The 71,010-nt window shown below is 45.7% G+C and overlaps 4 protein-coding genes and 3 pseudogenes across 4 annotated transcripts; 5 read left to right on the top strand and 2 right to left on the bottom strand.

Annotated features, from left to right (window-relative positions):
• Positions 1–27,429: 27,429 nt before the first annotated feature.
• LOC136517783 (uncharacterized) lies at positions 27,430–31,925 on the top strand. Its single transcript, XM_066511425.1, has 9 exons — positions 27,430–27,587; positions 27,683–27,768; positions 27,881–27,928; positions 28,006–28,094; positions 28,258–28,311; positions 29,732–29,799; positions 31,193–31,242; positions 31,322–31,419; positions 31,545–31,925. Exons 1-9 carry the CDS (start codon positions 27,529–27,531, stop codon positions 31,647–31,649), a joined length of 657 nt encoding a protein of 218 aa, XP_066367522.1. The 5' UTR covers positions 27,430–27,528; the 3' UTR covers positions 31,650–31,925.
• Positions 31,926–33,846: 1,921 nt separating this feature from the next.
• On the top strand, positions 33,847–38,064 carry LOC136516453 (probable monofunctional riboflavin biosynthesis protein RIBA 3, chloroplastic; annotated as a pseudogene).
• On the bottom strand, positions 37,978–38,786 carry LOC136516452 (histone H2B.11-like; annotated as a pseudogene).
• A 4,183-nt stretch (positions 38,787–42,969) lies between these two features.
• LOC136517174 (ubiquitin-conjugating enzyme E2 7-like) lies at positions 42,970–45,649 on the bottom strand. The gene is made up of 6 exons (XM_066510697.1): positions 45,449–45,649; positions 45,246–45,348; positions 44,484–44,581; positions 44,301–44,401; positions 43,720–43,797; positions 42,970–43,276 (listed from the first exon to the last, which is right to left on the bottom strand). Exons 1-6 carry the CDS (start codon positions 45,498–45,500, stop codon positions 43,199–43,201), a joined length of 510 nt encoding a protein of 169 aa, XP_066366794.1. The 5' UTR covers positions 45,501–45,649; the 3' UTR covers positions 42,970–43,198.
• A 10,985-nt stretch (positions 45,650–56,634) lies between these two features.
• Positions 56,635–57,109, top strand: LOC136515857 (uncharacterized). The gene is made up of 2 exons (XM_066509330.1): positions 56,635–56,802; positions 56,876–57,109. Exons 1-2 carry the CDS (start codon positions 56,635–56,637, stop codon positions 57,107–57,109), a joined length of 402 nt encoding a protein of 133 aa, XP_066365427.1.
• An 8,769-nt stretch (positions 57,110–65,878) lies between these two features.
• On the top strand, positions 65,879–67,302 carry LOC136515856 (uncharacterized; annotated as a pseudogene).
• A 2,036-nt stretch (positions 67,303–69,338) lies between these two features.
• Positions 69,339–70,334, top strand: LOC136515855 (uncharacterized). The gene is made up of 2 exons (XM_066509328.1): positions 69,339–69,665; positions 69,882–70,334. The coding sequence occupies exons 1-2, from the start codon at positions 69,339–69,341 to the stop codon at positions 70,332–70,334; spliced, it is 780 nt and encodes a 259-aa protein (XP_066365425.1).
• The last annotated feature ends 676 nt before the right edge of the window (positions 70,335–71,010 follow it).

Below are 71,010 nucleotides of genomic sequence, written 5' to 3'. Positions count from 1 at the left end.
ACATCGCCTTGAAACATGTGAAACATGATTATGAAACAAGAGTATCATTTCAAGTGTTTTTCATCATTTCAGTACCTTTAGTGCTTGATTATTGTATGACCAATGTGTGGTATAGCTAAATCTATTGTTAAACATCTTAGCTATGCTTAGAAAGTCATTAGGAACAATGTTCATGTTGATCATTTTGCCCAATTAAGATTTCAAATCATGGTTTGACTTGTTTTGACCCTAGGACTTTTTGGTTTGACTGTTTAAAAAGTACCACTTAGAATGTTTGCATGTCAGAGCAACCTAAAACAAAGTTGTAGAAAATTACATAAGGAACAAAAGTTATTTTGTGACCAAGTCATGAAAATGTGCACAACATGCTCTAAATGGTCCCACAAGTCAGAAATTGGGTTGGGTTCAACACTTAGAAATTTCTAAGTATAAACTCCAGTTTTCAGTTTCTTGAACCCGACTTTGGCATGATTTTACTCTCTGTCCTTTGCAAATTAGGTCTTGATCATTTCAGACGAATTACAGATGGTACTTAGAGCTACAACTCTTGTGTAGATGGTATGAGCTAATACTTCACGGTTTAGTAGAAAGAACGTTGTCAAATTGCATCATCAGGCTCTGATCGCGGGTCTGATGGTCGTCTTCGTCAGGCCGAGTGGCCGACCGCCGTCAGGCCAAGTGCGCCAAGTGGAGTCCGTACGCCGTCGCAGCCCCCGCAGGTCAGACCATCGCTGCCACGACATCGCCGCGCGGCTGTTGGCTCGTCTATTTGCCTCGCCTACGCCGTGTCTCGCCTCGTCAGAGCCCGTGGAAGCCGAGCGCAGCGCCCTCTGATTGCCGCCGAGAGCGTTGCGGCCGCCATCTCCCTCGCCACTTCATCCTTGCCACCTTCAGCTAGCCCACAGTGCTGCCGTAGTTGCCTTTAGCGCGTCCACCTCGCGGTTGAGCCGGTGAGTCTTAGTTGAGCTCGCATTTTTCTTCCCCGCGTCGAAACGCCATTGCCGCCGTGAACTCCGTCGAGCTCCCGTGCGCTCGCTGCTGCGTTTCACCTCGCTACATCTTGCCCACAGTTTTCCCACCATCTCCTGTACCTATTCCTCCCTCTGGTCGAGCCTATCGTGCTGTGTCGTTGGCGCTTACGTCGAGTCCGCAGCCGCCATGCTTCGACCTCACCGGAGTTGGGCTCACCGTGGCCGGAGCATTGGGGTCGTCTCCTTTCTCCTTTCTCTTCTTGGATAGCGTCACCATGACCCCGTGAAGCTCATACCGAGCTTGGTCTGGGCAATGAGGACTCGCTGTCGCTGGAGTTCCGCAGCGACCTCGCCGCAGTCCGCCATTGCCGATGCAGTCATAGCTAGAGAGTGGTAGCGGTCGGGAAAAGGGTATGGGTAGGTGCGTATCGTCACTAGGAACACGCCGGTGCCGTCGGTTTCGTCGGGGAGATCACCGTCGGCGAGCTCGACCATCGCCGCGCCGACGTGTGCCGTCTCCCCTGTTCTGTGTCAACGACACGGGGGTCCCGCGCGTCAGTCGCCGAGCCGAAGAGGGAGCCAGGCTTGGGCTGCGCTGTGTCGTGGGCCGTCGGATCCCTTCGGGCCGGCCCAGCATTGTTTAAGTGATTTGATTTCCTTTTATTCTTTATTATTTGAAATCTAAAATGGTTTGAAAAATGTTTGGGGGATCAAATTTGCTCCAAATTTGTTGAAACAAATTTTGCTAGGTTCCTTATCATCAGATCTGCTTGGGAAAATTATTGCATGTCATTTTTGGGATACTTTTCTGTAGAACTTTATTTAATCATGAATATTGCTGATAACTTGAAAAATATGTAGAAAAATCTATAGGCTTCAGAAAAATATGATTCCAAGTTTGTTAATCTTCTTGTGTCATGTACTTCTTAGGAAAAATATGTTTCATGCATGTGCTGTGGGAAAATTTTGAGGTGTAGTTCAAGTACTTTTAATGGCTGAGTTTTGTTATTTTTGCTAGAGAACAAATTTTGTATAAAACATGCATGTGCTGATTTTTGTACAGTCATTATATGCTATAAAGAAAGTAGGAAAAATACTCAATCTGTTGTTTGACACTTTTCATAGTACAAAGTAATTTCATGCTCATTTTATGCTATAGCTTGTCATTTTTGTGTAGGATAGTTTACTTATCCAAATGCCATGAAATTTTTATGGTAGTCTGTTTAGGGTAGTATTATGCTACTGTAATTTTCTTAGATTTTTAGGAGCATCAGAAATATATGTTGCTATTCAAACCTATTATTAATTAGGGTTTAAGCAAGTGTTGCCTTAAGTGTGATTAAGAAATTAGTAAAGCTTTGGTGTATCTTTGAGGCATTTCATAAGATATGTTAACTTAACATATTAGTAGTAGAAGAGAATGCAGTAGATGACATGTGCTTGTAGTATAATTCCTTGGATGATGTTGACTACCTTGCATTTAAACATATCCATTGCATTCATCTCCTTCGATGCACCATTTTCATAATCACTTACGCGCATTGCATCATACAAGATCGCAAACTGAGAACCCAGTCGTCATACCCGAGGAGCCCGAGGAGCAGCTCGAGGTGCAGCAGCAGGAAGTGCCAGAAGCCGACGAGGAGGACGTTGAGGAACTTCCGGAGTGCCCCGATCACCGTCCGAGCTCCTTCGAGAGAGGCAAGCCCCGGAGCATTTTTCTCCCGGTTTGCAATGATTTAATTAAATGCTTTACTTTAATTGATGCATTACGTTCAGGAGTTGTTTGCAACCGTTGCTGCATTATACCTTGTTTACCTTTGTTATACTATATCCTTGTTACCTGGTATCCGCAGTCGAGTCAATGCTTAGCTGGCTTAGACCGATAGAAATCGGGTGATTTCCTGTCACCTGCGAGCTATAGGTGGTTACCTGGATCTGCTTGGATGACTATGAAGTCATGGTATAACTAAGTGTTAAATGAAGTTGAGACCAGATGGAGACTTGCAGAGTTTTGGACTGTAGTGTTTCCATCTGTGTCGATTAAGGACCGACCGTTGTTGGGCCTCGAGTCATGTTGAACGCATGCCTTACATTTAGCTGGCCGGATAAAGTACCTTCCGACCGCGAAGCTAGGAGATTTTTCGGGCCGAGTAGATTGCCCGCAGCGCACTGTACCGAAGCAGGTGTGGTAGGACACGGGGGCGGGATGATAAGACCAAAGTGCAGTCGGTCGGCCCCCGGGTACATGTGGTTCCTGGCAAACTCGAGATACCTGGAAAGTTGACTTGGTGATCAATATCTCACTTTAGCGGGTGAGTGAGGTTTGTGTAAGGAATAAATCACCAGCTGGTTAGGAATCGATTCGAATCGCCATCGCTCCTGGATAGTGAGCACTTGACTTGAGTTACTTCATCGTAGTAATTATTTATGGAACACTTGGACAGTTATAATGAATATGACAGTATGGAAGTTGTTTAATGATCATTGGTTATCATTATCTGCTTAATCACATGTTTACTCTAGTATAGGTGCAAACCTAGTTGACAGGTTAATAATAATTAACTTGGCAATAATGCTTTTAGAAAGGTTCTTGAAATGCTAAAAATGCTTCTTTTTGCAAATGAGTCAGCTACCCTACTATAAAGCCCTTCATAATCCTTGGTGTCAATTATTTTTGGTTATGTCGGGTAAGTCTGGCTGAGTACCTTCTCGTACTCAGGGTTTTATTCCCACTTGTTGCAGATGGGCAGATGTATTACGGCTACTGTATCAACTGCCTTTATCCTGCGATGGGTGATGCTTAGGACCATGGGCATGGTCATTCCTTACGTCTCATCTGATGCTTTTGTTGGAGATGATCATTCGCTGGCACTATATTTAAACTCCGCGTGAGTGTGTGTGTGGTTTGAACAAATGACTTCCGCTACTTTTATTTCGAACTGGTTTGTAATAACTATGTTGAAACTCTGATGTATCTGAGATTGCGAACTTTTATGTAATATGTGATGGTGACCGCTAAACTTATTACGATCATGGCTGGGACACGAGTTGGTTTGAAATCCTTCGTGATTTCACGGACTACCGGGTTATACGGGCTTAAGTTTGCTCAATCGTCTGCTCTGGTGGATGATTTTCTTACTTAATTTCGTATAATTGGTCGGTTCTGTTACAGCTGGTATCAGAGCATGGTTTAGCATGTTACTGTTCACAAGTGTATTTAAAACAAAAAGGCATTTGAAAAACGTGAATTTAAAACTATAAAGTGTGCCAGTGATCATATCCGTTATGCCCAGTTAAGGACTTTAGGTGGCTTAATTAAGTACTGACTTGGGGTTCTTGCATCATATTTCTCTTTCGTCGCTCATACGGCGTGCTATTGTATGAGTGCCACTTGTTTGAGTGGCAATGTATGGATCATTTGCCTCTACGCCTTGGTAAGTGTGAGTTGTGAGAGCATGATCGGATACACCACCGATCTAGGGTGAATGCTTATATGATGCTGGAGTAATTACATGTTCTACGCATGTTTTACAAAGGTATCTCATGTATGGGTCTTCCGTCTGTTGAGGCGATGCCGTCAATAGGACGATGGTTCGGGTAGTTACTACCGTTGTACACGTATCTGGGGATTCGTGTAGAGCGTGTAGATAAAACTTTACTGCTTTTATGCATTCATTGGGAAATGGGCTGAAATGAATCTTCTGCAGGTACATAACAACGCTATCGTGTAGAACGTATTAGCAACGTATTGAGAGATCGTTGTATGCCACCGAATTAGTCGTTAGAAATTATTATTTCTAAGTTTGTGAGAACGTACGGCACGTACATACATCATGTTACTTGTGCATTTCATTCATCTCATGCATTCCTCCCCTTATAAATTGATTATCTCATTTTGATAAAAGATGTATCACCAAAAATATGTTTCCCCGAAGTAATAAAAGAACTTTTGCTACAGATGGCCCGCACGAAGCAGACCGCCCATAAGTCCACCGGAGGAAGAGCACCTCGACGTCCGTTGGCCCTGAGGGAGCACCGCACCACGGACACCTTCTTGAGCGAGTTTGGCATGCCGACCTTGCTTTGGAGAGTGCTCCATGATGTGGGGTACCCAGAGGGTCAAGAGCCGGTGTACTCTTGGAATGAGAACCAGTTAGCAGATGATGGACTTGCAGTGGTGGAGATCACGGTTCCTGCTCTCAGTGATGCTCCAGATTGGGATGGTTGGCATTTGGAGTTTGAGGGTCGCACTCCAGCTGAGGGTGCAGAGGGAGCAGCCTTCCGTGTCATCAGGGACATTATGAGCAGATTTCCCAGTGAGCTTGTTGCAGCTCTGGCTGGTACTTTTCCTAGGGATGATCCTCGTGATGCCATTTGGGTTCAGCCTCAAGGAAGTGCGTTAGTCAGAGGTCCGGCTGAAGGACAGGCTAGCGACAACCAGGCAATGAGTGCTATGTTCGCCGCCATCAGAGCGTATGAGGGTCTCGAGAGTACCTGCTGGACTTTGACTGGCTTGCGTAGTGAGGATAAGCTCAAAGGGAAGAAGCAGAAGAAAAGACAGGCACGTGCTATAGCTAGCTTGCAGGAGCAGTTGGCTGATATGAACTTACAGCGAGATCAGGCGATTGAGAGAGGTGATAGAGCTATGCAGCGAGTGCATACGTTGACTCAAGCCAACAACAATGCAGACCGCATGATTGGACAGTTGGTTCAGGAAAGGAATGAAGCCTAGAACGCAAGAAACCTTTTGCTACAGAGGGTCGATGAGCTAGAGGAATACAACGGCAACCTGCACGAGGAGTTTCACGCGCTCTACAATGGGGTTGGCCCATATGCTCCACCGAACGCCGCTGGCATGGACATCGACGACAACAACCAGGACGAGCCTGCAGTTTCACCTGGGGGCGATGGTGATGTCTCCGATCCCGACGATGGCCCCGAGGAGTAGGCTAGTTGCTTTGCGCTAGTATCTAGGTCCTGTCGCGATGACCTTTCTTTTGTTGGCATGTAATCCATCGTATGTTGTTTCGAACGTATGAGACTTGGTATGTGGTTGGAACTTGATTCTCGAATGCGATATCTGAACGCATAAAAAGTCCAGTGTATGTATGCTGGCAATGTGATTGTATGGACGCGATGTTTGTCGTTGAAGTAATTTGATTAAGTGCTGTTGTTTTAATTGGGATGCGATTGTTGTGCCTCTGTTTTATTGCATGAATTTATTCTCTCCAGTAAATTCAGTACGGCATAATTTTTCCTTCACTCGCAATTATTACAGCTTCACTCAATCGTTACTTGTTGCTGAAATATGCAGATGACAAACACTCGTCGAACCACGTATGAGGCCGCTGAGCCCGGTGCCAACGGTGCGGGGACCGGTGGTGGTGGTGGTGGTGGAAACCATGGCAACAACAATGAGCCTCCCCATGAACCGCATTTGCCACCTCCTCCCTCGTTTACCCCCGAGATGTTCCTCGCACAGCTGCTCGGGAGTCAGCGCAACACGGAACAATCCCAGAAGAACATGGAGGATTTTCTGCGCACCATCGCCAACAACGTGCAACGTGGTAACAATCAAGGTGGTGGAATGGGAGTGAACCAATATAGCAGCTTCAAAGATTTCATGGACACCAGGCCGCCAGTATTCAAGGAAGCGACCGAGCCACTCGATGCTGAGGAATGGATCAACACGATGGAGGATAAATTCCGTGTGTTAAGGATGACAGAGGTTCTGAAAACGGAATATGCTGCACTTCAATTGCAGGGACCGGCGGGAATGTGGTGGAAGCACCATCGCACCACCTTCCCTCCAAATGCTCAGATTTCTTGGAGAGAGTTTGCTGAGGCCTTCCGTGGAGTCTATATTCCACCAGGGCTGACCGAAATGAAGTTGGGAGAGTTTCTAGCATTGAACCAGGGTACCAAAACCGTGACGCAATACCTGCATGCCTTCAACAACTTGTGTCGCTATGCTCCCGACATGGTTGACACAGATGCCAAAAGGATAGCCAGTTTTAAGAGGGGTCTCAATCCAAAAATGATGAAGCATGTTGGTACCAACAACCGCGTCAGATTCAACGACTTCATCAGCGACTGTCTGAAGCAGGAGAAGAATAACAACGCCAGCACCGCATCCAAGACACGCAAGAGAGCCTTTGAAGGTGGGCCATCTAAAGCTAGAGCACCTATGGGAGGTCGTCCTCCTTATCGCCCATCGGCACCTGGCGCTAGATTCAGGCCACCTCAGCCAAGAAGCCAGAATTTCCGTGGACCTCAAAAGCCGTACAAGATGGCAGTACAGCCCAACAAAGCAGCCGCAACTACGATGCAAGGCAGTTCCAAGGGAGCTGTGGGATCTGCCGAGACGGTGAGAGGACCCTGCTATAACTGTGATCAACCCGGTCATTTCTCGAAGTTTTGTCCGTACCCGCCCAAGAAGAAGCAGCAGACTTATAATGCTAGAGTGCACAGTACAACAGTGGATGAAATCCTAGAGGGAGAGCCCGTCACTGCTGGTAAGTTTACTGTCAATGAAAACCCTGCAGTTGTTCTATTTGATTCTGGATCATCGCATTCTTTTATGAGTCAAGCATTTGCACAGAAACATGGACAACTATGCACAGAATTGGGGTATGGGTACCGTATAAGTTCAGCAGGGGCTGATGTTTTGACCAACCGGATGGTTCGAGGGGCAACCCTTGAATTAGGTAGCCGAAAGTTCCGAGTGAACTTGATAGTTATGCCTGGGTTAGTCTTGGATGTCATTATAGGGATGAATTTGATGAAGGATTGAGGAGCAGTCATAGATACTGGAAGTCGAGTACTTACCCTTAAGGATCCCCTGGGTGAGGGTACTTTCCAAGTACCATTGCCTCGGAGAACAGACCTGATAAGTGTTACATGTGCTACGGTAGTCGTTCCTATTCATCAGATTCCGGTAGTATGTGAATTTCCAGATGTATTCCCAGATGAGCTACCTGGTCTCCCGCCAGATAGGGAGATTGAGTTTGGAATTGAGCTAGTCCCCGGAACAGCTCCGATTTCAAGGAGACCCTATCGGATGCCTCCAGATGAACTAGCTGAGCTAAAGAAGCAATTAGAAGATTTGTCGAAAAAGGGGTTTATTCGGCCAAGCAAGTCTGAATGGGGATGTCCCGCTTTGTTTGTGAAGAAAAAGAAAGAGGGCACGTTGAGAATGTGCGTAGATTATAGGCCACTCAATGCTGTGACCATCAAGAATAAATATCCCTTGCCACATATTGATGTTCTGTTTAACCAATTATCCAAGGCCAAGGTGTTCTCAAAAATAGATTTGAGATCCGGTTATCATCAGATCAAGATTAGGCCACAGGATATACCAAAAACTGCATTTTCCACCAGATACGGGTTGTATGAGTATCTTGTCATGTCTTTTGGCTTGACAAATGCTCCTGCCTACTTTATGTTTTTGATGAATACAGTTTTCATGCCAGAATTGGATAAGTTTGTGGTAGTGTTCATCGATGACATTCTGGTGTACTCCGAGAATGAGAAAGATCATGAAGAGCATCCTGAGAACTGTCTTGACCAGACTTAGAGATCATCAATTGTATGCTAAGTTTAGCAAATGCGAATTCTGGTTGAAGGAAGTTCCTTTCCTCGGTCACATTCTGTCAGAGAATGGAGTTTCAGTCGATCCAAGTAAGGTGCAAGAAGTTATGAATTGGAAAGCACCGACCACAGTTCCTGAGATTAGAAGTTTCTTAGGACTAGCCGGTTATTAAAGTCGCTTTATACCAGATTTCTCAAAAATTGCCAAACCGATGACAAGCCTCCTACAGAAGGATCACAAGTTTGTGTGGACAGAGGAGTGTGAAGCAGCTTTCCACACTTTGCGGAAACTGTTGACCACTGCTCCTGTTCTAGCACAACCAGATATTGAGAAACCATTTGATGTGTTTTGCGACGCATCGAAGACTGGATTGGGTTGTGTTCTTATGCAAGAAAGGAGAGTCATAGCTTATGCATCACGTCAATTGAGAAAGCACGAGGTCAACTATCCAACACATGATCTGGAACTTGCTGCAGTTGTGCACGCCCTAAAAATTTGGAGACATTACCTACTTGGTAATGTGTGCAATATTTTCACGGATCACAAGAGTCTTAAGTATATCTTTACCCAACCAGAGCTAAACATGAGACAGCGTAGATGGTTGGAATTGATCAAGGATTACAACTTGAATGTGCAATATCATCCTGGAAAAGCCAATGTAGTGGCAGATGCTTTGAGCAGAAAGTCACATTACTTGAATGTGCAACCATTACTTGAAGATGGGTTCGATCTAATGCATCCTGCTGTGTTACATAGTATTCAGATTAGTTGCTCTTTGGAGAGTAAGATAATAGAAGGCCAGAAAACCGACAAGAGGATATTCCACATCAAAGAGAAAATAAAAGAAAAGCCGTCTCAACACTTCAAAGTGGATGAACAAGGCGTGTTGTGGTTTGACGACCGTCTTGTGGTTCCCAAGGATCGAGAGCTTAGGAATAAACTCATGGATGAAGCTCACCTTTCTAAGCTATCTATCCATCCCGGAAGTAGTAAGATGTATCAAGAACTAAGATCTCGTTATTGGTGGACCAAAATGAAGAAAGAAATTACAGCATATGTTGTCCAGATGTGACACCTGTTGTCGAGTGAAAGCCATTCACATGAAACCTGCCGGTATGTTGCAACCCTTATCAGTCCCTAGTTGGAAGTGGGACGATATCAGTATGGATTTTATCACGGGTTTACCCACTACTCAAAAAGGACATGATTCGATTTGGGTAATTGTGGATCGTCTTACCAAGACCGCTCATTTCTTGCCGGTCAAAACAGATTATCGACCACCTCAATATGCCGAGAAGTATATCGCAGAAATTGTGAGGTTGCATGGTATACCAAAGACCATAGTATCTGATAGAGGCTCACAGTTCACGGCTCATTTTTGGGAACATTTACACAAAGGCTTAGGAACTAGTTTGATTCACAGTACCGCTTATCATCCTCAGACAGATGGTCAGACTGAACGAGCGAATGCTGTTTTGGAGGATATGTTAAGAGCCTGTGTATTATCTTCTAAGGGATCATGGGAGTCATGGTTACCGTTAGCTGAGTTTTCTTATAATAATAGTTATCAAGAAAGCATCAAGATGGCCCCATTCGAAGCTTTATATGGCAGAAAATGTAGAACACCATTAAATTGGGTTGAGCCTGGTGATAGAAGGTATTATGGCATTGACTTTGTAGAAGAAGCCGAGAAGAAAGTTCATATTATTCAACAGAATATGAAAGCTGCCCAATCACGTCAGAAATGCTATGCAGACAAAAGAAGGAGACCCCTTGTGTTTGAAGTTGGTGACTATGTTTATCTGAAAGTTACGCCAATGAAGAAGAAAAGGTTTGGAATCCGAAGAAAGCTTGCCGCAAGATTCGTAGGACCATACAAGATCTTGGAACAAAGAGGTCCGGTAGCCTACAAGTTAGAGTTACCTGAAATAATGAGTACAGTTTTCCCAGTTTTCCATGTATCACATCTCAAGAAATGTTTGCGTGTTCCGGAGGAAAGAATAGAACCTCGAGGTATCCAACTCAAATCAGATTTGGTGTATCGTGAACAATCAGTCCGGGTGTTAGACACTAAGGAACGTCCTACTCGGAATAGTGTGGTGAAAACATACAAGATACAGTGGGATCATCATGATGAGGGAGATGCAACTTGGGAAACATGAGAGTATCTACAAAAAGCTTATGAAGATTTTTATAACAAATGGTTCGTAACCCAAATCTCGGGACGAGATTTTTATAAGGGGGGAGGGCTGTAACACCCCGGTGTTATGCCTACATTTAGGCACTGCAAATCACGCATATCATGCATCATCAAGCCTCCAAATCATACATGCTTAATCATGTGAATAACAATTGAAACATCGCCTTGAAACATGTGAAACATGATTATGAAACAAGAGTATCATTTCAAGTGTTTTTCATCATTTCAGTACCTTTAGTGCTTGATTATTGTATGACCAATGTGTGGTATAGCTAAATCTATTGTTAAACATCTTAGCTATGCTTAGAAAGTCATTAGGAACAATGTTCATGTTGATCATTTTGCCCAATTAAGATTTCAAATCATGGTTTGACTTGTTTTGACCCTAGGACTTTTTAGTTTGACTGTTTAAAAAGTACCACTTAGAATGTTTGCATGTCAGAGCAACCTAAAACAAAGTTGTAGAAAATTACATAAGGAACAAAAGTTATTTTGTGACCAAGTCATGAAAATGTGCACAACATGCTCTAAATGGTCCCACAAGTCAGAAATTGGGTTGGGTTCAACACTTAGAAATTTCTAAGTATAAACTCCAGTTTTCAGTTTCTTGAACCCGACTTTGGCATGATTTTACTCTCTGTCCTTTGCGAATTAGGTCTTGATCATTTCAGATGAATTACAGATGGTACTTAGAGCTACAACTCTTGTGTAGATGGTATGAGCTAATACTTCACGGTTTAGTAGAAAGAACGTTGTCAAATTGCGTCGTCAGGCTCTGATCGCGGGTCTGATGGTCGTCTTCGTTAGGCCGAGTGGCCGACCGCCGTCAGGCCAAGTGCGCCAAGTGGAGTCCGTACGCCGTCGCAGCCCCCGCAGGTCAGACCATCGCTGCCACGACATCGCCACGCGGCTGTTGGCTCGTCTATTTGCCTCGCCTACGCCGTGTCTCGCCTCGTCAGAACCCGTGGAAGCCGAGCACAGCGCCCTCTGATTGCTGCCGAGAGCGTTGCGGCCGCCATCTCCCTCGCCACTTCATCCTTGCCGCCTTCAGCTAGCCCACAGCGCTGCCGTAGTTGCCTTTAGCGCGTCCACCTCGCGGTTGAGCCGGTGAGTCTTAGTTGAGCTCGCATTTTTCTTCCCCGCGTTGAAACGCCATTGCCGCCGTGAACTCCGTCGAGCTCCCGTGCGCTCGCTGCTGTGTTTCACCTCGCTACATCTTGCCCACAGTTTTCCCACCATCTCCTGTACCTATTCCTCCCTCTGGTCGAGCCTATCGTGCTGTGTCGTTGGCGCTTACGCCGAGTCCACAGCCGCCATGCTTCGACCTCACCGGAGTTGGGCTCACCGTGGCCGGAGCATTGGGGTCGTCTCCTTTCTCCTTTCTCTTCTTGGATAGCGTCACCATGACCCCGTGAAGCTCATACCGAGCTTGGTCTGGGCAATGAGGACTCGCCGTCGCCGGAGTTCCGCAGCGACCTCACCGCAGTCCGCCATTGCCGATGCAGTCATAGCTAGAGAGTGGTAGCGGTCGGGAAAAGGGTATGGGTAGGTGCGTATCGTCACTAGGAACACGCCGGTGCCGTCGGTTTCGTCGGGGAGATCACCGTCGGCGAGCTCGACCATCGCCACGCCGACGTGTGCCGTCTCTCCTGTTCTGTGTCAATGACACGGGGGTCCCGCGCGTCAGTCGCCGAGCCGAAGAGGGAGCCAGGCTTGGGCTGCGCTGTGTCGTGGGCCGTCGGATCCCTTCGGGCCGGCCCAGCATTGTTTAAGTGATTTGATTTCCTTTTATTCTTTATTATTTGAAATCTAAAATGGTTTGAAAAATGTTTGGGGGATCAAATTTGCTCCAATTTGTTGAAACAAATTTTGCTAGGTTCCTTATCATCAGATCTGCTTGGGAAAATTATTGCATGTCATTTTTGGGATACTTTTCTGTAGAACTTTATTTAATCATGAATATTGCTGATAACTTGAAAAATATGTAGAAAAATCTATAGGCTTCAGAAAAATATGATTCCAAGTTTGTTAATCTTCTTGTGTCATGTACTTCTTAGGAAAAATATGTTTCATGCATGTGCTGTGGGAAAATTTTGAGGTGTAGTTCAAGTACTTTTAATGGCTGAGTTTTGTTATTTTTGCTAGAGAACAAATTTTGTATAAAACATGCATGTGCTGATTTTTGTACAGTCATTATATGCTATAAAGAAAGTAGGAAAAATACTCAATCTGTTGTTTGACACTTTTCATAGTACAAAGTAATTTCATGCTCATTTTATGCTATAGCTTGTCATTTTTGTGTAGGATAGTTTACTTATCCAAATGCCATGAAATTTTTATGGTAGTCTGTTTAGGGTAGTATTATGCTACTGTAATTTTCTCAGATTTTTAGGAGCATCAGAAATATATGTTGCTATTCAAACCTATTATTAATTAGGGTTTAAGCAAGTGTTGCCTTAAGTGTGATTAAGAAATTAGTAAAGCTTTGGTGTATCTTTGAGGCATTTCATAAGATATGTTAACTTAACATATTAGTAGTAGAAGAGAATGCAGTAGATGACATGTGCTTGTAGTATAATTCCTTGGATGATGTTGACTACCTTGCATTTAAACATATCCATTGCATTCATCTCCTTCGATGCACCATTTTCATAATCACTTACGCGCATTGCATCATACAAGATCGCAAACTGAGAACCCAGTCGTCATACCCGAGGAGCCCGAGGAGCAGCTCGAGGTGCAGCAGCAGGAAGTGCCAGAAGCCGACGAGGAGGACGTTGAGGAACTTCCGGAGTGCCCCGATCACCGTCCGAGCTCCTTCGAGAGAGGCAAGCCCCGGAGCATTTTTCTCCCGGTTTGCAATGATTTAATTAAATGCTTTACTTTAATTGATGCATTACGTTCAGGAGTTGTTTGCAACCGTTGCTGCATTATACCTTGTTTACCTTTGTTATACTATATCCTTGTTACCTGGTATCCGCAGTCGAGTCAATGCTTAGCTGGCTTAGACCGATAGAAATCGGGTGATTTCCTGTCACCTGCGAGCTATAGGTGGTTACCTGGATCTGCTTGGATGACTATGAAGTCATGGTATAACTAAGTGTTAAATGAAGTTGAGACCGGACGGAGACTTGCAGAGTTTTGGACTGTAGTGTTTCCATCTGTGTCGATTAAGGACCGACCGTTGTTGGGCCTCGAGTCATGTTGAACGCATGCCTTACATTTAGCTGGCCGGATAAAGTACCTTCCGACCGCGAAGCTGGGAGATTTTTCGGGCCGAGTAGATTGCCCGCAGCGCACTGTACCGAAGCAGGTGTGGTAGGACACGGGGGCGGGATGATAAGACCAAAGTGCAGTCGGTCAGCCCCCGGGTACATGTGGTTCCTGGCAAACTCGAGATACCTGGAAAGTTGACTCGGTGATCAATATCTCACTTTAGCGGGTGAGTGAGGTTTGTGTAAGGAATAAATCACCAGCTGGTTAGGAATCGATTCGAATCGCCATCGCTCCTGGATAGTGAGCACTTGACTTGAGTTACTTCATCGTAGTAATTATTTATGGAACACTTGGACAGTTATAATGAATATGACAGTATGGAAGTTGTTTAATGATCATTGGTTATCATTATCTGCTTAATCACATGTTTACTCTAGTATAGGTGCAAACCTAGTTGACAGGTTAATAATAATTAACTTGGCAATAATGCTTTTAGAAAGGTTCTTGAAATGCTAAAAATGCTTCTTTTTGCAAATGAGTCAGCTACCCTACTATAAAGCCCTTCATAATCCTTGGTGTCAATTATTTTTGGTTATGTCGGGTAAGTCTGGCTGAGTACCTTCTCGTACTCAGGGTTTTATTCCCACTTGTTGCAGATGGGCAGATGTATTACGGCTACTGTATCAACTGCCTTTATCCTGCGATGGGTGATGCTTAGGACCATGGGCATGGTCATTCCTTACGTCTCATCTGATGCTTTTGTTGGAGATGATCATTCGCTGGCACTATATTTAAACTCCGCGTGAGTGTGTGTGTGGTTTGAACAAATGACTTCCGCTACTTTTATTTCGAACTGGTTTGTAATAACTATGTTGAAACTCTGATGTATCTGAGATTGCGAACTTTTATGTAATATGTGATGGTGACCGCTAAACTTATTACGATCATGGCTGGGACACGAGTTGGTTTGAAATCCTTCGTGATTTCACGGACTACCGGGTTATACGGGCTTAAGTTTGCTCAATCGTCTGCTCTGGTGGATGATTTTCTTACTTAATTTCGTATAATTGGTCGGTTCTGTTACAGCTGGTATCAGAGCATGGTTTAGCATGTTACTGTTCACAAGTGTATTTAAAACAAAAAGGCATTTGAAAAACGTGAATTTAAAACTATAAAGTGTGCCAGTGATCATATCCGTTATGCCCAGTTAAGGACTTTAGGTGGCTTAATTAAGTACTGACTTGGGGTTCTTGCATCATATTTCTCTTTCGTCGCTCATACGGCGTGCTATTGTATGAGTGCCACTTGTTTGAGTGGCAATGTATGGATCATTTGCCTCTACGCCTTGGTAAGTGTGAGTTGTGAGAGCATGATCGGATACACCGCCGATCTAGGGTGAATGCTTATATGATGCTGGAGTAATTACATGTTCTACGCATGTTTTACAAAGGTATCTCATGTATGGGTCTTCCGTCTGTTGAGGCGATGCCGTCAATAGGACGATGGTTCGGGTAGTTACTACCGTTGTACACGTATCTGGGGATTCGTGTAGAGCGTGTAGATAAAACTTTACTGCTTTTATGCATTCATTGGGAAATGGGCTGAAATGAATCTTCTGCAGGTACATAACAACGCTATCGTGTAGAACGTATTAGCAACGTATTGAGAGATCGTTGTATGCCACCGAATTAGTCGTTAGAAATTATTATTTCTAAGTTTGTGAGAACGTACGGCACGTACATACATCATGTTACTTGTGCATTTCATTCATCTCATGCATTCCTCCCCTTATAAATTGATTATCTCATTTTGATAAAAGATGTATCACCAAAAATATGTTTCCCCGAAGTAATAAAAGAACTTTTGCTACAGATGGCCCGCACGAAGCAGACCGCCCGTAAGTCCACCGGAGGAAGAGCACCTCGACGTCCGTTGGCCCTGAGGGAGCACCGCACCACGGACACCTTCTTGAGCGAGTTTGGCATGCCGACCTTGCTTTGGAGAGTGCTCCATGATGTGGGGTACCCAGAGGGTCAAGAGCCGGTGTACTCTTGGAATGAGAACCAGTTAGCAGATGATGGACTTGCAGTGGTGGAGATCACGGTTCCTGCTCTCGGTGATGCTCCAGATTGGGATGGTTGGCATTTGGAGTTTGAGGGTCGCACTCCAGCTGAGGGTGCAGAGGGAGCAGCCTTCCGTGTCATCAGGGACATTATGAGCAGATTTCCCAGTGAGCTTGCTGCAGCTCTGGCTGGTACTTTTCCTAGGGATGATCCTCGTGATGCCATTTGGGTTCAGCCTCAAGGAAGTGCGTTAGTCAGAGGTCCGGCTGAAGGACAGGCTAGCGACAACCAGGCAATGAGTGCTATGTTCGCCGCCATCAGAGCGTATGAGGGTCTCGAGAGTACCTGCTGGACTTTGACTGGCTTGCGTAGTGAGGATAAGCTCAAAGGGAAGAAGCAGAAGAAAAGACAGGCACGTGCTATAGCTAGCTTGCAGGAGCAGTTGGCTGATATGAACTTACAGCGAGATCAGGCGATTGAGAGAGGTGATAGAGCTATGCAGCGAGTGCATACGTTGACTCAAGCCAACAACAATGCAGACCGCATGATTGGACAGTTGGTTCAGGAAAGGAATGAAGCCTAGAACGCAAGAAACCTTTTGCTACAGAGGGTCGATGAGCTAGAGGAATACAACGGCAACCTGCACGAGGAGTTTCACGCGCTCTACAATGGGGTTGGCCCATATGCTCCACCGAACGCCGCTGGCATGGACATCGACGACAACAACCAGGACGAGCCTGTAGTTTCACCTGGGGGCGATGGTGACGTCTCCGATCCCGACGATGGCCCCGAGGAGTAGGCTAGTTGCTTTGCGCTAGTATCTAGGTCCTGTCGCGATGACCTTTCTTTTGTTGGCATGTAATCCATCGTATGTTGTTTCGAACGTATGAGACTTGGTATGTGGTTGGAACTTGATTCTCGAATGCGATATCTGAACGCATAAAAAGTCCAGTGTATGTATGCTGGCAATGTGATTGTATGGACGCGATGTTTGTCGTTGAAGTAATTTGATTAAGTGCTGTTGTTTTAATTGGGATGCGATTGTTGTGCCTCTGTTTTATTGCATGAATTTATTCTCTCCAGTAAATTCAGTACGACATAATTTTTCCTTCACTCGCAATTATTACAGCTTCACTCAATCGTTACTTGTTGCTGAAATATGCAGATGACAAACACTCGTCGAACCACGTATGAGGCCGCTGAGCCCGGTGCCAACGGTGCGGGGACCGGTGGTGGTGGTGGTGGTGGAAACCATGGCAACAACAATGAGCCTCCCCATGAACCGCATTTGCCACCTCCTCCCTCGTTTACCCCCGAGATGTTCCTCGCACAGCTGCTCGGGAGTCAGCGCAACACGGAACAATCCCAGAAGAAAGTGGAGGATTTTCTGCGCACCATCGCCAACAACGTGCAACGTGGTAACAATCAAGGTGGTGGAATGGGAGTGAACCAATATAGCAGCTTCAAAGATTTCATGGACACCAGGCCGCCAGTATTCAAGGAAGCGACCGAGCCACTCGATGCTGAGGAATGGATCAACACGATGGAGGATAAATTCCGTGTGTTAAGGATGACAGAGGTTCTGAAAATGGAATATGCTGCACTTCAATTGCAGGGACCGGCGGGAATGTGGTGGAAGCACCATCGCACCACCTTCCCTCCAAATGCTCAGATTTCTTGGAGAGAGTTTGCTGAGGCCTTCCGTGGAGTCTATATTCCACCAGGGCTGACCGAAATGAAGTTGGGAGAGTTTCTAGCATTGAACCAGGGTACCAAAACCGTGACGCAATACCTGCATGCCTTCAACAACTTGTGTCGCTATGCTCCCGACATGGTTGACACAGATGCCAAAAGGATAGCCAGTTTTAAGAGGGGTCTCAATCCAAAAATGATGAAGCATGTTGGTACCAACAACCGCGTCAGATTCAACGACTTCATCAGCGACTGTCTGAAGCAGGAGAAGAATAACAACGCCAGCACCGCATCCAAGACACGCAAGAGAGCCTTTGAAGGTGGGCCATCTAAAGCTAGAGCACCTATGGGAGGTCGTCCTCCTTATCGCCCATCGGCACCTGGCGCTAGATTCAGGCCACCTCAGCCAAGAAGCCAGAATTTCCGTGGACCTCAAAAGCCGTACAAGATGGCAGTACAGCCCAACAAAGCAGCCGCAACTACGATGCAAGGCAGTTCCAAGGGAGCTGTGGGATCTGCCGAGACGGTGAGAGGACCCTGCTATAACTGTGATCAACCCGGTCATTTCTCGAAGTTTTGTCCGTACCCGCCCAAGAAGAAGCAGCAGACTTATAATGCTAGAGTGCACAGTACAACAGTGGATGAAATCCTAGAGGGAGAGCCCGTCACTGCTGGTAAGTTTACTGTCAATGAAAACCCTGCAGTTGTTCTATTTGATTCTGGATCATCGCATTCTTTTATGAGTCAAGCATTTGCACAGAAACATGGACAACTATGCACAGAATTGGGGTATGGGTACCGTATAAGTTCAGCAGGGGCTGATGTTTTGACCAACCGGATGGTTCGAGGGGCAACCCTTGAATTAGGTAGCCGAAAGTTCCGAGTGAACTTGATAGTTATGCCTGGGTTAGTCTTGGATGTCATTATAGGGATGAATTGGATGAAGGATTGGGGAGCAGTCATAGATACTGGAAGTCGAGTACTTACCCTTAAGGATCCCCTGGGTGAGGGTACTTTCCAAGTACCATTGCCTCGGAGAACAGACCTGATAAGTGTTACATGTGCTACGGTAGTCGTTCCTATTCATCAGATTCCGGTAGTATGTGAATTTCCAGATGTATTCCCGGATGAGCTACCTGGTCTCTCGCCAGATAGGGAGATTGAGTTTGGAATTGAGTTAGTCCCCGGAACAGCTCTGATTTCAAGGAGACCCTATCGGATGCCTCCAGATGAACTAGCTGAGCTAAAGAAGCAATTAGAAGATTTGTCGAAAAAGGGGTTTATTCGGCCAAGCAAGTCTGAATGGGGATGTCCCGCTTTGTTTGTGAAGAAAAAGAAAGAGGGCACGTTGAGAATGTGCGTAGATTATAGGCCACTCAATGCTATGACCATCAAGAATAAATATCCCTTGCCACATATTGATGTTCTGTTTAACCAATTATCCAAGGCCAAGGTGTTCTCAAAAATAGATTTGAGATCCGGTTATCATCAGATCAAGATTAGGCCACAGGATATACCAAAAACTGCATTTTCCACCAGATACGGGTTGTATGAGTATCTTGTCATGTCTTTTGGCTTGACAAATGCTCCTGCCTACTTTATATTTTTGATGAATACAGTTTTCATGCCAGAATTGGATAAGTTTGTGGTAGTGTTCATCGATGACATTCTGGTGTACTCCGAGAACGAGAAAGATCATGAAGAGCATCCGAGAACTGTCTTGACCAGACTTAGAGATCATCAATTGTATGCTAAGTTTAGCAAATGTGAATTCTGGTTGAAGGAAGTTCCTTTCCTCGGTCACATTCTGTCAGAGAATGGAGTTTCAGTCGATCCAAGTAAGGTGCAAGAAGTTATGAATTGGAAAGCACCGACCACAGTTCCTGAGATTAGAAGTTTCTTAGGACTAGCCGGTTATTAAAGTCGCTTTATACCAGATTTCTCAAAAATTGCCAAACCGATGACAAGCCTCCTACAGAAGGATCACAAGTTTGTGTGGACAGAGGAGTGTGAAGCAGCTTTTCACACTTTGCGGAAACTGTTGACCACTGCTCCTGTTCTAGCACAACCAGATATTGAGAAACCATTTGATGTGTTTTGCGACGCATCGAAGACTGGATTGGGTTGTGTTCTTATGCAAGAAAGGAGAGTCATAGCTTATGCATCACGTCAATTGAGAAAGCACGAGGTCAACTATCCAACACATGATCTGGAACTTGCTGCAGTTGTGCACGCCCTAAAAATTTGGAGACATTACCTACTTGGTAATGTGTGCAATATTTTCACGGATCACAAGAGTCTTAAGTATATCTTTACCCAACCAGAGCTAAACATGAGACAGCGTAGATGGTTGGAATTGATCAAAGATTACAACTTGAATGTGCAATATCATCCTGGAAAAGCCAATGTAGTGGCAGATGCTTTGAGCAGAAAGTCACATTACTTGAATGTGCAACCATTACTTGAAGATGGGTTCGATCTAATGCATCCTGCTGTGTTACATAGTATTCAGATTAGTTGCTCTTTGGAGAGTAAGATAATAGAAGGCCAGAAAACCGACAAGAGGATATTCCACATCAAAGAGAAAATAAAAGAAAAGCCGTCTCAACACTTCAAAGTGGATGAACAAGGCGTGTTGTGGTTTGACGACCGTCTTGTGGTTCCCAAGGATCGAGAGCTTAGGAATAAACTCATGGATGAAGCTCACCTTTCTAAGCTATCTATCCATCCCGGAAGTAGTAAGATGTATCAAGAACTAAGATCTCGTTATTGGTGGACCAAAATGAAGAAAGAAATTACAGCATATGTTGTCAGATGTGACACCTGTTGTCGAGTGAAAGCCATTCACATGAAACCTACCGGTATGTTGCAACCCTTATCAGTCCCTAGTTGGAAGTGGGACGATATCAGTATGGATTTTATCACGGGTTTACCCACTACTCAAAAAGGACATGATTCGATTTGGGTAATTGTGGATCGTCTTACCAAGACCGCTCATTTCTTGCCGGTCAAAACAGATTATCGACCACCTCAATATGCTGAGAAGTATATCGCAGAAATTGTGAGGTTGCATGGTATACCAAAGACCATAGTATCTGATAGAGGCTCACAGTTCACGGCTCATTTTTGGGAACATTTACACAAAGGCTTAGGAACTAGTTTGATTCACAGTACCGCTTATCATCCTCAGACAGATGGTCAGACTGAACGAGCGAATGCTGTTTTGGAGGATATGTTAAGAGCATGTGTATTATCTTCTAAGGGATCATGGGAGTCATGGTTACCGTTAGCTGAGTTTTCTTATAATATAGTTATCAAGAAAGCATCAAGATGGCCCCATTCGAAGCTTTATATGGCAGAAAATGTAGAACACCATTAAATTGGGTCGAGCCTGGTGATAGAAGGTATTATGTCATTGACTTTGTAGAAGAAGCCGAGAAGAAAGTTCATATTATTCAGCAGAATATGAAAGCTGCCCAATCACGTCAGAAAAGCTATGCAGACAAAAGAAGGAGACCCCTTGTGTTTGAAGTTGGTGACTATGTTTATCTGAAAGTTACGCCAATGAAGAAGAAAAGGTTTGGAATCCGAAGAAAGCTTGCCGCAAGATTCGTAGGACCATACAAGATCTTGAAACAAAGAGGTCCGGTAGCCTACAAGTTAGAGTTACCTGAAACAATGAGTACAGTTTTCCCAGTTTTCCATGTATCACATCTCAAGAAATGTTTGCGTGTTTCGGAGGAAAGAATAGAACCTCGAGGTATCCAACTCAAATCAGATTTGGTGTATCGTGAACAATCAGTCCGGGTGTTAGACACTAAGGAACGTCCTACTCGGAATAGTGTGGTGAAAACATACAAGATACAGTGGGATCATCATGATGAGGGAGATGCAACTTGGGAAACATGAGAGTATCTACAAAAAGCTTATGAAGATTTTTATAATAAATGGTTCGTAACCCAAATCTCGGGATGAGATTTTTATAAGGGGGGAGGGCTGTAACACCCCGGTGTTATGCCTACATTTAGGCACTACAAATCACGCATATCATGCATCATCAAGCCTCCAAATCATACATGCTTAATCGTGTGAATAACAATTGAAACATCGCCTTGAAACATGTGAAACATGATTATGAAACAAGAGTATCATTTCAAGTGTTTTTCATCATTTCAGTACCTTTAGTGCTTGATTATTGTATGACCAATGTGTGGTATAGCTAAATCTATTGTTAAACATCTTAGCTATGCTTAGAAAGTCATTAGGAACAATGTTCATGTTGATCATTTTGCCCAATTAAGATTTCAAATCATGGTTTGACTTGTTTTGACCCTAGGACTTTTTGGTTTGACTGTTTAAAAAGTACCACTTAGAATGTTTGCATGTCAGAGCAACCTAAAACAAAGTTGTAGAAAATTACATAAGGAACAAAAGTTATTTTGTGACCAAGTCATGAAAATGTGCACAACATGCTCTAAATGGTCCCACAAGTCAGAAATTGGGTTGGGTTCAACACTTAGAAATTTCTAAGTATAAACTCCAGTTTTCAGTTTCTTGAACCCGACTTTGGCATGATTTTACTCTCTGTCCTTTGCGAATTAGGTCTTGATCATTTCAGATGAATTACAGATGGTACTTAGAGCTACAACTCTTGTGTAGATGGTATGAGCTAATACTTCACGGTTTAGTAGAAAGAACGTTGTCAAATTGCGTCGTCAGGCTCTGATCGCGGGTCTGATGGTCGTCTTCCTCAGGCCGAGTGGCCGACCGCCGTCAGGCCAAGTGCGCCAAGTGGAGTCCGTACGCCGTCGCAGCCCCCGCAGGTCAGACCATCGCTGCCACGACATCGCCACGCGGCTGTTGGCTCGTCTATTTGCCTCGCCTACGCTGTGTCTCGCCTTGTCAGAACCCGTGGAAGCCGAGCACAGCGCCCTCTGATTGCCGCCGAGAGCGTTGCGGCCGCCATCTCCCTCGCCACGTTGAGCCGGTGAGTCTTAGTTGAGCTCGCATTTTTCTTCCCCGCGTTGAAACGCCATTGCCGCCGTGAACTCCGTCGAGCTCCCGTGCGCTCGCTGCTGTGTTTCACCTCGCTACATCTTGCCCACAGTTTTCCCACCATCTCCTGTACCTATTCCTCCCTCTGGTCGAGCCTATCGTGCTGTGTCGTTGGCGCTTACGCCGAGTCCACAGCCGCCATGCTTCGACCTCACCAGAGTTGGGCTCACCGTGGCCGGAGCATTGGGGTCGTCTCCTTTCTCCTTTCTCTTCTTGGATAGCGTCACCATGACCCCGTGAAGCTCATACCGAGCTTGGTCTGGGCAATGAGGACTCGCCGTCGCCGGAGTTTCGCAGCGACCTCGCCGCAGTCCGCCATTGCCGATGCAGTCATAGCTAGAGAGTGGTAGCGGTCGGGAAAAGGGTATGGGTAGGTGCGTATCGTCACTAGGAACACGCCGGTGCCGTCGGTTTCGTCGGGGAGATCACCGTCGGCGAGCTCGACCATCGCCGCGCCGACGTGTGCCGTCTCTCCTGTTCTGTGTCAATGACACGGGGGTCCCGCGCGTCAGTCGCCGAGCCGAAGAGGGAGCCAGGCTTGGGCTGCGCTGTGTCGTGGGCCGTCAGATCCCTTCGGGCCGGCCCAGCATTGTTTAAGTGATTTGATTTCCTTTTATTCTTTATTATTTGAAATCTAAAATGGTTTGAAAAATGTTTGGGGGATCAAATTTGCTCCAAATTTGTTGAAACAAATTTTGCTAGGTTCCTTATCATCAGATCTGCTTGGGAAAATTATTGCATGTCATTTTTGGGATACTTTTCTGTAGAACTTTATTTAATCATGAATATTGCTGATAACTTGAAAAATATGTAGAAAAATCTATAGGCTTCAGAAAAATATGATTCCAAGTTTGTTAATCTTCTTGTGTCATGTACTTCTTAGGAAAAATATGTTTCATGCATGTGCTGTGGGAAAATTTTGAGGTGTAGTTCAAGTACTTTTAATGGCTGAGTTTTGTTATTTTTGCTAGAGAACAAATTTTGTATAAAACATGCATGTGCTGATTTTTGTACAGTCATTATATGCTATAAAGAAAGTAGGAAAAATACTCAATCTGTTGTTTGACACTTTTCATAGTACAAAGTAATTTCATGCTCATTTTATGCTATAGCTTGTCATTTTTGTGTAGGATAGTTTACTTATCCAAATGCCATGAAATTTTTATGGTAGTCTGTTTAGGGTAGTATTATGCTACTGTAATTTTCTCAGATTTTTAGGAGCATCAAAAATATATGTTGCTATTCAAACCTATTATTAATTAGGGTTTAAGCAAGTGTTGCCTTAAGTGTGATTAAGAAATTAGTAAAGCTTTGGTGTATCTTTGAGGCATTTCATAAGATATGTTAACTTAACATATTAGTAGTAGAAGAGAATGCAGTAGATGACATGTGCTTGTAGTATAATTCCTTGGATGATGTTGACTACCTTGCATTTAAACATATCCATTGCATTCATCTCCTTCGATGCACCGTTTTCATAATCACTTACGCGCATTGCATCATACAGGATCGCAAACCGAGAACCCAGTCGTCATACCCGAGGAGCCCGAGGAGCAGCTCGAGGTGCAGCAGCAGGAAGTGCCAGAAGCCGACGAGGAGGACGTTGAGGAACTTCCGGAGTGCCCCGATCACCGTCCGAGCTCCTTCGAGAGAGGCAAGCCCCGGAGCATTTTTCTCCCGGTTTGCAATGATTTAATTAAATGCTTTACTTTAATTGATGCATTACGTTCAGGAGTTGTTTGCAACCGTTGCTGCATTATACCTTGTTTACCTTTGTTATACTATATCCTTGTTACCTGGTATCCGCAGTCGAGTCAATGCTTAGCTGGCTTAGACCGGTAGAAGTCGGGTGATTTCCTGTCACCTGCGAGCTATAGGTGGTTACCTGGATCTGCTTGGATGAATATGAAGTCATGGTATAACTAAGTGTTAAATGAAGTTGAGACCGGACGGAGACTTGCAGAGTTTTTGACTGTAGTGTTTCCGTCTGTGTCGATTAAGCACCGACCGTTGTTGGGCCTCGAGTCATATTGAACGCATGCCTTACATTTAGCTGGCCGGATAAAGTACCTTCCGACCGCGAAGCTGGGAGATTTTTCGGGCCGAGTAGATTGCCCGCAGCGCACTGTACCGAAGCAGGTGTGGTAGGACACGGGGGCGGGATGATAAGACCAAAGTGCAGTCGGTCGGCCCCCGGGTACATGTGGTTCCTGGCAAACTCGAGATACCTGGAAAGTTGACTCGGTGATCAATATCTCACTTTAGCGGGTGAGTGAGGTTTGTGTAAGGAATAAATCACCAGCTGGTTAGGAATTGATTCGAATCGCCATCGCTCCTGGATAGTGAGCACTTGACTTGAGTTACTTCATCGTAGTAATTATTTATGGAACACTTGGACAGTTATAATGAATATAATAGTATGGAAGTTGTTTAATGATCATTGGTTATCATTATCTGCTTAATCACATGTTTACTCTAGTATAGGTGCAAACCTAGTTGACAGGTTAATAATAATTAACTTGGCAATAATGCTTTTAGAAAGGTTCTTGAAATGCTAAAAATGCTTCTTTTTGCAAATGAGTCAGCTACCCTACTATAAAGCCCTTCATAATCCTTGGTGTCAATTATTTTTGGTTATGTCGGGTAAGTCTGGCTGAGTACCTTCTCGTACTCAGGGTTTTATTCCCACTTGTTGCAGATGGGCAGATGTATTACGGCTACTGTATCAACTGCCTTTATCCTGCGATGGGTGATGCTTAGGACCATGGGCATGGTCATTCCTTACGTCTCATCTGATGCTTTTGTTGGAGATGATCATTCGCTGGCACTATATTTAAACTCCGCGTGAGTGTGTGTGTGGTTTGAACAAATGACTTCCGCTACTTTTATTTCGAACTGGTTTGTAATAACTATGTTGAAACTCTGATGTATCTGAGATTGCGAACTTTTATGTAATATGTGATGGTGACCGCTAAACTTATTACGATCATGGCTGGGACACGAGTTGGTTTGAAATCCTTCGTGATTTCACGGACTACCGGGTTATACGGGCTTAAGTTTGCTCAATCGTCTGCTCTGGTGGATGATTTTCTTACTTAATTTCGTATAATTGGTCGGTTCTGTTACACAGGAGCGCCCCGAAGGTCACGAACGGGACTGCGGCGCGCCATGGGGAGCAAGCGGATCGGAAGGACGTCGCGTCGTGGCCTGACGCGAGACGCTGCCCGATGGACTCGAGGAGATCCTCTGGCAGGCCGGATCTCCAGTCAGGGAGAGGTAGGGACCTTCTCTTGGGATTGGGAGGCTGAGCCATGGAAGACAGATGACATCAACTATGGTTCACGCAAGAAACAACAAACGAGGGCGATGGAACACGTGAGCGTGAAACCAAATGAAAGGAGGAAAAAACTGTCCCTTTTGCAAATGCAAAGAGGGGAAGTAATTAAATGTAGACAGATTTGACAAGGTTCTCAGAAATACAAAGATGTTCCTTTTGTCTTAATTCTCTTTCATTCTGTGTCAATTCTCTTTCCTTTTGCTCGTTGCCATGTATGCTGGTGCATGCAAACATGCAATGTGTATATGGAAATCACAATAATTTTCTACTTTCTATTTTGCCGTGATTGCTCTATCACATGGCAGACAATATTCAATCAAGGAGATGTCGTGGCCTCGTGGGATCGCAGACGTGGGCAGACGGACAAACCAAAACAAATGTCGCACAAAAAAATATTCATACTTTATTCTTTTTAGTTGTAGGAGATTTTCTACCTAATGATATTATTATTCTAAGCAACTTTGGAGAGATAAAGGAAGTACTTGGAGGAGGAGAATAGCAGCATAGGCGACCAATCAAAGTTGAAGACCCAATCCAATTTCAAGTCCATCTCAGACTCCAGGAGCAGCCTACACTAAAATCATCTCCCTGGTCGCGTACGACTTCGTTTTCGATGTTATACATATGCACAGGAAGCTAAGAAGATGATGAAGATATCACTCCTTTAGATACAAATAACACTCAAGTTTCTATGTGAGACATAGTAAAGCTCGAGCATGATAATTAAATCTCTAGGTGAGCTCGTTCCAATATACTCTTTTCCATGATTATGCAAATAGATTGCTACCCAACGATATTACTATAATTTGAAAGTATTATATGACCAAGTTTTGCTAGCCAGGATTAGCCAGCCTACCGCAAAGTTATAGCAACATATCCAACGACGCAATCTGTTAGTTACCGGGCACCATCCACAGGGTGGCCTCCTCGGCTATCTTCTCAAAGGAGTCTTGATGTTGTTGCCAAAAAAAAAGGAGTCTTGATGACAGAAGTTCAAAAACAATGCTTCTCAAATGTTGCTTGAACAGTGACAACCGACAACACCCAGTGAAAACGATTCACCTTCCATCTGATTCATGTTCTAAGTGGAGTTTATATCTTTTTCTGGAAAGAATTTGAACACACCCCATTATACAATCGGAGCTTTATATGGGAATACAGATGTGATTGAAACCTTCGCATCAATGAGATTGTGTCTTAAATAGATATAATGACATCTGACATAGATAATGTTGAATCAGCATTCTGCACGTATCTAGCGGATATTTACACAAAATAAATCCGTGCGGTCTACTGCTCCAAAATAACGGAGTAGACCGGCCTGGAGCGTGAAACAGAGTCACGTCTGCCTCGGCGCCGGCGGTGTCGAAACCACAGCCACACAGGCGGCCGGCGCAGCCATGGCTCGCCCTTCGAAGCTCTATCTCGTCTGCTACAACTCCCTCCAATCGCTCGGATGGTACGGTATCCACCACCAGCAACCAGAGGCGATCGGCCGGCGGCCGTTGCTTCCACTACTAATTCTTCTTCTTCTTTTTTATCTCCTGAATTCAGGCTCATCGCCCTCCTCCGCCTCCTGCCCTGCCTCGCCCCTCCATTCCCTGTCCACTCCGCGTACGCGGTCGCCGGAGACCTCATCTGTACCCACCCACCCTCGGACCCGCCCGCTTCCCCTGTCCCCACCTTTCGTCTCCGTTCTCTCCAGTCTCATCTGAAATTCTGAATTGTTTTCCTTTTGTCGTTGTTCCCAAGGTTTCCTGCAGGCATGTGCGATCCTTGAAACGGTCCACGCTGCCATCGGTAAGATGAACTGTTGACCTCCTTCGTGATTGATGTTGTGATATGAGAAGAAACTGACTGGTGCCGTTTTGGTTCAGGATTGGTGCCGACCGCGCCACTTCTTGCTTTCTTGCAATGGGGTGGGAGGACCCATTTCGTCCTGTCTGTTGTCCGGCAAATTCCCGAGGTGTGAGGCTTGGATTGGGTTAAAAAGCTATCAGAGGGATTACTCTTGCGCACATATATAAAAGATTCTGAATTTGCTAGGGTTTCTGTAACGTTGTTGTGTTTCACCCCTTGGAGAGTTCAATCCTGGCTGATAAGTTTCAGTTAACGTTTGGCAACTGCAGGTTCAGAGGAGTCCATCTGTGTACATAACATTTATAGCTTGGAGCATATCTGAGGTGTGACCGAAAGACCTTTCATTTCATTTTCTCTGTATTGTGTCTTATTCTCGCCAACAATTGCAAATAGTGTTTAAAGTTTAAACTATATGGTTTGATATCCTTACTCCTTACCAAGCAGTACACAGTATAATCTGTCTCATCATCCTAAGAAAAAGGTAAATAATTTGTCTTTGTTAGTGATGGGCCTTGCTATGGTACAACTATTACCGCTTAGGAGGTAAGAGTTTGAACAAATCACAACCCTTCATTTTTAGAATAGAAAAATAATTATACAATAAAATAATCAAGAAACAAAATGCCGGCTAGCCATCTTTGGTAATCCCTGCAAGTGTCGCCCTTCTTTTCTTATCTAGCGCTGATGCTCTCCTTTTTTTACATCCTGCGAATCATCTTCTGATCTGTGACCCGTGTAGCAAGCAAGAAATGTGACACGTGACAGTATGTATGTACATTTGAAAAGCTTACACTTAATAAAAATAAAATATTGTCAGCCACTTATTAATCATATTATCACTACTACGATCCAACTTGGGATGACAACTACTGTACCAGATATACTAGGGAAATTATAAGAAAAACAGCAACATGCGGCTCAAAACAAAAAAGAAAGAAAAATAATAAATGCAACATTCAAGATATGTTCATGTTTAAGAGCAATTAAATAAGTTGTCAAACGTTAGTTTTTTATAATAAAAATATTACAAAGAAAATGAACACGTGAGAAGAAAGATATTTTAGATCTTATATCCACATGTCACATTACATCAAATAGGAAAGTAAGATCATGTATATCTGCTAGATCTAATAATAAGATGTCTTCCTTATTTTTTCTATTTTTCTACCATTACCTAATATGTCTTAATTAACATCTAGATCAACGGTCCACAGTTATTAGGGGGTACCGTAGCAACTGTTTCAGCAATATCAGAGTAGATAGTCTGTTGGAAAAGAATTGAGTTGATCAGAGTTCAGACAATAACACTGTTCTTAAATGTCAATGCATCGGCATGCCGATATTCAGATGAAAAGAGTACTAACATCCATTGATACACATTGAAGAAAAATCATGATTAGAGTAGTATTAACGTCTAAGCACTGATGGTGTGCTGGTGGGAATAGTGGGAAAAATGTTTCACTTGAAGGAGATGATGCAGTAATTAAAATCTATTACCATATATTGAGAAGAGACTCTTGACTATCTTGTTTCCTAAATAAACTCTTGGAAATCAGCCATCTTTCAATTTATGATCTATCATGTGTCTGGTAATATAAGAATGTTAAGTCCTTAAGTATCTATTAGTACTTAAATCTATCTATCCAATTTTAGGCATCCCTTTTGTTTCTTAGTTCTCCTCAAGATATGGTTTAAGGATCATCTCTATACAATGATAATTTGCTTCGTGTTTTTATTGTACAGGTCATCCGTTACTCTCACTATGCTCTGACTACCTTAAAAGTTTGTCCAGGATGGCTGACATATCTCAGGTTTCATACTGCAACAATCTCCAATTCAATGTGCAGTCTAATGTTACGAGCTGTATTTTTGTGCATACTGGAAAAGCAAATTTGCAGGATATCTTGTTGCCATGACCTTTGTCTTTTTCTTTTTTTCGTTTGTTTGTTTGTGTACTTTTGTGTGTGGGGGGGGGGGGGGGGGGGGGGGGGGGGGGGGGGGGGGTGGGGCTGCAGAGGATTTTTCATCGTTACAAAATATGGTTAGTACTTATATCAGACGAAATTTCAATAAATATTTTCTAGTAATGTAAGGGACTAAAGGGAAGGATCACTGAACAGGGACAATAGTAGGTCCTAGGCTCAGGTTGTTGAAGATGCAATGAAGCCCCTAGTCTAGGGAGTTCATGCATGCCCTGATTTTATTTTATTTTCTTGATCACACAGGAGAGCTGCGTATCTTTGTATTAAAGAGAGGAAAAAGTGGGGAAAGAATACAGGACAACCCTCTTATCCCAGCTATAAGAGAAGAGAAGGCCTCAAAAATTACAACTAAAAAAGTCACCAGTTATTCCTATTACAACGACCCAAACAAAGCAAAGTCTCAACCTATGCCCTGAACATGACCAAAGAATAACTCCTCGAGCTTTCGGGCTCCAGCCAAACACCACAGCCTCATCTCTTCTTTGAAGGAGTGATGGGCAGTCGGGAGGAAGAAGCTGCATAAAAAACACAGCCATTCCTGTGGTTCCATATAATCCAAGCCCCAAGTAAGATAGCACTGTTAAATCCTTTTCTTTAGGCCTTGGCCTTCCCAATCTTTTTACTTACTTTTCTCCAACAGTCTGCAAAGCACTTGTCATGGCGACTAGGCATTGTATGCTCCCGCAGTCCAGCCCTAACAGATTGAGCCACAACTGACGAGCAAAGACACAATTTGTGAGAATGCGCTGCACTGTCTCCTCCTCTTAGTCACATAATACACAATACTCAGGGCGGGGCAGACCCCTTTTTGCTAAACGATCAGCCATCCAACACTTGTTTCTAAAAGCAAGCCGTAGACAGACCTTGCATTTGGAAGGCGCCCATGATTTCCAAGCACCATAAAAAAAGGGCCTTCTAGTTGACTTGGAAGAAGAAACACGTCCTGAGTTGCAAAGCAATCCCAAATTGTTTCTATAATAATTTAGCAACACAGTACAATGCTCAGTTCACCCCTTCTCAAATTGCTTCTGAGTTTAAAAAGATGCATAGCTGTCAAGTGGTATTACCTATTTGTTTTTATAGTTTCACACTTTCACCTGTCCGCTTGACTCTTCCGGACTACTGCATTTCCAATTCTCATCTTAAGCTACTTGTATATAATATATGTAATACCGATATCATTATTCCTATGGAAGAATAGACTCATGGGAGCTCCCTGTAGGTACACTGCTTTTATCCCACTGTATCCAATCGGGGTTGGCCCAGGAGAAAGTAAGCTCAAAATGTCTTCTCACAACAGTGTTGCTCTTGACTAAAGCTAATCTGAGGTTGGTTCTTGCTGTCCTTTCAGTGTGGACTATGTATCAAGCTCTCCCGTTTGTGAAGAAGAGGAACCTTTACTCAGGTTTCTTCAAGAAGTTCTCCATGAGCTACCATTCATTTCTAGTGGTAAGTCAAGACTCCGTGAAACTGGAACATCGTGTACTGCTGATGCGTTCAGTTTGAGTGTTTGACTGTTTCTTAACAAAAGTTCAACCATTTCTCTATTCTGCTATGTGCCTGCCGTGACACAGGGTGTGCTGGTGGTCTATCCGTTCCTATGGCTGAAGCTGTACCTGCATGTCTTCAAACAACGCAAGTCCAAGCTGGGAAAGGGGAGCAGGAAGAAACGAACCTGAGAAAAACATGGCTCAGCTCAGGTGCCATTTGTCGCCGTCATGTGAAAAGCTAAAGGGTCATTGTGGAATTGTTTTTTTTTTACATGGCTCAGCTCAGGTGCCATTTGTCGCCGTCATGTGAAACGCTAAGGGGTCATTGTGGAATTGTTTTTTTTTAAGAAAATCATTGTGAGTTTTTAACTGATGCAATGGTGAAGGCTTTGCTGGATCGGGCAGCCACTGGATATGATGTGGGTTGATTGTTTCTTTAATAACTTCTTGGAGCCTTTTCGTACTTCTTGGAGCCTTTTCGTCACCTACCTTGATGCAGAATTATCACATGTATTTATGTTGCTCACTTGAATTCAATACTTGAGTAATCTCCTCTCTCTCTCTCTTAAGGATGGGAGGGAAGGCCCCGTTTGGTAGGGATTTGGCTCCTCTAAAAATGGCTCTGGTTCCGACTCTTCTGAAGGAGCAGATTCTCTTAGGGAGAGCTGAAGCTGTTTTTAGACCGTTTCGCGTAATAGCTTTCCCGGTAGCCAAAAGAGTAAAAAGTCTATAATACCTTTATTTTTTTCTTTTTTCTTTTCTTCTCTTTTTCTTTTCTTACGTTATCTGTTCCCCGTGCCTATTTTTCTCCTCCATACCCTCCCCTTTTATTCTTTCTCTCTCCTCATCTTCCCCAACCGCTCGCCTCCCGCATCGCGCAGACGCGAGAGTCGCAACCGCTTCGCTTTCGCACCCGGCCATCCTCGGAGATCCGGTGGTCCAGCAACCCCGCGCCCAGCGGCCCTGTGCGTGGCGCTCGGCTGCCCGGCGGCCTTGTGCTCGGGCACCCAACGGCCCCGCGCGATCCCGCACCCGGCGGCCACGCGAAGCGCTCGGAGCTCCGACGAGCCACGCCCGGACGGCCGCCCCGACGACTGCGCGCACGGCCGTGCGCCCGGCCGCCCTCCCCGCATGCGTCTCCCTGAGGTTGGGGGCAGACTCGACCTCCACGCGCTGGGGTCCGCTGGTGTCAGATGGGAGCCGGGAGAAGCTCTATTTTTTAGCTCCACCTTACACTGAGAGCGTATTTTGCGGAGCTCATGAGTGAATCAGTTGAAGTGGCGTATTCGCGTTTGACAGCAGGAGCTGAAAAATGGCTACGGGAGCCGCCTGTGAATCCATACTGCATTAGCATCTACGGTCTGATATGCCTAGGTCTAGCCAGGCAGGCGTTTCCATTTTGCAATCCCGAAAAATGCGCCAAGCGGCTGGGCCGCCGGGTGGACTGATTCCGCGGCCGGACGGCAGCGACCTCACCTCCCAAATGCCAACCTAGCCGCCGCCTGCCGAGACCTCCATCCACACCCCGGCCGCGGCTGCCACCGTTCCACGCTTCAACCGGATGCGCATACCTTTCCCTAGTGCCCATGGCCTCGCCCTTGCTTCATTCTTTTGGGGGTACCGCTTGGCCGCTGCTGCTTGCAGGCGCGACCATGCCTTCGTTCCTCAAGTGGTGCAGCCTCTTCCCCTACGGGTTTGGTTGTTCAGTCCTGCAAGCGGTGGAACTATTTGTTGACCAGGAAAAAAACTAGGGAAAGGAGCTGAAGGGTGAAGGCGATTGATTTTCAGGTTGGCAACTGGCTTGATGCCTGATTTTTGGTAGGATCGTTCTGCTACTTTTCAGTGCAAAGTGCCGACACTTCAAATTCAGGAAACTCCCAGCCTCAAATGGTGCTTAAGCATTTAGTTTCTTCAAAAGAAATGGTCATCGTCACTTCAGATAGTCTGCTGTAACTGATGAAACTGATATTATTTTTGCAATGTGTTCCTGACTGAAAAGAGAGAGAGAGAGAGAAGTCGCAAATCTTCAAACCACTTTTGATGAAATTGACCTGAAAGAAGCTCCATTATCTTGTGAAGCTATCCAAAAGATGCTATCTACAAAAATACCTTTAACTTGCCATTGTCTTGTTCAACTTATATTTCATTTGACCCACAACAGAAGGCATTCGAAGCGTGATATCTTGGCCTTGGCATCACCTGAAGTGTGCGATGTGTCGATACGGCTGCTTCTATCTTGCAGCTCAGAGACATGTGGTCAGTTTTCCTCCACTCTGTTGGATTTTCCTTCCGTTATCTGCATGAGCAGATAACTCCAAATGATCAGCTGGGAGGTGTTGTGACACTGCAGGTGAGAGGTATATAAACTAAATGCTTTCGGCTCTGAGGTCCCGAAATTGATAAACTGGGAGCCTGGGATCACCAAATGGACCGTGTTCTTCTGAGCTCCCACTTGCCATCTCACGCTTTTGCAAACACAAGGTATTGATTCTCCCAACTCTTTTGTCTGTGGAAGGCCTTCGAAGAGTTCATACCTTCTCTGTAACCTGCCCGTTATTTTCCAATCTTTCAGGTTGCAGCAAGGCCCTGGTGGTCTTAACAGTATAGGATTTGCAGTCATCAGAAAGGGATGCTTAAAGTTTAGATGTTATGCGATTGGCGATGAACTTAATGGTCCAGGGCACTTTAATAAGCCTTTTAACAAAAACAGTAATGGACCTGTTTTCCAAGGACTCGATGCGTCTGGTGCTTCTTTTAGAACTGTTGGTGCTGAAATCACTCAGGATACAAGAGATTTCTTTGTCAGTGATGCAGAGGGTGATCCAGACAAACCTACCAATGGATTCGCCTCAATCTACCAGGCTATAAATGCTTTGCGTGAAGGAAAGGTAGGTGAATGACTACGTTAAGTATATTTCACACCTTAACGTTTTTCATCACTATAATTTGTATCTTTACTATAATTTGTATCATCAATTCGTCATAGTTTAGGTTTGAACTTGGGCACGGAGCTAGTACTCTTTGTCATATTCATCATAACTTCAGCCTGTACTTTTCATCCCTGCAGTTTGTTCCATTCATGTGCATGGAGCATGCATGATCAGGCTAGATTGGATTGTCCTACTTGAAGATCATATTCCATATAATGTGTAATACATGAATTCTTACAAATATAGTAGTAGCTCACAATCAAGCACGATTCACTGAATTCAGCAGCTTAACTAGATGGATTTCCTTCCCAGTATTTTGGTTATATAAATACCACAATGTACTAATGTGCGTGCACCTTTCTGTTACAACAACAACAACAACAACAATAACAAAGCATTTAAGTCCCAAACAAGTTGGGGTAGGCTAGAGTTGAAACCCAGCAGAAGCAATCAAGGTTCAGGCACGTGAATAGCTGTCTTCCAAGCACTCCTATCTAAGGCTAAGTCTTTGGGTATATTCCATCCTTTCAAGTCTCCTTTTATTGCCTCTACCCAAGTCAACTTCGGTCTTCCTCTGCCTCTCTTCACGTTACTATCCTGGCTTAGGATTCCACTACGCACCGGTGCCTCTGGAGGTCTCCGTTGGACATGTCCAAACCATCTCAACCGGTGTTGGACAAGCTTTTCTTCAATTGGTGCTACCCCTAATCTATCACGTATATCATCGTTCCGAATTCGATCCCTTCTTGTATGACCGCAAATCCAACGCAACATACGCATTTCCGCGACACTTATCTGTTGAACATGTCGTCTTTTCGTAGGCCAACATTATGCACCATACAACATAGCAGGTCTAATCGTCGTCCTATAAAACTTGCCTTTTAGCTTCTGTGGTACCCTTTTGTCACATAGGACACCAGATGCTTGCCGCCACTTCATCCACCCTGCTTTGATTCTATAGCTAACATCTTCATCAATATCCCCGTCTCTCTGTAGCATTGATCCTAAATATCGAAAGATATCCTTCCTAGGCACTACTTGACCTTCCAAACTAATATCTTCCTCCTCCCAAATAGTAGTGCCGAAGTCACATCTCATATACTCAGTTTTAGTTCTACTGAGTCTAAAACCTTTGGACTCCAAAGTCTCCTGCCATAACTCCAGTTTCTGATTCACTCCTGTTCGGCTTTCATCAACTAGCGCTACATCGTCCGCGAAAAGCATACACCAAGGGATGTCCCCTTGAATGTCCCTTGTGACCTCATCCATCACTAAGGCAAACAAATAAGGGCTCAAAGCTGACCCTTGATGTAGTCCTATCCTAATCGGAAAGTCATTCGTGTCTCCATCACTTGTTCGAACTCTAGTCACAACATTGTTGTACATGTCCTTAATGAGCCCGACGTACTTCGTTGGGACTTTATATTTGTCCAAAGCCCACCACATAACATTCCTTGGTATTTTATCATAAGCCTTCTCCAAGTCAACAAAAACCATGTGTAGGTCTCTATTGCTCAAATCTATTTACTTTTATTTAAAAATTATAAGACTCAAGTGAAAACAATGCGACACTTACATCTACATGGAGCAAGTCCTTTGCTTCAAAACTCAGGACAGGACCTTGAATGCAGAATGTGATACCTACATTAGCATTGTTTCCATAGTACAGTTGAATTTAGCTACAAAGTTAACTATTCATTCTTCTCCAGTTTGTTATTGCTGTAGATGATGAAAACGGCGATAACGAAGGTGATCTTGTGATGGCGGCCACTCTAGTGAACCCTTAGTCAATTGCATTCATGATCAGGAACGGTTCTGGGATTATCTCAGTAGGCATGACAGAAGAGGACCTAACAAGACTGATGATTCCTATGATGTCCCCAATTACAGAAATCGAAGATATCACGGCTGCTGCTTCCACGGTGACAGTGGTAAAGATATATCATCTCATAGCCTTTGCAAATTCTTAGATGTACTACCAAACTTGAAAAGATATTTTCAATCTCTTCAGGATGCCCGGGTTGGCATATCTACCGGTGTCTCAGCTGCAGATAGGGCAAAGACCATCCTTACTCTAGCCTCTCCTGATTCCAAGCCCAGTGATCTGAGGAAACCAGGCCATATATTCCCCCTCAAGTACCGAAATGGGGGTGTGCTGTAAAGAGCTGGCCACACAGAAGCGTCAGTTGATCTTGTTGCATTGTCAGGTTTCCGTCCTGTATCCATTCTCTCCACTGTCATGGACCCCAGGGATGGTTCACTGGCAGGCATAACAGTTCTGCAGCAGATGGCTATGGAGCATGACATACCGATCATTTCGATTGCTGATCTCATCCGGTTAGTATATCTTAAGGTGAAGCCTTTGTGAACTTAAAAGCTTCCGTTGTTTTATCTTTTGATCATAACTCTTCAAGATCAAACATTAATAATATACCTGAAAACTGAAATGTATTGGTTTGGTGCTGGGATATTTCCAAGTTGCAAATATACTTTACGATATGAAGGTTTCAACAAAATGCTTTTTGGTTTGATTCAGGTATAGAAGAAAGCGGGAGAAGCTGGTGGAGCTGATTGCTGTGTCTCGCCTGCCGACGAAGTGGGGCCTCTTCCGAGCTTACTGCTACCAATCCAAGCTCGATGGAACTGAGCACATTGCTGTTGTGAAGGTACTGCAGTCACTTTTCTCCATTGATGTTGAACAGAACATGCACGTTTTGCCTTGATTTCCAGTTGGTCTCGTGTGATTCCGGTGAAGATGTCCTGGTGAGAGTGCACTCTGCCTGACGGGGGAAATCGTCGGGTCAGCCCGCTGCGACTGCGGCAACCAGCTGGAGCTGGCGATGCAGCTGATCGAGAGGGCCGGCCGTGGCGTGCTCGTGTACCTCCGCGGCCACGAGGGCCGCGGCATTGGCCTGGGCCGGAAGCTCCACGCCTACAATCTCCAGCAGTGGCGGATGCACGATGCGGGATAAGGGGGGGCTAAAACAATGGAGATGTTGATTTGCATGAAGATTTAATGGTGAAATCAAGCTTTTGCTACAGTGATTAGGCTTGAAATCAAGACATTAGGGGGGGCTGGAGCCCCCCTAGCCCCCCCTTTGGATCCGCCACTGATCTCCAGGACCAGGGCCACGACACCGTCGAGGCGAACGTCGAGCTCGGCCTCGCCGTGGACGCCCGCGAGTACGGCATCGGCGCCCAGGTAGCCAGAATCCACGCAATTCTTGCCTCATTTCTTCTTTAAGTTAAGGGGAGATTGATGTGTTTTTGGATAAAAAAATGTACGTTTCAGATACTCCGTGACATCGGCGTGCGCACGATGCGGCTGATGACCAACAACCCGGCCAAGTTCATCGGGCTCAAGGGCTACGGACTCGCCGTGGTGGGGAGGGTGCCGGTGATCTCTCCCATCACCGAGGAGAACCAGAAGTACCTCGAGACGAAGCGCACCAAAATGGGGCACGTCTACGGCTCCGACCTCCCTGGCAGCCTGCCGGAGTTCGCCAATCCACAAGGCACCCCCACAGAACAAGAAGACGATAACCAAAATTGATAAAAACATATCTTTTTTTTAACGATACCATTATAACCACAATCACAAATTCGCATTTCATTTCCGTTGCTCATGCCAAATGTTGCACTAGCATTCATTAATTCATTTCATTGTTCGTAAATCCTACGTCACAAATTACAAAATGATTCTCTACACCTGACAAAGGGAAGAGCCGTTAAGAACAAGGTCAAACAGGAATCATCTACCAGTCTACTAGGCGGAGGTGAACTTGGTGACGACCTTGGTGCCCTGGAGACAGCGTGCTTGGCGAGCTCGCCGGGGAGGACGGAGGCGGACCGAGGTCTGGATCTCGCGTGACGTGATGGTGGCCTTCTTGTTGTGCCTGGCGAGGCGCGCCGCCTCCTGTGCAAGCTTCTCGAAGATGTCGTTGATGAAGGAGATCATGATCGACATGGCCTTGGAGGAGATGCCGATGTCTGGGTGCACCTGCTTCAGCACCTTGAAGATGTAGATCTTGTAGGTCTCCACGCTCTTCTTCACCTTCTTCTTGCCCTTCTTGTCGCCACCCGCGCCGCCATCCTTGGACGACTGTAGCCGCTTCTCGGCCTTGGGCTTTTCTCCGCCGCCTTGGGTGCCTTCTCCGCCGCGGGCTTCTTCTCGGCCGGCTTCTTCTCCGCCTTCGGTGCCATCACGCACGGATCAAAAGAAGGAAACTCGCGAGGGCGGGAAGTTAAAGAGGAGCACAGCGGCCCGCGATTGGTCAACAGAAGGAAGGCGCGGATCGGTGACATGGCGTGAATGCATGATCTCAAGCTTTGGGTAGATCGGCGGTGAGAATTGTTCCACCTATTAGCTAGCAGTGGATTCAAACAGCCCCCTTCTAAAAATGAGTGACTATTAGGGCATCTTTAAGAGACCATTTATATCTTTCCTAATTTATAGGAATAGAGATTTCAATGAAAAAATACTCTCCAACAGTCTCTTAATTGGATATCCAAAAATTGATATATTCTATTTCGGATTTCTCGCTAGCCGAAGATGGAGAGCGATGATGACTCTCTAGACTGTGCACAAGATACAGAAACTGTTGGAGAATACAGAGATATAGAAAATGATTCTTACTCAAATGACTTTCTAAACGATGATTTAGAGAGTAGATTTTAGAACAGAAATGCTATACAACACATGTGTGTTTTATCATAAAAAAACACATGGATTTTAGTTCACCGGATTATTGGCTCGGATTGTCTCCGTCGTCCGATCTGCGTCCGTCCGGCAGTGCGCTTTCTGCGTCCGTCAGGCAGTGTTCCAATCCGTCGCCGTTGTCTGCACGCCTGGCACATTTCGTCTTTTCCGGGGAGTGACATGTACGCTTGCTGTGGACTGTGGGGCTGTGTGGCCTGTCCTGCCGCGCGTGTGCACGTCGCCGTCGCCGTCGCCGCGTCTCCGGCGAGGCGCCATGCCAAGGTTGCCATTTTCCGGCGACGTACGGGGCCGGGCCCATGGTGACCGCACCGGATTCGTCGAGTCGCGAGGATTTTGTTGGCGTCGAATAGAGAGAGATTTTGTCCGCTCGCATCAGTCATTGGCGTCGCTGTCGCCAATCCAGCACGCACGCGACTCCCACATCGTTTGCATCTCCGAATTTTTGTCGAATCGTTTTCGATCTATCCGGCGCTCCCAAGCAGTGGGCAGGCACCAACCCCTCTGTATTTTGTCCTTCCATAGAAAAAAAAATTGTTTTATGTGATTTGTGATATATAAATCTGTGATTTTGTGATTGTCTTAAAAAGTAGAAGAAGTCTAGAGGTAGAAGAAGGATGGAGGCTGTTGGATCTTAATCTTAGGGTATAAAAAAATTCATGTGTTGAAATTATATAAAACATATAGTTGTACAATAGACAGACTCTCTTGTAGATGCTCTTAACTATTAGCTAGCTAATTTTTAGTGCTAATGCATCCAAAGCAATGCCCTTCTACATTGAGGCTCTTCTCTTGCTCTCACACTTAATTAACTGTCCACTTGCTTGCATGCATGTTGTCCACTTGCTTGCATGCATGTTGAGCCCGAGGAATGGTGTCCAATTACTTACATGCACGTTAATTCAACCAAGAGAAGACGTCTAAATTATAGGACCAAATAAAAAAAGTGGTTACATCTTCTATACTAGAATGGGTGGAGTATTCGACTACTCTTTTTTCTTCTTCAGCTTCAACTCTTGTAGTGTTTGAACCCACAGGCAGATGCATGGAAAGTGAATGTTACAACCATATCTTAGACTCATTTGGCACCAAGTGCAAATTAGTCCAGGTGCAGGCATTTTTCTGGCTAATCAAAACCTCCGTGTTTTCCCCCTAATCCACGTTGTCGTTGGAACGGAACCATCGGCCCCGTGGATGGATCCATGTTGCTGGAACTAATCATATCTCAGCTCATTTTCATATAAAGTAAGGTCACCAAAGTTCAAAGAAAAATTAGGAAAAAATTAGAGAACATGGAATCTACATAAATATTGCAAATCACGATAGATTTTGTGAGAAGTGTAGCTCATATGTAGACCAGAATTCAAGCATCAACAACACTAGTTTTTTTTTTTTTTTTTTTTTTGTGTGTGTGTGTGACCATCAACAACACTAGTTGAACACAATAAAAAATAGATAAACTTTTGCAATTATAATTGCAGCTTCTGTCCTAAATAGCGGTACTTAATAATAGAACATACTCCTCTTTTTAAGACCCTAGATAATACACTCTATCAGTAATAGGCTAATAGCCACTGTTACATCACATCATTCATGAATCGTCGACACTGAAACGAATAACTTTGGTTGCATTTGATGCATAACCTGAGATGAACTAATATTTCTACAACAATTGTGGTCATCGGGACATCTGCAATTACTATGAAGTAAGGATCAAGTTAGTCTCAGTATACAATTTCATATGCTAAGGAGCACAACCCCTAGTACTAGCCATACACAACAAAGACAGCAGAAGCAATGTAGATGAAGCAAGACAAGAAACAAACATACCTGTGAAATTGTTTTCTTTAGCTAAATTTGTCGAATCTTACACCATTTGCAAGACATCTTATTTCCCATTTATTTTGCATTATTATTATAACGCTATCATAGCAATTTTATTTTTTCCACATCGTAAATCTATATCTATACATAATATTAAAGAGCTAAAATTTCTCTCATATTTTTTGGTCTGGCCCATCCTTTCGGGCCAACCGTCCACCTCCTCTTTTAATCAACCACTGTCCCGCTCGCGTATGTCTTCGATCCCACCATGCTCATTTGAGCACCGCACGCATCGTCAATGTCGCCCTATTGCCATTTTTTTTGCCTGCCCTCATCCTTTCATGCATGGCCCTAGCGGCGGTGCGGAGGCGGGTCAGGCGGCCCTATCCTGCTTGGTCCCTTCTCGTCTCCGCCCACTTGCTCCCCTCCTCTGCTCAGACACGCTCTCTCCTGTCCATCCTCCCTCGTCTGCGCACTCCTAAGTTCTAAATCAGGGCACCCGTGACTCTCCTTGCCGATCGTCTCTACCTGCCCTGTCCGTGCTCTCCATATAAATAAGCACCCCACACGTCCTCCAATCCAAATTCAGAACCCTATCTCAAGACCTATTTGTTGTGGGCAAGGTCACCTAGACGGTGGTTGCCATCATGGATTAGGTGGAGGCCAAGGAGAGAGCGGTGGCAAAGCCACAGAGGCAAAGAGGAAAGTGGATTCGTCCGAGATGGCAGTCCAGATGTCAACGGAGAAGACAGAAAGCTCGATGTTTTGAATCTCATCTCATGGGCAGTCAAGATGCCAACGGAGCTGACAAAGAGCTCGATGTTTTGAACCTCATCTCATGTTCAGAATGGGACGTTTCTGAACGTTCTGTATCTTGGATCCATTACTCCTAGCTATAAGCCTATAACTCTACTCTTCATGTAATGTTCTACTTGGGGAGCTATAACTCTACTCTTCTTTTAATCACCCTGTTCGCTTGTTGGTTTCAGCCAGACTTATTTAACTAGCCAACAGTGTTTTCCTCTCACAATAAACCAGCACCAGCCAGCCCAAACCAGCTCAGAAACCAACCAGCGAACACGCCGAATGTTCTATTCTACTCGGGGAGCTAGAGGAGGCATGGATTTCCTAGAAGAATAACTATTGGTTAGCTATATAATTTAATTAGCTATATAATTTGAGGTTGATGCTCTGATAACACAAGATACTATTGGAATATGTTCCTTTTAATGCAGTGTCATCCAAACAGGAGGTCTAAAGTTAGCTCTAAGCTTTAGCCCGCCTCACATTAGAGTTTTAGATCTCGAAACTGAGCTAAAGTACTATAAACTCATCTCATATTAGAGCTTTAGATCTTAAAACTAAGCTAAAGTGCTATAAAGTTTTTAGAGCTCTAAAGTTTAGAGGAGATACAGACCGTTCCTAATACTAGTCCTAGCCAGTGGAGGATCCGGTTTTGATTCATGGGATGACATCCGACTTATTAGCCCAGCACAGTGGATAGAGCACATCCTGAACTTAACTACTCCCTCCATTCCAAATTATAAGTCGATTTGACTTTTTTTTCATAGAATTTATTACTCCCTCTGTCCTGTAATATAGTGCATTCTAGAAACTTTAAGACAAATTAAGAAAGAAAATAAAAGAAACATATACCCTTGTTTTATTTCCTAATCAGACGTTATCATCAACTTAATTAATGGTGATTGGTTGATAAATGAAAAATATTTAATGCTAAACTAGTTATAAATTTTGAATGCTAAAATACACTGTATTATAGGACGGGGGAGTATGTATCTAGTGTTCTGGACATAACATGTCGAAATATGTAGCAAGCGAATCTGAATAATATCCAACGAGGGAGTATACAAATATTAAAATTCTGAGTTGCTCAGGTACGCAGAGGGAATATTAAAACTCTGAGTTGCTCAGGTACGCAGAGGGAGTCTGATACCCAGCGAGGAAATGAGCTGAGACACATTTGGCAGCCATCACATCTTATGATGTTCACCATGAAAATTATGATTAGGTGGCAGCATGTTCAAAATATTCTTCGATATCGATCATTTCATGCCACACAGTACAATCGAATTTTTAGGATAAGCAACAGTCCCGAGTTTGTCTAAAGAGACCCAACACCACCATAGGAATGACACTGAACTGAAAATATACAGGGGAAAAGCAAAAGAATGCTGGCACGAGGTAATTGGTTGTGAATTGCAGCACACCAGTTGCAGCACTCGTTCAACTCCCCATATGTTCCTCCTTCAGAGCATTTCCTGAGATCTGCGGACACATTGCCTTACCTTTTTCTTGAACTCATCCTGCTTTTCTCTCCAATCCTTCTGCAAGACAAATTCATGTACAACTTCAGAAACCAATGGTATCTGATAACAACATACATTTCAGTGTTTTACCCAATGCCAGAAAGTTCAGATATGGTGTGGCTTAGACTAAATGATTAGAAAACTTCAGAAGTACATAAAGTCAACTACCTTGACGATAGCAGAAGCGCTATGTGCTAATCAAAGAGAAAATGATCACAATAAATATTTAACGGGTGAATAAGCAAATAATTACTCAAGTAATGTATTTCAAAGGACCCAATACTGTATTTAACTATTTATCCATCAGCAAAACTGACTAATGCAATTGCAAAGCCGATAAGTGACCACTTTTAACGTTGCGCTGGAAGCAGCACAAAAGAACTTCTGCAGTTTGTTTTCCTATGCGAGAGAGAGAGAGAGAGAGAGAGAGAGAGAGAGAGAGTAATGCCATGTGCACTTACAGCAGCTTCAATATTCGCTGGAGACTCGTCGTTCGGACTAGAGAGCATTGAAATGATGCTCAGAACTATACTTTCAACCTGCATTTATGAAAGCACAATAAATTAGCGAAGGCAACATGCACATTGACTAATTTCTACTGATGTAAACAAAAGGTATGGGCTAGGGTATACATCAACAAAAAATTCAGTCATATAGTATTTGAGCTACTGTGTGTGTGAGAGAAAGAGACACGCGCGCGTGCAGAGTCAAACAGTGACATACACTCACACAGAAACAAACCCACACACAGACATACCACAGTATGCACGAATAATTGTATAAGGCCCTGTTTGGTTCCCAGGATTGAGAGGAATTGGAAAGTGATTTAATAATAAAATGGGAAGCACTGTCTAGATATTGGTTTCAGTTCATGGGATCCAAACAGGCCCTAAGAGTTAAACGTAAATAGTATTAGCTGCCCCCCTCGGGGTCTCTGTAAACAAACAAACAATTGTTGCTTTCTTAAAAGCAGAGACCTAGTCTCCCTTAAATAAAAAAACAAACAAACAGACATTTACGTGCCCTAAACAAGAAGGCCCACCGTGTGCACTGGTGTCCACCGTTCGCTTGCAAGCTCATAACCATTGGGATCTTCGCCAGGTGGATGAAGAATTGAAATGCAAACACGTCCATCAGGATAAACTGAGAATTCAATATAAGAATTGTCAGAACTTTGACATGATCAAATATTAGACATGAATATCAGTCAGATTGCGAAGCTTACCATTCGGATGCCACATCTCAGAAGTAAATCTTACTGATGGCGGGCTGTTGGGATAGTTCTGGGGGAAGGTCATTATTGCATTGAAGTAGCCTCCATCACTGCAAAAGTAAAACGTTGACCCTCTTAATTTCATGAAAAACCAGGAAAAATGAAGTGAGATTTTCAAGGTGCTGTTATATTGGATGACAAGATCACAAAAATTTACTGCAAGTTGGTTGGACATTTGCAAGGAAATAAACTATTAATGCAGGTGGGTAGGACATTTGCAAGAAAACAAACTACAACTGCAAGTGGGTGGGGTATTTGAATCTACCTTCAACATACAGCTAAGTAGTACAACAGATCAATACAAACGTACAAGACACAGACCAAACTCAGAAGCGGTGTGACCACGCGCAAGTGATACAGATCAGCATCAAGACACAGAATCCGCTTGGTTACACCATAGTTCATCAATAAGGGCTGTGGATCAACATCACAACACAGAATTCTGATGTACAAATAGAGACCAAGCAATCGGGACTGCAGGCAGACACACAAATTATATAGAATCGGCATCAAAATGCAGAATCGGCTCCATGACACCACAATTCATCAATATATGGGTTGCAGATCGACATCACAGCACGGAATTCCTACAGTATGCACCATGCAAATCAAACAATCTGAACCTGAACTGACTATGCGCACCCATCAAGCATGCAATCTATATCCCAAGAACAATAGTGCAGTGATTATAAGGCAGGCAAAATTCGAACTTACTATAGGGTGTCAGGCGGCCCGATGATGGTGACCTGCCACTCGAAGACGCTGCTATCGTCTACAAGCCCCGCCGAGAACCCATCCACGGGGTTCTTCGCAAGATCTGTGACAAGCAACAAAGAACGTTCGAGAGATCAGGAGCCGATCGCGGCAAATCGGGGCGAAAAAGGAAAGGGAGAGCAGGAGGCCGTTCGGATCCGTACCCTTGAGCTGCTTCTGGAGCAGGAGGCTCGCCTGGCTAGTGGTGCCCTCCATGGCAAGGAAGCAGCGATCCTCGACCGGATCGGGGCTAGGGTTTTGGCGATGGGAAGTGGTTCGCCGCCCCCCGGAGGAGCTGCTTTATTTCTGGGGGCGAGAGCAGCTTCAGAATCGAGAGGAACAGGTAGAAGGCAACAGGCTGGAGGATTTCTAAGAAGCCTGAGAGAGGGTTCCGGGTTAGTTAATGATGGCAACCGGATTAGTTTCTGCGGCTAAAACATCATGTATTTTTAGTTGTCACTGGTTAGTGCCCGTACGTTGCTACGAGATAAATAATAATTTATACTAAAAATATACGAATCGCATAATAAGACAATAATATTGTAAAAATTAAATACCAATGTTAAAGTAACATTTAATTCAAAAGGCAAAGTTTATGAATTTAACACAGTCACGGAGTGCGCGGCGTCGCAGGCTCACAAACTATACTTTATAGACCTTTCCGTGATACGGCTAAGATAATATTTTATATTGGCAGGAAGAAATCTCCGATATCTATTTCTTTGCATTTTGTGCGCCTACGACGCTGCGCACTCCGTGAGTATGTTAAATTCTTAAACTTTGCTTTTTGGATTAAATATCACTTTAACGTTGGTATTTAATTTAACAGTATTGTTATCTTGTCGTGCGATTCATGTGTTTTTAGTATAAATTGTTAGTTATCCCGTAGCAACGCACGGGCACGCTACCTGAAACAGCAAGCGAGAGCGATGGAACACGTGAGCGTGAAACCAAATGAAAGAAGGAAAAAGTTGTCCCTTTTGCAAATGCAAAGAGGGAAAGTAATTAAATGTAGGCAGATTTGGCAAGGTTCTCAGAAATGCAAAGATGTTCCTTTTGTATTAATTCTCTTTCCTTCTGTGTTAATTCTCTTTTTTTTTTTGCTCGTTGTCATGTATGCTGGTGCATGCAAATATGCAATATGTATATTGATAGCACAATAATTTTCTACTTCCTATTTTACCATGATTGCTCTATCACATGACATGCAATATTCAATCAAGGAGAATTATGTATGCGGGAGATGTCGTGGGATCGCAGGCGTGGACAGACTGACGAATCAAAACAAATGTCACACAAAAAATGTCCACACTTTGTTCTTTTTAGTTGTAGGAGATTAGTACAGAAGATTTAGTTGTCCCGTAGCAACGCATGGGCACACTACCTGAAACAGCAAGCGAGAGCGATAGAACACGTGAGCGTAAAACTAAATGAAAGGAGGAAAAAGTTGTCCCTTTTGCAAATACAAAGAGGAAAAGTAATTAAATATAGGCAGATTTGGCAAGGTTCTTAGAAATACAAAGAGATTCCTTTTGTCTTAATTATCTTTCCTTCTATGTTAATTCTCTTTTCTTTTGCTCGTTGCCATATATGCTGGTGCATTCAAACATGTAATATGTATATGGATAGTACAATAATTTTCTACTTTCTATTTTACCGTGATTCCTCTATCACATGACATGCAATATTCAATCAAGGAGAATTATGCATGCGGGAGATGTCGTAGGATCGCAGGCGTGGACAGACGGACGGACCAAAATAAATATCGCGTCAAAAAATGTCCACACTTTGTTCTTTTTAGTTGTAGGAGATTAGTACAAAAGATTTAGTTGCCCCATAGCAATGCACGGGCACGCTACCTGAAACAGCAAGCGAGGACGATGGAACACGTGAGCGTGAAACCAAACGAAAGGAGGAAAAAGTTATCCTTTTTTGTAAATACAAAGAGGGTAAGTAATTAAATGTAGGCAGATTTGACAAGGTTCTCAGAAATGCAAAGAGGTTCTTTTTGTCTTAATTCTATTTTCTTCTGTGTTAATTCTCTTTCATTTTGCTCGTTGCCATGTATGCTGGTGCATGCAAACATGCAATGTGTATATGGATAGTATAATAATTTTATACTTTCTATTTTACCGTGATTTCTCTATCACATGACAGGCAATATTCAATCAAGGAGAATTATGCATACGGGAGATATCGTGGGATCACAGGCGTGGACAGACGGATGAACCAAAATAAATGTGACACCAAAAAATATCCACACTTTGTTGTTTTTAGTTGTAGGAGATTAGTACAAAAGATTTAGTTGTCCCGTAGCAACACACGGGCACGCTACCTAAAACAGCAAGCAAGGGCGATGGAACACGTGTGCGTGAAACCAAATGAAAGGAGGAAAAAGCTATCCATTTTACAAATGCAAAGAGGAGAAGTAATTAAATGTAGGTAGATTTAGCAAGGTTCTCAGAAATGCAAAGAGATTCCTTTTGTCTTAATTCTCTTTCCTTCTGTGTTAATTCTCTTTCCTTTTGCTCGTTGCCATGTATGCTGGTGCATGCAAATATGCAATTGGCATATGGATAGCACAATAATTTTATACTTCCTATTTTGCCATGATTCCTCTATCACATGACAGACAATATTCAATCAAGGAGAATTATGCATGCGGGAGATGTCGTGGGATCGTAGGCGTGGACAAACTGACGAACCAAAACAAATGTCGCACCAAAAAATATCCACACTTTGTTCTTTTTAGTTGTAGGAGATTAGTAATTTCCTCACAAAGAAACTTACTTACCATTATTAATTTTAGAGCCCTACAGTAAATAATAAGTTTCTGGTGTATTTGTTCGATTTCCTTTTCATACTAGCAAATCGAAACATCTTAGGTTGCGATTGGATGTTGGTATTTAGCCCTGGAATCTAGATTTGGCATTGGGTACCAGCAAATACCTATTGTTTGGACGGCTTTGGTACTAGGGAACGGAATCGAGCGCCAATGCCATGAAAATATCCCACCAGTCTTGCGCGAGCCCGCCCACGATCCGGCTCCATATTCACCTGAATCGGCCTTTTCCCCTCCCCCGCGCGTACCTCTTCATCTCTGCGCCCACAGAAAACAAAATGCTCCCGCCTGCTAAGGGGACCGAGCAGGAGGCGACCCCGGGAGGACGCCGCTGTCGCCGTAGGTACCCTCTCTCAGTCACCTCCCCGCCTTCCTATCGACAGAATATTGTCGGCAGTCCTCCGAGGGGTATCCCATGAAGGTAGATTGATTGGCATAGGTGCGCATAATCAAGAACAAGAAGGCGATAGAGACACAAGAGTTAGACAAGTTCGGGCCGTCAGCACGACGTAATACCCTACTCCTGTGGTCTGTTGGTTTGTATTGTCTATCGTATGAAATTGCGTGTGTTTTGAGGGGGGTCCCTGCCCACCTTATATAGTCTGAGGGATAGAGTTACAAGTTGGTTAGATCTAGGAGATAATCGGTAAGTAATAACATATTACAGAAATCATGGGATCGAACGTATCCTAATAGATCTCATAGCATCTTCATGATATCACCCTTGATGTCTTGCGGTACACGTCGAGCAGTGCCGTGCACCATAGGTCTTCGTCTTGTGGACTGGACTGCCCCTAGCAGCATATCCCATGTTGTACCCCCCACAGCTAGTCCTTGAGCGCCTTGTTTCCGCTGTGCAACGCCATCTTGAGCTTGTCCGAGCAGGTGTAAACAAAGCCGAGCAGTCAGACTCATAGTCCAACCACTCTAATGAGTCGCTGAGCAGTTGTGGACCATCGCCGAGCAGAGTATCCTAAGTAAGGCTTGCCAGAAGGATGTAAGGAGCTCAAGTTCAAAATTGAAAATTTTCTCGTTGTGAACCAAGTGTGCCCACTTAGAGTCCGACCACGAGAAAGGGAGATAATCTTCTTCAACTTCGAGAGGCATGGTGTCTTCCAGATTAAAGAAAACACACTCACCGCAAGGTGAAGTGTGCCCACTTAGTCCCCGAGCCTGGCAGTAGGTGACATAGTCATGTGGTGCCAGGGTCCAGAAAGTAGAAGAAAGGCAGAAGACTAGCCGAGCAGGCAACCAGTCCCTAGGCTGAGCCCTAAAATGAAAAGTGCATATTCACCGCAAGGTGAAGTGTGCCCACTTAGTCCCTGAGCCTGATAGTATGTAACGTGGTCACATGGTGCCAGGGTCAGAAATAATAGTAACCAAAAGAAGTCCCCAGTGTGGTGAGAAACTGAGTCATAATGATGACGTAGTCCCCGAGCCACAAGTGGAAATCTCGAATATATCAAGAAGTACCGATTACTCAAATCATGGAGAAAAAACCAGAGTAATGGTTGTACAATAGAAAGTGCTGGGCCTTGATGGTATTGCGGAGAAGTCAGCGAATATTTGGTGTGCAGTACCAAGTTGCATCAAAGAATGGGCGATATGGGCCGTAGTTGCGTGGAAGCCCAGGTAACGGCCCACCACGCCGCTTTGGAGAATTCGGAAGGGCGCAAATCAATATGGTGCGGTTTCCCAAAAAACACTTGAATGCGAAAAGTGGGTACGGTTTCTTTATAACTACGTCGCTGCACTCTGTGCTCCCACCTTTGCCACTTTGTCTTCCTCCTCAGCCTCGTGCTCCGCCGCTAGGGCTAAAAAGCTTGCGAAAAAGGCCAGTTTTGATCCAGATCTGAGGGATGGCGCCGAAGAGGAGAGGTGGTAACCCAAAGAAGGCGGCCGCCGGGGCGAGCCATGACAACGAATGGGTGCCGTCACTCATGGGGGAGACGGAGCTTAATGAGATGGTGGAGGCGGGCGTTCTTCCTGACTGTATCACCGCCGGATGGTGTCCGGTCGACGGTGAGCCCTATCCGATGCCACACACCGATGAGCTTGTTGTGTTTGCAGATTATTTCTAGCGTGGATTAGGACTTTCGGTACATCCTTTCTTGCTAGATCTGTTGGAGTATTGGTGTCGGGTTCATAAACCCAGGGTCCCTTATGGACCGGCCTCCCAACAAAGGTTTGGCCCAAGCAGACAAACGCACAACTCGTGGGCTGGCCCAAGTACCTAAATGATAGGCCAAAGGGGCGATCGAATCTCTGACCGAGAGGCCTGGCCGAGGAAGAATAGTGCCCGCTTTTTGATTCTGCCCACCTCTCCGACTAGAGCACTTGCTTCGGTCTCCAGCCCACCTCTGAATGGCCTCTCCGACCAAAAGGTGTGGCCAAAGCACCACTTCCGACTCTGACCCATATCTTCGACCGGGGATGTGCCAAACCCCTGCTCATGGATCTTCTTCGACTGGCATGATCAGAGCCGACTAGGACCATCCGACCGAGGACGCCCGCTCTGAAATTAGAAATAAAAAAAGTAGGAGAGCAAAGGGGGGAAAGAACACGAAGTAAAGAAAGAGGAGCATACTAGTTTGGACACCACCAAGGCATTGAGAGGTATGGGCTTGCCATTGACCTTCTCTTTGGGCTTCAGCTGCAGCACCCGGTCGAGGTGACTCTAGACCTCGTCATCCGATAGCTCCTCTAGTGACGCACGATTGGGGTCCGACTAGCCGTCGTACCTCCACATCGGCAATGACCTCTCTACCAACGGAGTAACCAGGTGGCGGTAGAGGGTGTGGAACGCCCACACCCCATCAAGGCCATGTCGCACGAGGTTCCAGAGCTCCTCATCAATGATCTCCACCTTCTTCTTCTCCTGATGGGAACAGCCCCACGACCAACTATCCTGCTTCTCTGGCCTCCTGCCGGTGAACGCTGGAAATGATGCCTCCGCTGGATTCCTGATATAAAACCACTCCCCGTGCCACCCTCGGTTGGAGTCATAGGGGATGTACGTGGGATATGAGCCTCTCACGCTCGGTTTCCTCTACAGGGTGAAACCCCCCACCATCGTGACCTTAGGCGGATTCCCCACCGGCAAAGCTCGCCCAGAGAATAGCCACCGGAAGAAGTCCGCATGTGGGTCCATCTCGAGGAAGGCCTCGCAGACGGTGACAAATCCAGCGATGTGTAGCACCCCCGTTGGATTGAGGTGCTGTAGCTCCAGACCCCACTCATTGAGGATTCCGCGTAGGAACCAGTGCGCGGGATGTCCCAACCCGCGCTCATGGAAGGCGAGAAAGAAAACCACCTCGTCGGGCCAAGGTTATGGAAACTCCTCCCTCCAGGAGCCCTCCAGTGCGCCACCTCCTTCAGCGGCAGAAATCCCTTCACGGCGAAGGCTTTCAACACCGACTCCCTCACAGTGGATGACCTCTAGTCCAACATCTCGCTCCGGGTTCATAAAAGGATTTGTGAGTTTTTTCCTCTCCCTCGCTCTCACTTTTCTTTCCTAGGAACCACCATGGCTCTCAAAGACGCTCTCGATAAGAAGGAAAATGAGAGGACGAGGCAGATGGGGAATAGGCGAAAGAACGGGGTGAAAACCTTCTCCCTTCTCCTACTTAAGGAAAAGGGCGCAACAGTTGGGGAAGGCGTGTCAATCGGGAAAATCAAAATGGCGGAGCGAAAAACCCTCTCTCTTTCCCATTTAATGCAGATGGGACGCACCCTGACCGATGAGACGTGTCCTGCCCAACGGAACGACACCTAATTAGATAGGACGTGGCCTAGGCATGGCCCACCACTACCACATGCCAACCACTACCACACGCCAGGCACAAGAACCAAAGCGCCACCGCACATGGGTAGCTCTCCGCATCCCCAGGCGGGACTTGGAAAACCCCAAAATAGGATCTCCGCCAAGGGAGACCATCGGGCTTCCTAAGGTCGATCGAATGACTCAGGATAACACTGAGAGATAAGTAAGGAGCGAAGGGACACCCCATGTAGGCCATGTCGACTCCATCACGAACGACGAGCACAGGTCCCAGACGGACATTTCCGATTGGAGCTCTTCAAACCCCGTCACTCGAGTCATCAAGGTAACACTACCAACCCCTGCTATTTTCTTATAATCATTTCATACATCCATACATGCATTCATTCCATACGCCCGTTCCCCCCGGATGATTTGGGCTCTAAACCACCCTGCGGCTCAGGAACTAAGCCATCGCACGTGTAGTGAAATAAATCACAACGCTTCGTGTTGCGTCACGAAGCGGTAGTTGCCTCATTCGACATGAGCAACGACCGACCAGGGTTCGAAGGCCGGCCTACGGAGGGCTTGAGGCCGCCCCACATCAAACAGAGCCAGGGGAGAAAACACAGATGAGCCCCGTGCAGCCCTCGCCTAGTCTATCCCAAAGCAGATAGGGTCATCTCAACCTTCTCGTTTGATCCTAAACCTCTGCTAAGCCCACAGAATCTCTATTGAGGGGAGGCCATTAGGACATCTGGGTCGGTCTCTAGAATGACCCAGGCATCTGCCGGGTTGCAGATAAAGGAGCAGTCGAATGTCACAAGAGGGATATGCCGACCTCATCACGAACGACGGACCTAGATTCCACTCGATCAATACTCGTTAGCGAGCTCACCGAGCGTGTCACTCAAGCCCGAGCGATCAGGACAAGGGACAAAACTCGGCCCCTCCAGTTGTGAGAAATCAAGGATGGGGTAAAGCACACAACTCGAAACTGACCCCTACCAAAAGCCCAACAGGGCTCGGGGGCTCAAGGCACACCAAAAATCTGGGTTTGCGACCCCAAACACGCCCCATCCACTCGGCTACACTTCGACTGCATACCAAATGCCTAGGTCTGTGACCCTGAACTCACCCCATCCCTCGGCTACGCTTTGACTACACACCAAATGCCTGGGTCTGCGACCCCAAATTCGTCCCATCAGGATCCACGAGCTCTTGCTCGCCCGATCCCTAAACTAACTAACTACCTCAGCTGCGTGGGCTGCATCGAGGCTAGGATCCATGTCTCCAACTCACTCGATCCCATGGCGCGCATCTATGCCAGGACCTACGAGCTCTATCTCATCCGATCCCTAAACTAACTCTCTCGTCCGATCCCACGGCGCGCACCGACACCAGGATCCATGAGCTCTACCTCGCCCGATCCCAAAACTAAAATGCCTTAGCTACGCAACGACGCCTTGGTTGACAACTCCGTCTCGACTAAAAAACACGCACACACGCCCGCTGAAAAAAATCCTAGACGATTGTGTCCGAATCGCCCGAGGGCTCGGGGGCTACACCCGAGGGTACGCTCGCGCGCACCCATCGACAAAACAAAACTTCCCCCACTAGTAACACGAAAACCCCCCTAGATGATTCTGCCTGAATCGCTCGGGGGCACGGGGGCTACACCCGTGGGTGCGCTCACGCGCACCCACCGTCAAGACAAAAATCCCTCAGACGATTCTACCCGAATCGCCCAGGGGCTCGGGGGCTCCTATTGGGTTCATAAACCCAGGGTCCCTCGTGGACCAGCCTCCCAACAAAGGTTCGGCCCAAGCAGACAAACATACAACTCATGGGCTAGCCCAAGTACCTAAATGACAGGCCAAAGGGCGATCGAATCTCCGACCGGGAGGCCTGGCCGAGGAAGAACAGCGCCCGCTTTTTGATTCTGGCCCACCTCTCTGACTAGAGCACTCACTTTGGTCTCCAGCCCACCTCCGGACGGCCTTTCTGACCGGAAGGCCTAGCCAAAGCACTACTTTCGACTCTGACCCACGTCTCCAACCGGGGATGTGCCAAACCCCTGCTCATGGCTCTTCTCCGACTGGCACAATCAGAGCTGACTGGGACCATCTGACCGGGGACGTCCGCTCTAAAAGGACCAGGGAACGAACGGAGAAAGCAAGGCAGGGCGCACAAGTCAAACCATAAAACTAGGGACTGTACCCTGTACACCTGTAGAAATAGTACTCTACAACCTCCCTAGCACAATAGAGCCCAAACAGTGTTGTAGGCGCCGACATTTTTCCTATAGTATTGTGGGTGCTATTAACTCCCATACAGTAAGGCTCTCCCACATGCCTCTGGGCATCAACAGTGTTGTGGGTGCCGGCACTTACCATACCGAGTGAACATGGTGAAACTCCTCACATGCCTCTGGGTATCAACAGTATAGCAGGTACCAACATCTGCCATACCCGAACAAGATGACGCAACCTCCCACGTGCATCTAACATCCAATAGTGTTGTGGGCACCTACCATCATCCTATACCCGCTGGCATGGGCAACAAGGCTTAGAAGCATACGTACTCTCTCCCTCTCACTTGTAAGGCCATCCCCTTCATCTATAAAAGAGGATACTCTCTCTCCCAACAAGGAGGTTGATTCAAGTGATTCTAGATTCATTAGATCGATCAAGTTCATTAGCACACAACAGCAAAACCATCGGGTTTAGACCACAAGCATACGCTTGAACACTTAGCTCATAGCGGTGATCTTGTCACTCTTGGCCCTTCCGACTGGAGTCCGACCGGACCTCTTGTACCCCCATCTTTCTCCTTCTCGTTTGTAACCCCACTACAAACTTCGAGCACCTGGGCTTAGGAATAAAGTCACCGACTGACTCAAACTAGACATAGGGCACATTACCTGAACCGGTATAAACCCTGTGTCATTGAGTGCTAGGCCACCTCCGATCACAACGTATGGCAAAACTACAAATATTTACTTGTTGGTCACTTTCTACACCGACAATTGGGGAGTGAGCTTGTGTAATCTTCACCCGAACACTATTTTGCACATTTCCTTGTTTATCCACTTCTGCGAGGTCTATCTTGGCATTCTTGCCCATTTCAATCTCTTTCGACACCTTTTCTGGCTAAAGAAGAAAGGAGGAGGCGGTTCCAAAGTGGTCGGTGGTGTGTATCTACAGCTCCACGATGGGATGGTGGGCGAATACATTGCTGTGCCACTAAATACCTCACTGAAGGGGTGGAATGCTAGGTGGTTCTACATGAAGCAGAGTCAGTATGCCATCTGATGTGATGTCAACTAGATTCTGGAGAATCAGAGGAGCTGGTCAGAGAAATCGACCAGTGCCGATATGGAGCATGTGAAGGATCTCCTTGAGCTAATAAGGGGCATGAAGATGAATGGAGTGGTGGTGGTGGTGAGCTTCATAGTGTGCTGCATCTAGCCCTGTAAGGAGAGGGCTCATCCGGGCTTTGACTTCAAGGGAGATACTGATGGCACTCAGGAGAGGATGGAGAGACTGATGAAGGAGGTTGTGCTATGCTAGGCCGCTGAACTATTTGCTCCAAATGTGCCATTCACTGTGCTAGGGCAGCTGAAAGCCTTCAACTGCATGAACCCACCTCCTCAGGTAAAAATCTTGACTGTTGTTCCTGGTGTTTTTTACCCTATGTCGGCACCGAGCAGTGGATTGATTTTCTTGTCGAAAGATCCATTTGCAGGAACAGGCGGCGTACTTCTTGGGCGTGCTGTGGAGCGATTAGCCAAAGGCAGTGGATGCCAGGCGACCACTCAACAAGAGGAAAGTGTCATCAATGCCTCGTCTGAATCCGGAGGCGAAGGTGCTAGTCAGAAGGAGAGTCCCCCCCGGTATCGGAGAAGGTTCAAGGGAAAAGGGCAGCAAATGATGAGCCAGCCTGAAAGAAGAGAAGAACGGTAGATGTAGCTCCCCATAAGCCAGGTGGCATCTCACTTGGTGGCGACTGGACCACTTGGATGCAGAGCACGGTGATATCTGAGTGGTCGGATGATGACGAGGCTCCAGTAGCTCCCCCTCCGAGCATTAAAGCATCATCGCACAACATGCACGTGGAGGTGCAACCAGAGGGAGGGGAAGGAGTCCCCGAGCAGCAAGTGGAGAAAACGCCGACAGCGGGGGCTGCAAGACCTCCAGCCCAGGCCATGCAGGTTGACCCCAGAGCAGTGCTTGGGTGATCAAGGATGCAGCGCTAGTTCAGAACCATCTACCGGGAAGCTGATGTGTAAGTATATTTGCCTTGGGATCAGTAGCTTTCCGATTTTTATAGTTGTGGTGACCGTTGAGCTCAACTAATGTAAAACGGGGCGTGTGGAGGACCTGAATCCTTTAGGCCATACTGGCGAGCAGGCGGGGGCTAGTCCTAGGGAGGAGACATTATGGACAGACTCCGTCCCAGAGTCCCTAGGTGCTCGTCAGTCTATGGAGGAGCCGACCATCGCTGCTGATGGAGTTGGTGGCGGAGAGCGGTTGGCGATGATGACGAGCGATTCGGTGGAGATGCTAGGAGCAATGGTGGGAGCCACCAAGTCTTTGGAGGCAGGAGCAGGAGCTGCCGACGTCATGCCAGAATCGGTGGCATAGAGACCGATAGCATCGGTGGAGCAAGCGGCGTGCCTTGAGATGCCGCAGGGTGTGGTCGGTCACTGTGTGTGACCACCGAGCCCCTAGGCAGTGCCACTGGCTATGGAGGAAGAGGACGAGGTCAGGGAGATTGAACATGAAGAATCACGACCTCAAGCCATCCGCATCCTCCGCAAGCGAGGTGATGAAGTTTTGGTCATGGAAGAGGACACCACTAGGGAGATGAAGAGGCTACTGTCCACCCTTTCCACGGCTATGAAGCAAATTGAGGTTAGTGTTGCATCAGTAGTGTCCGTCTTTGGCGTTGGAGAATATGGTCCTTTATAATATTGGTGCTTTACAGGGCATAGCGCGAACTGCTGTACAATGGCAGCAGTTGATCAAGAGGATGGAGCCCCTTGCCGAGGAGAACGAGAAGCTGAAGGAGGCAGTGAAACTGATGGAGAAGAACGTCCAGAGGGCCCAGCGTGAAAGGGACCTTTCTGATTCAAACAAGAGGGACCTAGAGTATCAAAAGGGCACCTTATCCGAGCAGTTGAAGATCATATCTGAGCAGCTAGAGCACACCTCTGAGTAGCTGAAAAGTAGCTCCAAGCAGCTAGAGCGCACCTTCAAGCAGTTGAGAAGCGTCTCCAAATAGAAGAAAGGTACTATGGATCGATGAATTTGTTCTACATTGCCAAACAATCTTGATGTTGTTGTTGACCGTTACATTTGTAGAGCGAGATGCAGAGCTCGCCTGGTTGCATCAAGTCATCGGCCAACTCCAAGAGGAGAAGGAGAAGGCGTCTGGGTGAGCGGAGAAACTGGCCGAGGATCTAGAAGGTGAGTAGTTCATGGTCGGAGTTGTTGCTAAAGTGATTTCTTCATTTGATGGATACTTTTGGTGTCTATAGAATACCATCGAAGGACCAAGGCATAGTTCGACATGCTGGAGCTGGAGGCCAGAACCTAGAGGGGGAAACTTGATGCCGTGGTGGCCGAAGTTAGGCCGGTGCTGGACTGTATCGACATGGAGGTGACTCCTCAGCCCAATAATAGGCCACCCTATTTAGACACCATCATTGACAATTGCAAGGTGGCTTGGGAGAACTTCAAAAGCTTCAACTGATATGCCAATGTCTCCATCATGATGCATGCCCTGCCGATGGTCTGGTCCCACTACCCTATGATCAATCTTCAGGTGATAGGGGCTAGATTCGCCAAAGGGACGGGTGCGATGAAGCAGGAGCAGCTGAAGGATGAGGTGGAGGGCGTGGCGAAGAAGCTGGCCGGTGACATTGATCTGTTCGGTGAGGTAGATGGTGATAGCCAAGCCTAATAGCCTGAGTGGAGAGGGACCTGTATTGAACAACTGGAGAGGAGAGTTAAATGCGTGAGGGCATAAACAAACATTTATGTATTTGTATAAATGTTGTAAGTTGATGTTGTATGCATGTTTGTGCGGCTTGCTAGCACTTTTGGTGAAAAATAGATGTATTGTTAACCCTAATGCATTTATAGGTGGTATAAGTAGCGTCCGAGCAGTTAGTTCGTTACTGAGCTCTTGGCCTTGGCTAGCCCAAATTCCATAACGTTGAGTGCTAGAGCCTGTGCACATGTAGGAGGAACAGACATGACCGAGGAACCACAGCCGACCACCCATAACGCAGAGCACTAGAGCCCATAGCACGTGTAGGGAGAGATCGAAGGTAGGGTTTTCTCCAAAGAACATAGAGCCGAACATGTGCTGCTTGATGGTTGGTGAAATATCTTAGAGATATTTTAGTATGGAGAAATGAGGCGGAGCATTTATGGAGATCACGTATAATTGTTGGAGTTTGTTAAGGAGTAGCTCAGAGCTTGTAATCATAAGTGGAGATTAAACTAGAGTGGAGAAATAATGGAGACAAATTATGGCGACAAAAACTTTATTCATTATGTAGTGGAGAGTACATATCTGGAGCGTTTCAAGGATAGAAACATATAAGTTGCTCGATGTGCCATGAATTGGGGATATCGATTCCCTCCATGTCACATAGCCGGTAAGACCCTAGTCAGGTAACCTCTTTGACCATGTAAGGCCCTTCCCAAGGGGAGGAGAGCTTGTGCATCCCTTCAGTTTTCTGCTTTCTACGGAGAACGAGGTCGTCGACAGCAAATGAATGACCTTTGATATTGCGATTGTAGTATCTTCGCAAGCCTTCTAGGTATTTGGCTATGCGGATGCAAGTGATCAAGCATTCTTCTTCAGCCCTATTAATGTCCTCTGTCCGAATAGCTACGGCTTGCTCTTCATTATAATGTCATACTCTTGGTGCTCTAAAGGCAATGTACGTAGGAAGTATGGCCTTTGAGCCATAGACCAAAAAATATGAAGAGACACTGGTGTTGCGACTAGCTTGAGTGCACGGTCCTTAGACCATAGCTAGGAGCTCTTTGAGCCATCTGCCCGGGTGTTTTTTCTCTTTCTAGTATAGTCTCTTTTTTAGAGCATCGAGGATCATGCTGTTCGCCCATTTGACCTGGCCGTTGGCTCTAGGATGGGCAACAGAGACATATTTGACTAAGATGCATCGGTCTTCATAGAAGTCCCAAAAATGGTGACCAGTGAATGTAGTTCTGAGGTCAGTGATAATGCTGTTCAGGATACCGAATCTATGGATGATATCTTCGAAGAGCTCGACTGCCTTCTTTGCAGTGGCCAAAACAAGTGGCTTGTACTCGATCCACTTGGAGAACTTGTCAATGGCGACATACATGTACCAAAAACCACCTGGCGCGGGCTTGAAAGGCACGATCATGTCGAGTCCCCAGCATGCAAAAGGCTAAGAAGCTGGGATGGTCTGCAATTCCTGTGCCGGCACGTGTATTTGCTTGATGAAAAATTGACATCCTTCACAACATCGGATGAGGTCTTCTGTATCGAAGATGGCCATGGGCCAGTAAAAACCAGCTCAGAAAGCTTTGCTGACCAGGTTTTTGGAGGTCGCTTGATTGCCACAGGAGCTAGAGTGTATTTCAAGGAGTAGTTTTACACCCTCTTCTCAGGTGATGCATTTCTACAGTATCCCTTGGCGCTTTTCCTCATCAAGTTCTCATCTACCAGCATGTAATGCTTGCGGCAATGGATGAGGCATCTAGTTTCAGTCTTATCGGCGGGTACGTTGATGCTGGTGAGGTACTTGATGAACTATTCCCTCTAATCTACGATCGGTGAAGGTACTACAAGTACCAGCTGCTCGGCGGGGGGGGGGGGGGATTTCTTGAACTTTCTTCTCTTCCTTAATAGACGGCGTAAGGTCTTGAACGAAGACCCCTGGTAGAATCATGACATGAGAAGAGCCTATCTTTGATAGGTGGTCGGTGAGCTGATTTTGATATCATACAACATGGTGGTACTCGATACCGTAGAACTTTCCTTCGAGTTTCCTGATCTCGGCGTAGTATATGTCCATCTTCTCACTAGAGCAGGACCAATCTTTGTTGACTTGGTTGATGACCAGCGCGGAGTCTTCGTATACCATGATGTATTTGACGTCGAGCTTGATGGCTATACGTAGTCCATGGAGACATGCTTCATACTCCGTGGCATTGTTGGAAGCTAGAAAATGAATTCGGAGGACATAACAGAGCTTGTCTTTAGTTGGAGTAATGAATAAAATGCCAGCACCAGCATCGCTGATGTTGAGGGCGCCATCAAAATACATCACCAAGTGCTTGGGGCAAGCAACGGGGATGGGCTCTTGGATCTCGGTCCACTTAGCAATGAAGTCAACCAGCGCCTGTGACTTAATGGTAGGCTTGCTTCTGAATTCTATAGAATAAGTGCTGAGCTAGACTGCCCACTTGATGATGTGGCCATTGGCCTCTTTGTTACAGAGAATGTCCCATAGAGGGAACTCGGTGAGCACGACGATCTTGTAGTACTCGAAGTAATGGCAGAGCTTGCGTGACGTGATCAGAATGGTGTATAACAGCTTTTGAACTTGAGGGTAATGAGTTTTGGACTCATTAAGAACCTCACTAATGAAGTAGACCGGACGTTGTAACTTATAGGCATGTCCAACTTCCTCACGCTCAACGACGATAGCTATGCTAACGACGCGAGAAGTGGCGGTGATGTAGATCAATAAGGTTTCGTCTGGCTGAGGTGCCGTCATGATTGAAGGCTTCGTTAAAAATAACTTGAGCTGCTCAAAAGCTGTATCAGCTTCCTACGACCAGGTGAAGCACTCGGAGGCCTTGAGTAGTTTAAAAAATGGTAGTCCCTTTTCACCGAGGTGCGATATAAAGTAGCTGAGAGCAACCATGCACCCTATGAGCTTTTGTATATCCTTCACACAGGTTGGCCGTTTCATATTGGTAATGGCAGAGACCTTGTCGGGGTTGGGTTCGATACCACGACCGCTGACGATGGAGCCTAGGAGTATGCCGGATGGAACTCCAAAGATGCACTTTGAAGGGTTCAACTTTCATCTGTATCTTTTAGGTTGGCGAACATTTCTTCGAGGTCGGCGATGAGATTATCGATGGTTTTAGACTTGAGAACCACATCGTCGATGTAAGCTTCGACGTTGCAGCCTATCTATTGGTGAAGGCACATCTGGATGGCCCTTTGGTAGGTCGCCCCGGTGTTTTTGAGTCCAAAAGACATGGTGGTGTAGCAATACGCACCAAAAGGCATGATGAACGACGTTTTGATTTGGTTGTCCTCTTTGAGAGATCTAGTGATAGCCGGTGTAACAGTCAAGGAAGGAGAGGAGTTCGCAGCCAGCGGTGGAGTCTACAACCTCGTCTATCCGACTTAGACCGAAGGGGTCTTTAGGGTAGTGTTTGTTGAGATTGGTGTAATCAACGTACATTCTCTATTCTTTATTCTTCTTTTAAACAAGGACTGGGTTTGCTAGCCACTCAGGATGATACACTTATTTAATAAATCTAGCTGGTAGGAGCCATTTTATTTCTACCATAATAGCCTCCTTCTTGTCTGGCTCGAATCATCAGAGTTTCTGCTTGATCGGTTTGGCGGTCGATGATACATTCAAGGAGTGCTCGATCTTCTCCCTTGGTACCCCCGGCATGTCTGTAGGTTTGCAAGCAAACACGTTGGCATTGGCATGTAGGAAGGAGACAAGCATGCTTTCCTATTTGGGGTTGAGATGAGCCCCAATCTTGATGGTCTTGGTAGGGTTGTCGAGGCCAAGGCTGACCTCCTTCGTTTCCTAGGACCTGGTAGAGGCATGAGGAGGCTCCAGCGCTAGGATCTCTAGGTCATCGGTAGGCACTGTCTTGGCATCGTTCACCATGCTAGCCATCTAGATGGAGAGGTTAGTGGCTTCGGCGAGGGAGAGACTCTCTGTTTCGTAGGCGTAGGCGACGAAGAGGTTGGCCCGCAGAGCAAGAACTCCTATGGGCAAAGGCATCTTCAATATCAGATAGGCATAGTGTGGTATGGCCATGAACTTGGCCAGAGCTAGCTGACCAAGTATGGCGTGGTAGGCAGTGTTGAAGTTGGCGACATAGAAGTTGATGTGCTCGATGTGGAAGTTGCTAGCCGTGTCGAATTATACCGGGAGGGTGATCTCTCCAAGCGGTTTGGATGCTTGGCTAGGTACCACACCCCAGAAGGAGGAGTCGAAGGGAGTGAGGTCTTCTATTCCAACGCCCAGCTCCTTTAGGGCTCCGACGAAAAGGAGGTTCAGAGCGCTTCTACCATCGACGAGTACTTTCCTAAAGAGAACTTTCTTGATGGTTGCATCGAGAACAAGGGGGAAACACCCTGTGTAAGGATGTCCGCCCATTGGTCGGCCCTGCTAAAGATGATGGGGACCTCTGACCAGGGGTGATAGATGGGGTTGGTGATAGCGTCTTCTATGTTGATAATGAGCACCCGATGGGCGATGAGCTTTCGATCTCTTCTGCTCTCGGAGTCGGCGAGGCCCCCGAAGATAGTGGCAACCACTTTGTCATGATCTTGGAAGGCGTTGTTGTTGTCCCTAGGTGGTCGGTGACCTCTGGCTCTATCATCATTATTGTCGTCCTTCTTTTTGGTCTGGAACTCCTTGGCCAGGCCAAGGTAGTCCTTCATCTTGTGATTGTTGTTCTTGTGGAGGGGGCATGGTCCTTTGAGGATCTTCTTGTACTGCTCATTGTAGTTGTGTTTGGCACAAGGTTTGTCAATGGTGGCAATGATGTTGTCTGGTCAGCGGCGACTATATTGACCAGCTCTAGACCCTTCTAGCCGATCACGTCCATTGTCCTGATGGTGGCCGCGGTCGTCGTGGCCACGGTCACTGTGGCATCGTTCATCGGGGTGCTCATTGATACGGTGTGTTGGGCGGTGAGTGCCCGCATCCTCATTGAAATGAACTTTGGCCTCTTCAGCATTGGCGTATTGATCGGCGGTCGTGATCATCTCGCCAATCCCCTTTGGCGGCTTACGATTGAATTTGGAGCGGAGGTCGCGATGATGGAGTCCTCGGACAAAGGTGGTGATGACTTCTACCTCCGTGATGTTAGGAATAGAATTCCTCGTCTTAGAAAATCGCCTGATATAACTATGGAGGTGCTCGGATGATTTCTTATAGATGCGATTCAGATCATGCTTGGAGCCCTGACCGAGTACACGTAGCCATGTAGTTGTTGGTGAAGACTTTCTTCCACCATTCCTAAGATCCGATGAAATCCAAGGTGACGCTTGTGAGCTAGTTCATCACGGTTGGCGTAAGCATGACGGGAAGATAGTTTGCCATGACACTGGTATCTCCCCCGGTGGCACGCACGGTGGTGGCATAAGCTTGTAGCTACTATGTGGGGTTCATCCATCCCTCGTAGGGCTCGACCCTAGTGATTTTGAAACCATAGGACCACTGGAGTGTTCGGAGTGCTCTCATGAATGCTTGGGGCCCTTCGGGATCATCACCGTTGGGATCTACAGCATTGCCAGTGTTAAGTGGCTGGAGGGCTGCATCCAGATTACCGAACTCTTGCTCTTATTCTTGACGTTGGCGTACTTCCTCTTCATGGTGAGAGAAATGGCGCCCGTCAATATGACATCGCGCATCCTAGAGATTGTTGATGTGTGCTCGGATGTCTTGATTGACTTCCTGGTCATGTTGGTGAGGGTAGTTGATGCAGTTCCTCCTAGCTCCCCTTGGAGGGGTTGTCCATCATCATGATGTTGATCGGCAAAATGGCTTCTACTGGGGCGGCGATTGGATCTTGGCCTGGTGGATCGGTGATTCAAGCTTGTCGAGTAGGAAGGTCCCTGATCCTGGTGGATCTCATTGACCTAGCAGCGTGTAGCTTTAAGCATTACGACAACCTTGGTGAGTTCTGGTGTTTGCTTGAGCCGAGCGAGCTCATTAGCGGCCATGGCCAAGTTGGCGCTTGGGGTCTTGTAGATGTCGTGGCCATCATCGCGAATGAATTCATCGTTGAGGTTGTGGCAGAGTGGGCATGGCCTTCATTGCGAGTCGAGTTGTTCTCCGTTGTGAGCAGCCTCGGCTAACACAATGGCGGCCTCATTTGCTTAGCGCTACGCACGTTGGTGTTTCTGTTGACGTGAGCCATGCGGTCCTCGTCGGTTTCTCCATCCCATGGAGGGCTATCGATGCTGACATTAACAATCCTGCCTCCTTGGAAGGGTGGGAAAGGAGGTTGGACGGAGGCAGTTTCAACGACAGTCTCCGTAGAGCCCTAGGACTTGGAGTCTGGATTTTCCTCTAGGATGGTGTGAAGGGATGCTTCGGGACGTCGGTCGATCTACAACATATTAACAGTCGACAAAAGCTAGTCGGCGATCGGGTCAGCAAGAGGATAGATATCTCCCACCTGGTCAGCGAATTTGCCCCTTAGGGCATCCTAATGGATGGCGACTGTGGCCCTTGGAGTTTCCTGATCAGCCTCCGATGGATTGGAATCGAAGGGTGGTCGGTGCTGAACTAGAGTGGTCAGAGCTGATTCCATGATGGAGAGGCAGTCGGTGAGCTTCTAGCCAACCTGATCGATGGATGCGATCAGATCATCGTTGTTGATCTACTTCCTTGGGTAGCAGGAGAGCAGGCGGTGAGTTGTTGGTGAAGATGACCTCGAAGGCGGTTCTAAGATTGGATCTGCTGTTGCAGGTGTTGGTGTGGTGGGCGCAGAATCGATCTGCACCAGCTTGATGATCTCTCCGTCTCTATCAGCATTGATGATCTAGGAGATCGATCCGACCGTAAAAATCCGGTCAGGCTTTGGATAGGACGAAGAGCCTGCAAAACATACCATCTTGTCCGTCATAGAAACAACATGCACACCCCTACTTGGCGTGCCAACTGTCGACAGAATATCATCAGCAGTCCTCCGAGGGGTATCCCACTAAGGTAGATTGATCGACAGAGGTGTGCGTAATCAAGGACAAGGACGCAATAGAGACACAAGAGTTAGACAGGTTTAGGCCATAAGCACGATGTAATACCCTACTCCTGTGGTCTGTTGGTTTGTATTGGCTATCATATGAAATTGTGTGTGTTTTGAGGGGGTCTCTACCCGCCTTATATAGTCTAGGGGGCAGGGTTACAAGTCGGTTAGATCTAGGAGATAACTGGTAAGTAATAACAGATTACAGGAATCATAGGATCGAATGTATCCTAACAGATCTCATAGCATCCTCAGGATATCACCCTAGATGCCTTGCGGTACACGCCGAGCAGTGTCGTGCACCGTAGGTCTTAGTCTTGTGGGCTGGACCACCCCTGACAGCGTAGCCCATGTAGTCTACTGTGGGTATCCAGGGTTGTCCCCCCCACACTCCCCCACCGCATCCGCCCCTCCCCATCACCTCCCCACCTCCCCCACCGCATCCACCCCACCCGCCCACAGCCGCCACCATCAGCTCCCTCACCGGCGTGGGCGACCACGTCGCCGCCCTCCACGCTCTCTCCTCCCTGACAGCCCACCACCAAGTCCGCCGATGTGCTCCGCTCCCTCCCAGCCATTCGCTCCATCCATGGCGCCATGGCCTCCTCCCCATTCACTTGGATTTCCGTCCATCCTCCATTGTTTCCCCTCTCTCCCCGCTGGTCAATCTCATGAACAAGGGAATTTGTTTTGGATGGCTGGTCAAATCCCTAAGCCCCCTCTCTCATCTATGGCACTCCATTGCAGTACACAGAGAAACCCTAATGATGTCTTACATTAATTTTTTAGATTGCTCTCCAAGCGTTGGGTCCTCTTCAGGTCAATTGATGAATTGAAGGTATGTGATTCTTAGTTGTTAAGTTATTATTGTATGACGTGAAGTTTATTATCGTATGTTATTGTGTTGTTGTGTTTAGAATTTTATTTCTTACAAGTGATGCGTGTCCATTGTAGCTATACAATGTCAGATCTTGAATTGGTTTCTTCTATAACTAAAGAAAATAACAGAAGAAAGAGGAGGCGGATTGTGTTGACATAACTTTACTTTGAGTCAGTTGTTCTTGGGGTAGCATATCTTAGTTCACAGAGGGGCCCAAGGAATTTAGTGTGCTTTAGTGATGATGAGCGTAGGCACAATACTAGGAAAGATTTGCTCAAAGAAATGTATGATGGATCTGAAGTTACATGCTATGATAAGTCGCATTTGACTAAAAGGAACTTCCATGATCTATGCACCATGTTGCGTGAGATGTGTGGTCTCCATGACATTGTATATGTGAGTGTGGAAGAAAAGGTTGCTATGTTCTTGCTAGTAGTTGGGCATGGTCTAAAAATGAGGTTGTTGCATGGTGATTACAAGCGTTCTTTAGAGACCATCAGTAGACACTTTTCTAATGTGCTGACAGCCATTCTATCTCTAAGTGAGGAGTTCATTAAGATTCCTGAACCTTCTATTCAACCACCTAATGATTATAAGTGGAAGTGGTTTGGCAATGCACTTGGAGCACCTGATGGGTGTCATGTTGATGTGTCTGTTCCTGTGGTTGACCAAGGGAGGTACAGGCACAGAAAGCAACAAATCACTACTAACATGTTAGGTGTGGTTGATTGGAATATGAAGTTCTTGTATGTGTTACCTGGCTAGGAAGGTTCAGCCTCTGGCTCAAGAGTTCTACGTGATGTAATGAGTCGTCAAGATGGATTTGTTGTACCTAAGGGTACGACTCTTTGTCTTGGCAATTTTTTTCTTTCATCTGTTGGTAGCTAACGTAGTTGCTTCACAATAGGGAAGTATTATTTAGTTGATGATGGTTATACCAATGGGCCTAGATTTCGTGCTCCATTTAGATCCACTCGGTACCATTTGAAAGAGTGGGTTTCAAGTCAACAGCAGCTAAAAACTCCCAAAGAGTTGTATAACTTGCGTCATTCTTGTGCTAGAAATGTTGTAGAGAGAACTTTTGGTTTATGGAAGAAAAATTGGGCTATCCTACGCACACAAAGTTTCTTTGACATAAAAGATCAGGTAACAATTGTAAGTTTCAGCAGTACACAGAAAGTTTCTTTGACATAACAGAAATTTGAATGGCAATTTCTGACTACTAACTAACATTATTGTAGATTCGAATTATTAATGCTTGCTGTGTGTTACACAACTTTGCAAGGGATAGACAACATGTGATGAATGATTTATTATTGCAAGCAGTGGACGCTGAAGTAGCAGCTATGCCAAATGAGCCTGTAGATGATGCTAACTTAATTAGAAATGTTCAAGTGACGAATGAATGGATCACCTTTAGGGAGTAGCTAGCTAATGACATGTTTGCTGAGTACCTTGTGCAGCATGGTGATGCCAAGATGGAGTGGGCCGTTGTAAGGTCCTAATGGCTATAGGGGGGGTGAATAGCCTATTAAAAATTCTACAACAACACTTAATAAACCGGTTAGACAATTATGAGACGAAGCAAGTGTTGCACTAGCCTACTAAAATAGCAAGCCACCTACCACAATTCTAGTTTATATAGTTTCTATCCACACAATAGCTATGACACTACACTAAGTTAGTGTGCTCTCAAAAGCTAACTAAAGAGCCACACTAACCAAACTAACAAGCTCTCACAACTAGCTATACTAAAGAGCTTGACAACTAGTTTGCGGTAATGTAAAGAGAGTGAGCAAGATGGTTATACCGCCGTGTCGAGGAAGGAGCCAATCAATCACAAGAATGAATAACAATGAAGACCAATCACCTCGGAATCAAATGATGACACAATGATTTTTTACCGAGGCTCACTTGCTTGCCGGCAAGCTAGTCCTCATTATGGCGATTCACTCACTTGGAGGTTCACGCGCTAATTGGCATCACATGCCAAAACCTCAATAGGGTGTCGCACAACCAACACAAGATGAGGATCACACAAGCCACGAGCAATCCACTAGAGTACCTTTTGGCTCTCCGCCGGGAAAAGGTCAAGAACCCCTCACAATCACCACGATCGGAGCTGGAGATAATCACCAACCTCCACTCAACGATTCTCGCTGCTCCAAGCCGTCTAGGTGGTGGCAACCACCAAGAGTAACAAGCGAATCCTACAGCGAAACACGAACACCAAGTGCCTCTAAATGCAAACACTCAAGCAATGCACTTGGATTCTCTCCCAATCTCACAAAGATGATGAATCAATGATGAGGATGAGTGGGAGGGCTTTGGCTAAGCTCACAAGGTTGCTATGTCAATGCAAATGACCAAGAGAGTGAGCTTGAGCCGGCCATGGGGCTTAAATAGAAGCCCCCACGAAATAGAGTCGTTGTACCCCTTCACCGGGCACAACATGGGGTGACCGGATGCTCTGGTCATATCGATCGGACGTAGGACCCCAGCGTCCGATCGTGCGATGCACGCCATGTGTCCCCTCTCTTCAAATACTGAGCGCCCGATCCCAACAGTCAAGTGATGACCGGACACGCTGCTACGAAGTGACCGGACGCTGGACCTCAGCATCCGATCGTTTCTAGTAAGCATCTAGAAACAATTTTTCACGACCAGACATGTCCAGTCATGCTCGACCGGACACACCCAGCGTCCAGTCACATGACGACTCCCCTGTGCGCTGCCACGTCAGCAGGACCGGACACACCCCTCCAGCGTCTAGTCACTAAGTGACCCAGCGTCTGGTCAGAGACCGACGCCAGCGTCTTCATGCTCCACCTGACCGGACATGCCGGTCGAAATGAGACCAGCATCCGGTCACTTACAGTGTCCTCCATCTTTTCTGTCTAGGACGTCGGTGGCACCGTCGGACTGTCCGTACTCTATGGGCGGACACTCCGCCGGTGAAGTTCCTAACCCTTGCTCAAATGTGCCAACCACCAAGTGTATCACCTTGTGCACATGTGTTAGCATATTTTCACAAACATTTTCAAGGGTGTTAGCACTAGATCCTAAATGCATATGCAATGAGTTAGAGCATCTAGTGGCACTTTGATAACCGCATTTCGATATGAGTTTCGCCCTTTTTAATAGTACGGCTATCAAACCTGAATGTGATCACACTCTCTAAGTGTCTTGATTACCAAAACAAAACAGCTCCTACCATTTATACCTTTGCCTTGAGTCTTTTATTTTTCTCTTTCTTCTTTTCAAGTCCAAGCGCTTGATCATCACCATGGCATCACCATCATCATGTCATTGTCTTCATTTGCTTCATCACTTAGAATGTGCTACCTATCTCATGATCACTTGATAAACTATGTTAGCACTTAGGGTTTCATCAATTCACCAAAATCAAACTAGAGCTTTCAGCCATGTGGGTCATCTTTTGTGTGAAAAAATAGTTGTCTTTTGTGGTGTACATGCATCATCTGTGGTATTATATGATATTACCTTACTCTAACTTCTGTGGTATTCTGTGGATAGCACCATGGCTGCAGCAAAAGGAAAAAGGGTTTACCTCACTTGGACAGATGAGATGGACAATGCATTGTTGGTTGTCCTTGTTGAGCATCACAACAATGGTGATCATGCCCAAAATGGATGGAAGCCACATGTCTACAATGCTGCTATAAAGAATGTACGTGAGAGGTGCAATGTGGAGATCACAAAGGACAATATAATAGCAAGGTGCAAGACTTTTGACAAGCATTATGAGATCATTAGCAAGATACTTTCTCAGAGTGGATTTGGTTGGGATTGGGAGAATAATAAGCTGTCAATTGATAGTGAAGATGTGTGGAATAGATATGTGGAGGTAAGGATACTTTCTCGTTTGTTTTTATTTTCTGGTTTGCTGTAGTTCCAATACCTGTATATAGATGGTCTTTAGATGCTTGTGAGTTGTGACCAGTCCACTGTCCAGTGTCTATAGTTACACAAAATTTATGAAAAATGCTAACTACTTAACACATATTTTGTTTTCTGTCACACTTCTGTCTCACTTTTGTAGTAACATGTGCCTGTTATGCAGAGTAACAAGGCATCAACTTGTTACAAGACTAAAGTAGTGAAGAATTGGGATGCACTCAGCACTATTTACTCATCTGATCATGCCAATGGGGAAGGAGCCAAGACTGGTGCTGAAAGTGCTCAAGATTCACTTGAACAAGCTGATGATGCATCCCCGGAGTTGCCCCAAAAGAGGCAGCGAACTGGTGATGCAATTCTCTGCATGCTTGGAGATATGAAGACCTCATTCAAAGATGCTTTGAAGTCAACTGAGCCATTACCGCTGCCCCATGTCACCCCTACTGCTGAAATCTTTGCTACACCTCAAATGATACCAGATTTTGCTAGGTGTGACATGCTGAAATCTTATGGGAAGCTAATCCTTAATGAGCGCTTATTCCAAGCGCTTATGGAGCTTCCCATGGCCATGAGGAAAGAATGGCTCTTGATGTTGAACGAGAAGGATGGCAATTGAGGGACTTCCTGTCAACTTGTTGTCATGTAATGCTTAAGAACATGTTATCCTAATTAGGAGCTTCTGTTATGATAGGCAAAAACATGTCTTGTCTGATTGCCGACCTATTTAGTATGTTGTAATCTTCTATGGGTACTTGGAAGCTACTGATCTCATGTTATTTGCTATATAATGGCTGCTATGTTCATGTGCTTTCATTTTTTTTCACTTTTTCATACCTCTCCAGCTATTTTGATCATTTTTAATAAAGTTCTCCTATTTTTATATGTGAAAAGTGATATATAATACTTCTAATATATCCACAATTTATGGAGACTACATTCTCATACATGTAAAATGTTGTATACTGTCTAGACTCTTCAAAACATTTCAACAGTTTGTACATCCAAACAAGAATTGGAATTGGCTGCTACCCTTTGATTCTAACTACCAATTACATACACATCCAAACAACAACATTGGCATTGTTGGCCATTTCCATTTCCACTCAGATTTGGTATTTCTACCCCAATGCAATTCCTTCACCTCAATACCAACATCCAAACGAAGCCTTATTTTCTTTGTTCTAAATTATAAGTCACTTTGGGTTTTTTTTCTTATGCATCTATATACTATGGTATGTCTAGATACAAAGTAGTTAGAAAAGCCAAGATAACGTATAATTTGAAATGAAAGG

The sequence above is a fragment of the Miscanthus floridulus genome, chromosome 17 (genome assembly GCF_019320115.1).
Source record: "Miscanthus floridulus cultivar M001 chromosome 17, ASM1932011v1, whole genome shotgun sequence".
Lineage (NCBI taxonomy): Eukaryota > Viridiplantae > Streptophyta > Magnoliopsida > Poales > Poaceae > Miscanthus > Miscanthus floridulus.
This window is presented reverse-complemented; position numbering and strand designations above follow the sequence as displayed.

What these genes read in the sequence shown, in the direction of transcription:
- LOC136517783 (XM_066511425.1), top strand. Translation starts at nt 27,529, where the DNA reads ATGGCTCGCCCTTCGAAGCTCTATCTCGTCTGCTACAACTCCCTCCAA. An exon ending in TCCCTCCAATCGCTCGGATG is followed by an intron (nt 27,588 to 27,682) that starts GTACGGTATCCA and finishes TCCTGAATTCAG; the next exon opens with GCTCATCGCCCTCCTCCGCC. An exon ending in GCTACCATTCATTTCTAGTG is followed by an intron (nt 31,420 to 31,544) that starts GTAAGTCAAGAC and finishes GCCGTGACACAG; the next exon opens with GGTGTGCTGGTGGTCTATCC.
- LOC136517174 (XM_066510697.1), bottom strand. Translation starts at nt 45,500, where the DNA reads ATGGAGGGCACCACTAGCCAGGCGAGCCTCCTGCTCCAGAAGCAGCTC. An exon ending in GGGCCGCCTGACACCCTATA is followed by an intron (nt 44,582 to 45,245) that starts GTAAGTTCGAAT and finishes TTACTTTTGCAG; the next exon opens with TGATGGAGGCTACTTCAATG. An exon ending in CAGCGAATATTGAAGCTGCT is followed by an intron (nt 43,277 to 43,719) that starts GTAAGTGCACAT and finishes TTTGTCTTGCAG; the next exon opens with AAGGATTGGAGAGAAAAGCA.
- LOC136515855 (XM_066509328.1), top strand. Translation starts at nt 69,339, where the DNA reads ATGGCTGCAGCAAAAGGAAAAAGGGTTTACCTCACTTGGACAGATGAG. An exon ending in TGTGGAATAGATATGTGGAG is followed by an intron (nt 69,666 to 69,881) that starts GTAAGGATACTT and finishes CCTGTTATGCAG; the next exon opens with AGTAACAAGGCATCAACTTG.
- LOC136515857 (XM_066509330.1), top strand. Translation starts at nt 56,635, where the DNA reads ATGGAGGAAGAGGACGAGGTCAGGGAGATTGAACATGAAGAATCACGA. An exon ending in CGGCTATGAAGCAAATTGAG is followed by an intron (nt 56,803 to 56,875) that starts GTTAGTGTTGCA and finishes GGTGCTTTACAG; the next exon opens with GGCATAGCGCGAACTGCTGT.